Genomic DNA, 63,573 nt, shown 5'->3' with positions numbered 1-63,573 from the left:
AATGCAAAGACAGACCATTGCCCTCTGGTTCTTTGTTTGGGTGAACAGGGATGGGGTTGGGACTGGACGAAAATGTGAGTGTCTAGAGAAGCAAAGGAGAGATCACACCTATTCATTCATTTGACACTCACCAAGGATAGGAAAATAGATTAACCAGACCCCATATTACTCCTAACAAGTTGAGACTGGATGAAAGATACCTTCTAGTGTTCTAAACCTCCTATATCTTAGGACTGACAACTTCATAATACTAAATCAGGCCATTGCACTGCATTTCGTTATCTGAAAATGAATTTTTGAAAGATGAGAGAAATTACCACAGCCAAAAGAAAAATGTACATTTCCGCAATGATGAGACCTCCTGAAGTAAAACAATCATTTTTTCACAAATGGTTTTTGGCATACAAGTAGTCTCTGGTCACTGCCATTCTGAGGGTCAATCACCCTTGCTTCCCAACGTACTTGGGTAGCAAACATGCGTGCCATCTCTATAGCTCCCACTTTATCACAGAGAACAACCCAGCCCTGCAACCGGTCATAATCCATGTCTCAAAACGGTCAATTTCATCACATAACATAAGAAAGTTACAAACTTTTACATGAGAGTATATCACAAAATCAATTTTTTGAGGCCTAGAGGGAGATCACATGCCAAGATGGCAAACAATAATGAGGGAATAATAAAGGGATTTGCAACAGTATCCAACATACATAAATAAATCTCATTAAAAATGGAAAGGGAGATAACTGACTTCTCCGTCTACGAAATAATCTTGCAGTATAACTGTAAAAGGAAGAAGCAAAAAAAATAAAAAAAACTACCTCAGGGCGCAGAATCCGGTCCATCTCCAAGAATAAGTCCATCATGCTGCACCTCTCTGAAGACAGGTGTGAGAGCAGCCCATTTGCATGCAGCAGATCATATGTTCGAGGATATGTAGGGAACGGTTCGCACCTGTACCAATAGATAGATCACTACCTCAAGAAACTTGGAGCAAATAAATACTGGATAGGAAGTGGAACAAAGTAGGATATCTAGAGCAGAAAAAAAAATTATATATATATATATACTTTTACATTCAAGTTTGTCAACCTCAGTTCCAAGTGTTCTTTTTATTTGAATGTGGATTTTCGAACAGTATGGATAAACAAACAAACAACTAGATCAATTTAGCCTGAAAGAAGCTCCTAATTTCAAATTAGCCGGCTCTCCAAAAGACCTGAAACAAATAACTTACCAGTCATGCAAAACACCAGCAAAACCTTGATCTAGTATGAGAGGAAGTGTATAGGGAGCATTAACAGGCACAACATTCATCACCCAGACTGATTTCTTTTCCTCCAGAAAAGCAGCATTTAAACCCCCATAATGAGCACTCATGTCGAGCACATTGCGTATCATGTTGAAGGGAGGTAAAGGGTCTTCATCGCCTGGTCTCTTGGGGTGGTCAGAGAAAATCAAGGGGGTAAGCAAAGACCAATAGTTCTTTAGAGCTGATCTCCAAACCTGTAAGTCTTCAAAGAAATCATCAGGCTGAACTTCTGCAAAAAAAAAAAGGGTATCAATATGCTGGCAGATAACCATGAAGTGGGAACAGAATTGAATGGTCTTAGCAGATCCAACAAACATAATGATACTAAGACATTCGGAAACAACCCCTTCCAGCGAAGAGAGACAGAGAAGTGAAGAAAAACAAATGTACGATGGAACAATACTTTCCATGAACTTCAAGCTTAGATGAGTTCCACTGGGAACTAGACCTATTTCGGATTGGAGTCCAGCGTTTGCTCATGGTCCCACTTATACATGATACTAGGGGCTTATAATATGATTGAACCTCATGCTCTTCTTGACAAAGTGGAATAGCACCCTGCTTGCTAAAATAATGAATAAGGAGAAAAGCATTAGCAAGATTGCATTCCAGTTGAAGAGAAAAATGCGAGGAGCTCTTCAACAACACTAACAATAGCCAACTCAATACCAAAGCTTTAAACAGTACTGAAATTTTAAATGTGAAACTAATGATTATTCCCAAAAGACCATAGATATTGTCACTATCCTTACCGAGATGTATAACAATTAGAATCCACAGTTTTCTGCCAGATAAAAGTTTCATATTTTTGAGCCAAAAGAGTCCAACAGATTTTCTGGGTTAATTCTTCCATTGGTGAAGAGTCTGTAGCTATGCCCTCCTTCATAGTCGATGAACTTCCATATGGCTGGCTTGTGGGTGAGGTTAAAACAAAGTAACCTCCAGGCTTGAGTACCCGGTCAACTTCTAAAAGAAACATCCCATCTGATGCATGAATTAATTTAGGTTACACAAGAGAGTAATGGTATTCAAGAACCTCTAAGCTATTAGCAGGAGATAGAGAATGACAGTCAGACTCAGAGAGGATACTCGATCCAAAAGGAAGCATATAAATGCAAAAAACCATAACTACTCCCTAACATTACCTTTTTTGTCCCAAAGAATACCACATTGAGCACAATGAACCATTTCAAATGACAGAGATGGATATGGAAGTTGTCTTGTGATGAAGTTGCCGATCATTGCTGGAAGACCTCTCTCAAGGGCCAACTGAACTTGACTGCCAGTTGCCTCATATGCCGCAATACAAATAGCCATTAACTTTAGGGATACTAAATGAGCGCCAAAGCTACCAAAACCACAACCAATATCTAGTACTGTGTGAACCTGCAGTTTAACATAAAAATAGTTAAAAAATTTATAAAGCATCTGGTATCATATTATAAGCACCTGTAGTGATAGGCCAGGCTTTATATTAATCACATTTAGGTAAAAGCATAAGCTGCATGCCCTTTCAGTTCCAACATACAACTTAATTTAGAATATAAGAAAACAATATTGGTATTAGTTCAATAAATTGTGGGCTCTTTTGAAATCCAATGGTTACATTAATTTGACTGTAATCTTACACCAGCTTGAGGAAATTCAGAGTCACTGCTCAAACCCAGCATCTCGGCAATTTGACGAGAATAATCCTTGACACCATCAAAAATCAAACCATCCTCAGAGTGGAAGGAAATTTGATTTTCTTCTAGTAACATCAACCTGCATAGTTTAGTGAGAAGTTAAAAAATGACTTTGCAGAGAAGTACAAACCAAAAGGGAGAAATAATGTCACAATTTGCATAGATGTTTTGAATGTCTGTTATACAGCTTTAACTGTGAAGCACCTTTTGGTCATGCTTCCAGATGACAGAAATTGGTCTTTGGTTATCTTCACGTTTCCACTCCATATCACGTCCCTACCAGCTGGCCACCTCAGAGGGATCTTATAGTCCTTAGGGGGGCGAACTAGACACTGTTCTCTGTCTCTTGATACTTCACAATGCCGATCAAACTCCTCCCCATCTTTATACCCGGCTAAAAGATTTGCTGAAACATTGTAACAAGGCACAGAGTGTTCTTTATCTCTGCCACAAAGGCCAAGCTCTTTTTCTCTACTACCCCCCAGTGAGAGAGACCTCAGCTCCAAATAATCAACTGCCGCTTGCTCTTTTAGCCTCCTATAGTTTGTGTAGATGTCTGGTACTGAACTAGGGGTTAAAGAATCAAATGTACTTGAAGATGATGATCCCAACACTGCAATTAGTGCAAGTACACTCAAGAGGCACAAGAGTAACCAGTTGAGTGGCGGTCTAGGGCCAAAAATGAGAGAGAGTTTACTCAACCAGGAGCTTCTCATGTCCAAAATCGTGCAACCCCGTCTTCTCAATTCCAAAATAACCCCACTAGATAACCTTCAGCTTAAATCTCCAAGAAGACCGAAAACCATCATCTATCATCACACACAAGCTTCTATATACATATCACCATGAATCCGGATAATTCCTACAAGCATTGATACTGTGATCTCCACTTCTTCCCCAACAACATATGTGAATCTTCGCTTTGTGATTGTTCATAAGTTCATCCTGAGCCAAACCCAGATAAGATCACAACTAAACACGATCCCAAACTCGATTATATAACCAAATTTCCAAACTTGAGCACCACCGATACTGCTAAATTCCCAAAGAAACAGACTTTTTTACAAGTGATCAACCAAGTCCAACCTGCAACAGAAGCCAAAGGTCCAACCAATGACAATCAATGTCCCAAATAAAAGTCAAGTCCAGATTGGTTGCACAGAAAAACAATTCTACAACTAATTCAAAGCAGATTCCAATCACAAGACTCCAAATTTCCCACTTCATTTTCCCACAGCAACCAAACACAGAATGATAAGTACAACACCAAATGCAGCACTTGACATTTTTACACACACACCAGTGAGAGACCCAAAATCCCAGATCTCAAAATGGGAAGAAAAATTTTGAACTCAGATCCAATCCAAAAGCAAACAAAATCACTATCACCCCCACAAACAAACAAAAAAGCAATAAATCCAAATTGGATTCAATTCCAGCAAACTCATCCTGAAAATAAGGGGATTAGGGTTTTGGGAAATGCTTACCTGGTACTGGGTCGTTGAAGAGTGAGATTGAAAGCCCTCAAAAACAGAGAAAGACTCTAACTTTAATGTGAGTCCAAATTTATAGGAATTCTAGTTATTGTGAGTTTTTTGTGTTTCTGTTCGTGTTCTCAGGTATATATATATATATATATATATATATATATATATATATATATATATATATATATATATGTCCCTGTTGTCGAATGGTTAATCAGATCCAGAGGCTCGCGGATTTAGACAAAAACAATCATTAAAAATTTTAATAATAGAATAACTAAAAACTCAATTAAAGGGAATCATTGTTATTTATTGTGTCTTTAACTTTAATTACTTTTGGTCTAAGCCATGACGTACGCCAACAACTAGCCTCACGATTCGGGTGTAAAAAAAAAAAAAAAAAATTTGACGGCTGTGATTTAGCCGTCATTTATATGTGATTAGCTTAACCCATCTCCAGTAATTAATTCCAAATGTGTACCATTTCAAGGATGTCATTGTCAAAAGGTTGAGACTTTCTTCTATTGCATGCATTCTCTGTTATAATGTGGTTGGACCAACCCAGAATTAACAGAAATTAAAAACAATGAATTGGGTTGGTCTCAGCTGGTAGCTTCTAGCTTACCTTGAACCTCAAGATTGAAACTTTACCATCATATATTTCTTTTTCTTTAATACATGGGGATTAATGATGATCCTGATTAGGAAATTATTAGTTAACAGTTACTTTGCCAACTCTGCAGCTCCAGAGTAGGGCTGATAGAATATGAGCTGTGCCAATCATAGCCATAGCTTAAGGCTTTATGTCTGGGCTTGATTGGTGGTCAAGATTCCTGTGCTGACCATGGGGAAAAGATGCCTCTCTTTTAATAGAAGATGGCATTAAATCCCCGGCTTTTTAAAGGTTTAATCAGCAACCACATGAACTAAACAAAATCTATCTGTTCATGTACAAAGGGTTTATAAATTCAAAATTCAGGACGATGCCATCAAATTGTTAAGTAAGAAAACCCAACAAAGAATTCTAAGAGAGAAAAAAAAAAAAATACATGTAAGAATGGTAGTACAGTGATAAGCACGAGACATTTGTATAATGCTAGGCAAAACGCAGCGGCAATTCCCCATCAATGCAGGAATGGTTCATCCATGTTTTATCAGCACAAGAATCTGGCGCAACCTAGACCGCTATCAAAAACTTTAAGGCACGTGCCAAAGACTATAACATTGACCTTGTTTATCTCGCTCACGCATTTGCCAGTTCCCTGTTCAAGTAATCAACAAACATCCTCTTTGCACTGTCTGCATCAGAAGGTGGCGGTCGCCCACTTAAACTCGTTTGCCCTGTCAATTTTATGAAAGTTCGCCGCAAGCTTCGAAGCTCTGGAAGCCCTATTGGTCTAGAAATATTGATAGGTGGTAACCCCTGACCAACAGAAACTCCATTTAAAGGTCCTCCAAGTGCCTGTGATTGTGCTTCCACAATTGCACTGGACACCTCCTGTGTAGCTCGGTCCAACTCATACAGAGAGTTTGCCTCGGAAAACCGTGCGCTCTGTGTTGCAATAGTTGGCTGCAAAGTTTTAACATCCCGTGTCTTTGAGTCCACCTTCTTTGTCAGATACGAAATCGCATCTAGAATGGCAGCAGAAGATCCTACTATACCTTCTCTATGTGGCCACAACTCAAACAAAGGCGAATCCCACCGATTTCTTCTATCTGGTGTCTCAAATCTCCTTACCAAATCTTCAAAAATCTTATCATCATAAGCATCTTCTCCCTTCTCCCTGCGCTCCTCATTCCATTTTCTACAATGGGTTTCATCAGCATCACAATATACCACACAATACCTTATTCCTGCAGCACGAGCCAAACACCACAGCTCGTACCTATAACCCTTGATGCTATTCAAAGAATCTACTATTATGATACTGTCTCTTGACACCGATCTATCAACTTCAGATCTCAGCACCCCTCTTAAATTCTTCTCCGCAGGCATATTGGCATAGCTCTGATTGCGGTCAAGATGAAAGGAAGTTTCATCAATAACCCTAACTGTATGATTCGACCCGGATTCTTTGAGAGCCTCAGCTAGGCAGACGGCAGCCATTGACTTCCCACTGCAGGGTTGCCCACAAATCACAACTAATGCCATCGCAAGGAAAAAACCGGCTTCTTTAAGAGAATGAGTCCGACAACGTCCAACCCAAAATCAATGCCAACTTCTTCTGATTCAGTAGTGATACTACAGTAGCTGCTAGTATACATAGACATTAGACAGTGTAACCCATCAGCATAAAGACACAGTTTTTAGTGACTATAAGGGTGTATATGAACTTGTTATATTAAATCCCCAATCAAATTCCTAGTCTAAATATCAAAACTACAAATCAAATCTGAATAGGTGTCAATCATAATCAAATCAAAAAGATTAACATTTGTAGTGAAAACCAAATGTAGAGGCTTTCATTCTGCAATCTCACAAAAGATGGATTTTTTCAACTGAGAATCTTCAATATTACTGATTTGAGAACCCTAATTAGTGATTAGAGCAATCATATAGGAACTCCGAGAAACTAGAGAACGATTAAATTAACAGAATCAAACTCAGAATCAGAAATTGGTTAATGAAATTTGAATGCATAAGTAGTGAAATTGAAGATAATGAAGCAGGCGAAGCCTGAGACGAACCTGTTTTGGGTGGTTTTAGCTGAAACTGGGAGAAGCTCCAAGATCCCAAGATTGATACTTTGCTTTGAAATTGGGGAGACTGAGAGGTTTTGCTGAAGGAGAAAGAGGGAAAAGGGTTTCAGGCTACTTGAAACGACGTCGGGCCTTTAAAGAGAAATCCCTTATTGGCAATTCGTGAAAGCTCTTTCTTTCTTTTTCTTTAAGAATAAATGAAAGTTCTTTGTTATAGTTGTAAAAAATGAGAAACAGAAAAAGAAGTAAAATATAAAGAAGAGAGACTTCACCAAGTTTTTCAGGATGTTGGAATTTCAAAACAAGAGATTTTTTTATTGGAAAAGATTAAAATCGAGTTTTTTTTTTTTCAGTCTAATTTGTGCAAATAATTTTGACGTGTTCGATATACTAACTCATTTTATATATAGTGTTTTTAATGTATGACACATTAAATATAAATAAAAACATACGATATATTAACTCATTTTATATTCAGTGTTCTTAGTGTGTGACGCATGAAATATAAACAAGAACATACATAACTTGTTCAGCACAATATTAAAGATGAGGAACTTCATTATGTCATTTGATCGAGCAACCTTGACAACAACAATTCTATTTTATTGCTCATTCAAAATACAAATAAAGTAGAGTAATGAGCTGATATCAAAACCTTACAACAAGAGAGTGACGAGAAAGTACGTCTTTGGGATCAGTCCAAGTAACGAGGGAGTAGTGGAGGGTGGGGGAATATGGCTAGAGCCTAGAGCCCTAGAGAAGGAGGAAAAAACAAACAAACAAACTAGGAGTTATTTTAATATAAAGTGAAATACATTTGAGAAATATCAGTATCAACTTATTATGATAATAATTGTAGCCAAAAACTTATTATTTATGATAATAATTATAAAAATGACTCAACACGAAATAACTCGATAAAAACTCTATCGAGAATCAGAAAACTGAAAACCATACCCGAACCCAAATTTGTTCTCCTCCTCCACCCAAATAGCTCAAATTTTGGAACGTGCCGTTTCAGTTTGCCCCCGCTCCTTTTACTTGAGCATCAAGACGGGACACAATTAATGCAAGATATTGCGGTCGATTCTTGTTTGCTCAAAAGAACAACCTAGACATACACAAGATCAGTTTCAACCGCCATACGTCTCAGCCCCCGGTGAGTTTCTTCATTCCACGATCATCGTGTTTTGTCTTCCTCCTCTCTGTCTCTTAGATTTGAACTTAATTGGATCTGATACATATAGTTTATGGATCTGAGTAACTGGTCGTGTATATACAGGTCGGTGTACAAAGGTAATGTTTGAATCTAATTAGTCTGTAATAGAAGCCTGGATCCGCAAGGCTCTGATATATATAATCCAGAACCATAAGAAGTTGTAGAATATAACTTAATTGTTCCTGCTAATCGTACAAAGCCTTCGTTCTCCCATTAATTTTGGGTTCATTTATATATATATAGATATGTAATTACATACCTAGAAGGTGACTCTAACGAAGGTGCATGAAGAAGCGTTGTATGACTCTCTTTTCTTTGCCTCTTCTATTTCTATATATGCAGGCCTGCAACATCATCAGACTCTCCACAAAGTCGGTCACAAAGGAAGAAATTAACGTACACTTTATCTCATAAACTCATTTAAAAGTCTTTACGTGGCCAAATGTTGAGTTGGGTTTTCATCATTGTGTTCATGGCATTCTCTCCCTCGGCTTCCAAGAAGAAAGGAGACTTCGATCTGTTGAAGTGTTCAAAAGTTGATGTTGGGAAGAAAGAAAACGAGCTGAAGTTACCTACAGGCTATAGGTTTTCTCCGGACGATGATGAGTTAGTTCTGTTTTACTTGGTTAACAAAATTCTAGGTCGAACACTACCCATAACTGATGTTATCAAAGAGATCGATTTATATGAGAATGATCCGGATCAGCTGCCTCTAGGTAAATGATTTTCAAGCAACTGTCTGTATCGTACTGATTTTTGAAGTAACTGATCTTTTCGTTTGAAACAAAACTGTTCAATTTAATACTCGTAGCTATGAACTTTTTAATGTGGCCGGCCAGATTGTTCTTTTTTGGTCACTGCCTAGTAATTTGATACCTATTTGAATCGCAGATGATTACAGACATGGTACCAAGTGCAACGAAGCCTATTATTTCACCAATGTTGAACAAATTTACAGTAGCGAAGGGAAGGTCACCAAGAGAACCACAAAGGGTGGTTACTGGAAGGTAACTAGTGAGGGAAAACAGGTTATATATGGAGACGACAAAGTAGTTGTTGGGTTTAAAACCTCTATGTTATTCAATAAAGGACATGTTCCAGCACCGAAAGGGAGCATAAGTTCCTTTGTCATGCATGAGTACAGAGTTAATCCCAGCATAGTTCCTGTTGATGTGCTTAATGACAGCATAAGGGCAAAGGTTAGCGCAACAAACTGCGTATATTTTCAACTGTGAATGTCTAATTTGTTTGGTTGGTAAGAACCTATTTTCTTTGTTACAGATTGAGAGATTTGTGGTATGCAAAATTGTAAGCAAAGAGGCTAGTCCTGCATATAAACTTCCGCCAGAACTGCTTAGCCATGGAGAAGATGCAAAATCAAATTGATATGGCAGAATTAGTGCATGCTGGCTTTATATTAGGACCAATTTTGGCACAGTTAGTCCTGGTTTTAAGTTTCTGAGTCTTGATGTAAAGCAAGTTGCTTAGTCTTTTTCGATAGACAGAAAAATAAATGAGTCCTCCATATACTATATACTTTCATCACCATACACATACATATGGATTGAGCGGACCAAGTTTCAATTGAAATACTTGATTTTGCACTGCAGTCAAAATTTGGAATCAACACAGCCTCCATTCAACCAAGTCACCATTGATAGTTTATTTGTAACCTCAAGCAGAAAGTATCAATTTGCAATTGTGAATTGAAAATCAACAAACTATGCATGCTCTAAACGACTCAGTAAGAATATTCTCATTTAGATCATGCCCTGCAGGTCAAAAAGCAAAGGAACATATCAATAAACTAAAATGAAGCTGTTTGTGGAAACTTAGCGTGAGCGGAGAGCAGAGCTCTTTTACCTATAAACACTATCTTGTTCATCTGATTTTCTTCCTTTCGCCAATCACGAGTTGGCACAATCTCATATATTTCCCTCACTGCCTGCCAAACATTGATGAAAAAACAGGCACAGGTTTAAGTGAATGATCTTCCAAAAAAAGACTAAACAAATAGAATTAGTGTCTAAGGTGTCGATAATTAGAGACAGCATATAGCCTAGATGTGTCCCTCGTGGCATAACTGTTATCAAAACTCAGGTCAAGAGATTTGGGCACCTTGCTATTGATTGGTCTTATCATGCCATAATGATTCAACCTCTTAACATGCTTCTTCAAAGTCATTCAAAGGCAAGTAATTATGTTTTCTATGGACTATCATCACTCTTGATCAGTCAAAAACTTTGGAGGCACCCAACTAGAGCATTAAGTGCTCTACCCCTAGAATATTGCAGCATAAGTTATAACATTAAACAATACCTGCAAAGTATGTAATTGGTTTGAACTATGAACACTCAAAACCCCTTTGCAGCGATACACATCCATGCCATATTTCTTTTCCCAAAGAATCTCCTCGAGCCATAAGCGGACCTTGAGAAACAAGATCATCAGACATAATAGGCTGACATATAGGATTATCAAAAAGCTACAGCAATGAGACATTATAGACAGCTTTTGTAATGTGCATTTGCGTCTCGTATGTATAAGGTAAGTGACGCATTTCTTAGATATGCCATCCACTTTTACAGTTTTAGCCGCTGAAATCCATATGTGATACTGTTGGTTCTGTCTGCCTAGTGTAGCCTTACTTTATGCACAACTGATCTCAATAACTTATGAAATACACTTTTTCAGGTAAATGCATATTCAACTAGCAATGATGTCTACACTTCTAGATGTGATGAATGGTAACCTTTCTGAAAAGTTGTTAATACAGGACCAACTAGTTAATAGAAATTTATTTCATACAATTCATATTATAACTGTTTACCTTTTCAAGATCAATCTTCTGTTGCTCACTAATGCATAAGGTTCGCACACCACTATCATGGAGATCCAGTGTAGATAAAGTACGACTTTCTTCCAATAATGATTCTAAATGAACAGCATGCTGAAAAGGAAAAAGTTGACTATTGTTATTAAATTAGATCTCAGCATGAACTAAACCAATAATAAACAGAGAGAGAGATATGCCTCACTAACCATAGCATCATAGGCCCGACAGTCCAATATCTTAGACAAGTCGACTTGACAACGAACAGAATGGATGATACAAGCAAGCGAATTAATACTATGTATCTCCTTCTCGAGTTCCTCCAGATAATCTTTAGAACCCTCTGGAGAAACCAAATCAACCTTGTTAAGTATTACAACATCCTACAACAAACAGCCAAACTCATAAGATATGAAGTACAAGAGCTCAACAGTACAGCATGGTTAATAGGCAAAATGGACAGGACATATACACACCAATGCAGATAAAATGATAAAGGTAAAACTACTTTAATTTTCATTATAAGTAAGTCATGAGTAAAATAACGTGACAATACCGCAAATGCAATCTGCAGATATGCTTCAGGAAATGAGGATGAACTTTTATTCTCGCTCAGCTGAAAACGGAGGTTCTTGGCATCCACAACCTGTAAATACATTGGGGTAACTTAGTAACAAATTAAAGAAAAAAATCGAACCACTCTAAAGAAAAGACAGAAATACTAGCTCAGTTCTTATGCAATACATGAAACAGTAGAAACCAACAGTACATAACTAACGTATCATGGGTACTAACACTTGATACTGCCAAGTAAGCATTTAGCAAGACAGGTTCTTAAATTCAAATGGTACTGTGAATATATAGCTCCAAACTAATAACCAATTGTTACAACTTCAATTTCATGATGCATCCCAAAAGGCCATAACAAACTTGAATAGCAACATACTATCAAACACCAAGCATCAATTAGATAAACAAGTAGCACATTGAATTCCAACATCAATTCAAAATCTCAGTACTCACAGTGATAATCGAATCGAGCTTGACAGTCGATTCCAACTGATCATCCAACCACAGAACCGAAGCAAGTGGAGCAGGGTTAGCCAACCCAGTAGTCTCCAACAATATATGATCAAGTCTACAACCAAACAATCCGCATATCATCATCATCACCATAATAAACACTTTCAAACAAAAACCCAAAAATCCATTATAAGCCTCAAACCTTTCTTTTCTCTGCACAAGTTGCTCTAGTGCTTGCACCAAGCTGTGCTTCACAGTGCAACATATACACCCATTTGCCAACTCAACCCACTCTTCCACAAGAGCACCACCATCTCCTTCGTTTATCATTGCCCTCTCAACCCCAATTTCCTCACCAAACTCGTTTAATATCACAGCAATTTTCTTCCCATGTTGGGTGTTTAATATATGATTAACCAGCTGAGTACCAAAACCAATAAAGCAAAGCATAATCAAAGCTCTTATCTTTCTCTAAAAAGAAGATAAATTTGAATAAAAGATTTGAGCTTTACAAAGAAACTGAGCTTACAGTGGATTTGCCTGAACCAAGATAACCAGTGATGACGGTGACGCCGACGGGAGCGTCGACGTCATCGGGTCCACTTGAAAAGGGTTGGTCGATTTCAACGGCGAGAGGTGCTTCTTCTTCGTCCTCCATTTTTGTGAGAGCTGCAAGGAATTTACGACCGGGGGTTTAAAGGTTTTAGTTTTACCTTAATAGATAGAGAGAACGGCACCCTACAAAATAAGAGTAAAATGGGTACCCGAACTATCGCTAAATGCATTTTTTGATACCTACAAATTTTCAGAGAGTGTATCTCTCCGTTAGCTCTTTTACTTCCGTCAATTATTCCGTTAAAGTAGAGATAAAATCGTAAAATCCTATTTTTTTTTTACAAATCTTTTATAAAACTAAATTAAACTTGGTTAAAAAAAAAAAAAAGCTAGAATTGAATTTAATTAGTGAATATCTACATTTACTTACTACTTCCATTGGTTAATCCTATTAATTGTTTGAGAAAAAATTATCTCATTAGTTGACCAAATGAATATGTATTAAATTTTTATAAAAAAATAACTAAACACAAACAAAATACTTAAATTAATTACCCCAAGTAACCCGAGAATAGTGAAGAACGGATTGGGTATTATTTTTATTTTTTTATGTGTCAAATTACTTTTTAATTATAGACCTTCAATACTATAATTCTATATATGAATGAAAAGACCATTTTACCCTTGTTATTTTACTCACATGAGTCTCACATGGCCGCCACGTAGGTTTTTTTAACGGAATAATGGACAGAAGTACTATAAAGGCTAACGGAGGAATAGTGCAGGTACCATTAGACTCTCTAAAAATTTATATGTATCAAAAAGTGCATTTCGTGATAATTCGGGTACCATTTGAGGATTTTACCCAAAAAATAACGGTGAAAAAAGTATAGAGTAAAATTCAGATTTGATATTTGCTTGGAAAATTTTGAAAAATGACTTATTTTCAGCTCAGCCTCTGAGGGGAAACATTATATTTTTGTGAGTCGTTTAAATAGAAAATATGATATGCCATATAACATCTTAATTAATATTTAATACAATGAAACATTATATTTGTTATATATCGTTTCATTTAGATGTTATATCGTATTTTGTATTATATTAAGACAGTGGAGACAAGGAAGTGGGTTATGTGCTGATGCTTTAGCCAAATGGGTAATTTTAAACTTCCTGTTTGGATTAGATAGTTGCTTAATGCTGATGTCGCAAATTTTCATATGGTTATCTTTTTTCAACTTTGACGATTGTAGACAATGCTTGGCCTAGAACCATAGACAATGCTTGGCCTAGAACCAAATCCAGAGTGGATGATGGAGATGATGTGAGATGCTCATCTATATTTTGGAAAAACCGAAAAACACATCAATACATTGTATTGCTTCAAAATTCAAATCTTCTTCCTTAAACTTGCTCACCATCAAAGTTGTTAAAGATTCCAAAACTTGTGCTGACGAAGTGATGAGCAATCCTAATTAAAAGCTTGGAGAATATACTAGTTACATCATTAGAAAACAAGATGCAAAGTGAATTGAACAGAATTGAAGCCCATAACATTCTTGTTTTAAATTAGGATATCCATTCTGTATTTATTATAAAATCACATTTCATTGACTCCATATAAGTACATGCTTTGAACTTAATGGAGCCAATTAATAATTTGAAGGACATGAGTAGGAGCCGTATATATGTGTTGTCCTTCTGTCCTTCCTTAATCAACTTTGCTACGGTTATGGTTGCTTCTTGAACAATTATCCAGCAGTTTCTAGCATTTCTGACGCAGTCGGAATGATCGGATTGATAAACTAGGTTTACCAGCAATAAACCTAAGCAAAGATTCTGGAGTCCACCAGAGATAAAAAGAGAATACTCTCAAATTTTATTGATAAAAGATAATAGATAGGTTATGCAGCCGCTTGCGGCTGTATAAATAAGATAAAAGTAACCCTAGGGCGACTAACAATGAAACCCTAAAGCCCATGGGTAAAAAGAAAACAACCAAAAAATAATTAGGAAAACCAAAAAGCCGAAAATTAGAAAAATGCAGTTTTGAGGCCCTAAACGATCCCAAAAGCCCGAAAAATGCTACAGCTCATGGCAAAGCAATGAGTCTTGCTCGTGGCGCGATTCCCTTTCCGGAAAGGTAAGGTACGTCCCAATCGGACTCCGAGCTGTTTCGCGTCTACTAGTCACTTTTCGTTTTCCTCCTTTAGCACGATCCAATTGTTCTTCAAATTGGGCTGCCACCCATTCTGCATCAGTCTCCTCCACCTCCGAAGAACTCGACCCCGAGTTCTCATCTGGATAAAGGACCTCATCTTCACGAAACTCATGCATGTCAGCCACATTAAATGTGTTAGAGATACTCATGGAATCAGGAAGGGCAACAACATAAGCATTGTCGTTGATCTTCCGCAGCACCTTAAAAGGACCATATTTTCTGGGCTTCAGCTTGTTATAGGTACCAACAGGAAATCTCTCCTTCCTCAGAAACACCATCACGTCATCACCCTCTTGGAACATTTTTACTCTGCGATGTTTATCAGCTGCAGCTTTATACTTAGCATTAGTTGCTTCCAGCTTAGCCCTAACTTCGTCTCGAACCGCCTGCACATCTCTAGCCATGCCCTCAGCAGCAACACTAACACCAGGAGCCTTAGGAAGCTTCACCAAGTCAACCACATGTCGAGGAACAGCAGTATAAACTAAGGAGAATGGTGACTTCCCTGTTGCACTATGCACAGCACTGTTATAAGCAAACTCCACCTGTGGCAAAGCATAATCCCACTGTTTGGGTCGATCTCCACAAACACTTCGGACCATGTTACCCAAAGTTCTGTTAGTAACCTCTGTCTGTCCATCAGTTTGAGGATGAGCTGTGCTGCTACGGTTCAAAGCTGTACCAAACATCCTCCATAAGGTAATCCAGAAGTGGCTAAGGAACTTTGTGTCTCTATAAGAAGTAATGGATTTGGGTACTCCATGCAAACGAACCACCTCCCTGAAGAACAGTTTGGCGATATTAGAAGCATCAGCAGTCTTCTTACATGCAATGAAATGCGCCATCTTGGAGAACCTGTCAACTACCACAAACACTGAATCCACACCCCTTTGGGTACGGGGTAATCCCAACACAAAATCCATAGCAAGATCCTGCCAAATATCTTCAGGAACAGGTAAAGGTAGATAAAGACCTGTGTTTTGGGACTGACCCTTAGAAACCTGGCAGGTGTAGCACTTTCTCACGATAGTTCCTGCATCTTTTTTCAACTGTGGCCAGAAATACCTCTCCTCAAGGCTGGCAATAGTTTTGTCTCGGCCCAAGTGCCCACTCAATCCCCCTCCATGCATATCTCTGATCAGTTTCTCCCTCAATGAAGAACTAGGGATACATAGCCGGTTGCCCTTGAATAGATATCCTTCATTCTCATAAAAATCTGCAACTGCATTATTGTTGCTGCACTTGGCCCAAATCTCCTTGAAATCAACATCTTCCTCATACAACTCCTTCAAGAGATCAAACCCCACAATCTCCTGAGCTAAAGTGACCAGCAAGGAAGCCCTCCTACTCAAAGCATCTGCAACCCGGTTAAGAGTACCAGATTTATGCTGAATCACAAAAGGAAATTTGTGCAGAAAACTTACCCACCTTGCATGCATCTTATTCACAGTTTTCTGGCTATTAAGGTACTTCAAGGCCTGATGATCAGTGAACAGTACAAACTCCCTCTGAATCAGGTAGTGCTCCCATTGCCTCAATGCCCGGAACACTGCATAGAATTCTTGGTCATAAGTACTCCACTTCTGACGAGCTTCATTCAGCTTTTCACTAAAGAATGCTACTGGTTTCTTCTCTTGTGACAACACAGCACCTACCCCCACGCCACTAGCATCACATTCAACCTCAAATACCTTGTCAAAATTAGGAAGAGCAAGAACTGGTGCAGTACAAAGTTTCTCCTTGATTAGGGCAAAACTTTTCTCTTGTTCCTCTCCCCATTGGAATTTGCCTTTCTTCAAACATTCAGTAATAGGGGCAGTAATGGTACTGAAATTTTTCACAAACCTCCTGTAGAAAGTAGCTAAACCATGAAAGCTCCGCACCTCAGAAACTGTTTTTGGAGCTGGCCATTCTCTTATTGCTCGCACTTTCTCTTCATCAACTTGAATGCCTTCTTCTCCGACCACAAATCCTAAAAATAACAGTTTGTTGGCACAGAAAGTACACTTCTTCAGGTTAATGTACAGTTTATTTTCCTGTAAAGCTCCCAAAACCTGTCTCAAATGTACCAGATGTTCTTCTTTGGTCCTGCTATAGATTAATATATCATCAAAATAGACCACGACAAAGGAACCCATAAAAGGACGAAGAACCTGGTTCATAAGCCTCATAAAAGTGGTGGGTGCATTAGACAACCCGAATGGCATAACCAGCCATTCGAACAAACCATCCTTGCTCTTAAAAGCTGTCTTCCACTCATCTCCTGGCTTGATTCGAATCTGGTGGTAACCACTTCGAAGATCTATCTTGGTAAACACTTTGGAGCCCTCCAGTTCATCAAGCATGTCTTCCAAACGAGGGATGGGGAACCTGTACTTCACAGTTATCTTATTTATGGCCCTGCTATCAACACACATCCGCCATTGATTGCCCTTCTTAGGAACAAGTAGGACTGGAACTGCACAAGGACTCATACTTTCACGAATGAACCCCTTTTTCAACAAGTCTTCAATCTGCTCCCTCAAAATCTCATTCTCCTTGGGACTCATTCGGTAATGTGGCAGATTTGGCAAACTAGCTCCAGGAACCAAATCAATCTGATGTTGAATGTCCCTCATAGGCGGTAGTTCGTCGGGCAACTCATCTGAAATCAACTCTTTAAACTCTCCCAACATATTCTGCACTTCCTTAGGGATCACCACATCTTCCTTTTCTGCCGCTAACAACCCTTTTATCACCACTGGGCAGAAAACTTCAGATTCTTTAAAAGCCTCCTCCATCTCAAATTCACTGCTAGACAAGGTCAGGAAACTCTCCCCTTTCTTTCCACCTGATTTCTCAAATTGACATACAGCAGCCATAGCAATTTTATGACTATGCCACATAAACATCATCACATTATCTTTGCCTTTATAAATCACATCCACATCATATTGCCATGGTCGTCCAAATAGAATATGACAAGCATCCATATCAATAATATCACACAGAACTTCATCTTTATAATGCTTACCAATGGATACCGGTACTTTGCAGGAATCAGTAACTCGAACTTGTGGGCCTTTCTTGACCCAACCAAGGGAATAAGGTGCTTCATGAGGCTGCGTAGGTAACTGCAAGTATTCCACCAGCTTCTTGGCTACAAAGTTTTCACAGCTCCCATTATCCACAATCAAATTGCACACTTTATTATTGATGGAACAAAATGATCTGAAAATATTGCGTCGCTGCCCATCTTCTTTAGGACATAATAAGACCCGCTGCAGCACAATATTAATCCTTTCAGGAGACTCCTCCTCAGCAAACTCAGCCCCATCATAATCGTCACCTCTTCCTCCTTCTTCTTCTTCATCTTCGTCACATTCACCTATAAGAGCAGTTTGTCTCCTCTCAGGACACACATTAGATCTATGCCCAGGCTTGTTGCATCGATAACAGACATCTGTTGTAGGTCTAGCATAAGGATTATTAAACCTCTGGTTCGGGGTCCTGTTTTGAGCACCACTAGAACTGTTAGAACTGCCAGCCCCTTTAAAAGGAGGATTGGAAGCCCTAAAAGTGTTTTCTGTTTTCTGCAGTGTGGTTTTACCCTTGTCAGTTGAGGAGTTAACCAAATCTGCGCTCCTTTGGTAGTTATATCTCTGGAAAGAAGAAGCTCGTGAAGGCTTTTCTAACAACTCTGCCTTCAATGCTAGGTTTGAAGCTTCGGCCATAGTATGAACAGTTTGTAACCCAATTTTATCCTGAATAGAAGGCTTCAGCCCACTGATATAGCGAGCCACCTTCTGGCCTTCAGATTCTCCTAGTTCGTTACGCTCTGAGTAGCGTAAGAACTCAGCTGTGTAGTCAGCCACTGTCCTAGTTCCCTGGACACATTCGATATACAACCTGTATAGAATCTGCTCATAATCATCTGGCAAGAATCTCTCCATCATTAACTGCTTCATTCTTCGCCATGTTCTAACACCCTGCTTCCTCTGTTTCTGTCGAGTGCTCTGCAACTTATCCCACCATACTGCAGCAGTACTCTTCAATCTCCAGGCAACATGCTTAACCTGCTTGTGTTCAGGCACTTCCATAATCTCAAAGAATCAGTCCACCTGAAGCTGCCAATCCAGATAATCTTCTACACCCAAGTTGCCCGAAAAGAATGGAATTTCGGCCTTGACTTTGTAATCCTGGTCAGCTTGTCCCTGTTGTTCATATTGCAAAATTTCTTCTTCAGGCTCAGATTCTGAAGTATTAACAACAATTTCACCACGTGGAGCCCTAACTCGCTGGCCTCATTCCCCGCCTCTATTCCGATTATTGTTGTTGTTGTTGTTGTTTGGCTCCAAAACCAGTTGGCTTGCAAACTGTCTCTTTTGAGCGAGTGATTGCGCAGGCGTGCCAGCACCGCGGGGTGCAGTCGTTGGGGTAGTCCCTTGACCTGACTTCTTCTTCAAGCGCTGTGGACGAGGAGAGCACCAACCTCGTCACAGGGTTCTTCTCTAGCCTTTCGGAAAAGGACTTTTGCCTTACGGATAAGGACTTTGGTTGTGGTCTCTTGCGTTCACCGAATCGATACTTAGTGTTGTAGACTAAGCAGAGCAATCACTGGGAAGTTGGGAGAAAGCACGGGTTGCGCTAAAGCGTGACTTTAGCTTCGCTGGGTTGCGAGGGCGTTACCCTTGCTTCGCTGGCAGTAACGGTGGCGGTTGCGCTCGCAGTCGGCTCGCTGGGAGACTGGGACTGGAAGTACGGTCGCCGGGTTGGTCTGGTGATGCTGACAGTCGGCTCTTGGAGAGACTAGGACTGGCGCACGGTCACCGGGTTTCAACAAGGTTGAAGGTTTGCTCCGGGGAGGCTTTGTAATCGCTAGGATTGATTGATATGAGAGAGGTCCTTTTCTGTATCGTCTTTAGCCTCTATATATAGGCTGCTGCAGATTCACTTTCCAAATATGAATGAAATACTATATTTTAGGCCACAGTTATTGGCCTTGACTCAAATCAAAACTCTTAATAGTTTTGATATCTATCGTAGGTGATAATTAATAATTATCTGCCTCTGTTACCGCTAGAATATAGGCAAAGATTAATTGCCTCTTGGAGTACTGGATGCAATCTTCCTCTTGGCCGCGAGCTGTTGGATATGCACGTCTCTTAGTATATCTCCGCAAAGACTCCGTAGCATAGTGGCATGCAGGAATATATACCCCTTAAGCATGATTGTAACTTACTCAAACTGCTCCACCTTCATGAAACCTTAATTGCATGGCAGACTTGCTCGCTTGCATGTGATTAGCTGGTGAATGATGGCCCACCTTAATTGCATATATATTCTTTGTTGAATTGTAATCAAGGATAATTATAGGGGTTGTGCCCGTTTGCCCAAAATCTCTTGGTATTTTGCCCAATCAATCCATCATCTTTGTATTTTGCCCAATTACACAACTTTTAGGGGAAAAGACTCATAAGGGTAGTCTTTTCTAAAGTAGTGCCTAGTGTATCCTAAGCTGACTTTTGGGTCCAATTTCACCTTTTTCTTAGAAAATCCTGTTTCAACTTCTGAGAAAAACAAAACTAGCCTTCAACATGCCCACGTATTTCACCTAACGGCCTCCTGCCTAATGGTTACTTTAACAGGCGGAATCACTGCTGCTTGTTTCTATCTTAAACTGAGGCAAATTTTTCTAACAATCAGAAAATCTTGAACTTAAAAGATAGTATAGGATACTAGCCAAACATGATTATGATAACAGAAATTAACTTGCTAATTTAAAACTTGATGAAGTGGGTGAACACACTGAAATTATTTATATAAACATAATTACAAGCTAAGAATTGAGAGCCTCATTCTCAGGTAAACAGCTAAAAAGCTGTTTAGCTATCCATGAGAATGATTACAGTACTTACTTGTAAATGGAAGCACACTTCACACTAGACAGGAAAGAAAGATCACACTGCTACTTCTTGAGAGAAGACTCTTCTGCTCAAGTTCTTAAGCTATCTTACAGATTGTGGAAGTTTTTGATGTGTGGAGATTTTTCGATGCCCTTACAAATGAAACTCAAGCTCCTTATATAGAGAGCGGACCTCAAACTTAAATTCAAAAACATAAAATATACAGTTCAACTCCGTGATTTCCTGCTTTCCTGAGTGCTCCTGTTGGTGGAGGTCGGACAAGGAAAAGGCAGGTTCCCTTTTGGGTGAAATGTTTTTCACCTTTCCTTTTTTTGAAAAGCAAAAGTAGCTTTTGGGAAGAGTCCAAAAGTACTTTCGGTGTTTTCTACACCTGCTGCTTCACATGTTCTCGTCTGTTTCAGAATTATGGCCTAAGACAAAGGAGTTGTTGTCAGCTTGGGCCATTCTATCCGTTGTGGCATTATCTTCAACGTCTGTATCAACATACATCTTGTAGTGGTTGTCATTTTCAAGTCGTTCTATCCACTGCATGCATGCCATCGTTGAGTCTATCTCTTTTCTGGTGAGAGATAGAAATAGGTCACTGCTGACTACGTCAGGATGATCATAGGCAGTGATAATAGTTTTTTCTCCTGCTGCCAGGAAGGTATTGTTGATATCTTCAGAGATGATCTTCTTCATATATTCCAGGGCCATGGCTTTCATCCATGGGATGCTTGAATTTGGTTGTCCGTTGTACCCAACACAGGCAGGTTGTAGATATTTTCTTTGAATAACTCTCACATAATGATATGGAGAAATGTATTCAACCTCGCCGTTTGCCTTTTTAATCCATTCTGGAGGAGTGGATCTGAACTTCAGTCGAAGTGTACAGTCATTTTTTCTGATATTTTTGACTGTGTTGACAATGATGGGTGGCAATCCTTTTAGATCATCATTTGTTTTGCTCCATAGATTATGGACAAAACCATTTTCAACAAGCCAAAGCTTGTGTTCTTGAGGATGTTCACTCTGAACATTAACCAAGTATCTTCCAACGTATGATCCTGAGACAATGAAGAGGGTTGGAGGAACAAGGTCTTCTGAATTGTGTCTTCCTATCAGATTGTGGAAATCATGCCAATCTGATTCATTAAGTGCCATGATAGGGACCCTAGCACTTTCTGGATGTTCAAGGAAGTTAGTTTTTTCTTTCTTGACAGCACTCTGCTGTAATTCTTCGAACTGTGGTCTTGCATTCTCGTATAGTTCTTCAGCTAATGCAAAGAGAGCTGGAAACATTAGACCACTGCTTCTTTCCTGAAAGGCAAATAAAAGATTATCCAGAATTGCCTTCTGGTGGTAAGCTAATCTCCTGCCAGTTCTGAACACAGGAGTATCGAACGTTCGAAGTTCATAATTGAAAACATTTATTACTCCAGTTGGAGTAGGTTTGCTTTTTGGCAAAGCAACAGCCGTCAACGGTCTTGATGAGCCTTTACCGTCTGCCGTTTGAGACGGGCTAGTCAATCCTTTACCCTGGGATTGATCAGTTGTGGCTAAGCCTTTTGAACTTAGCAGGAATCTCTTGAGGATTTTTTCTTTGGGATCCTCATCGGTTGTTTCATGTTCTTTCCCAGCTCTTCTGCTTCTGGGATTGCGACCTTCGTCGTCGTCACCATTTCTGAACATGGCTAATTCTCTTGTTAAGGCGTCTGGAAGATAGTTCTTATTTCCTGCAATTAATTCAACAACATAATCATATTGGTTAAGGAATAATTGCCAGTTAGCTAGTCTTCCTCTATCAGCAGCTTTATCAAGTTTGAAGTTTTTGAAATTCTTTACTCTGGCACAATCGGTGCGGACAGTAAAGGGTTTTCCAAGGAAAGCTGGAGAATTTAAAATAGTTTTTTTGACAGCCAAAATTTCTTTTTCCCCTGTGGGATAATTCAGTTCTGCAGGGCTGAACTTGCCACTACAAAATTTACAGATCTTTTCAATGTTAGTTCCAGGCGCTTTCGCCAGAACAACACCGGACCAGTAATTATCACTCACATCTGTCTGGAGGATAATCTCATCATTCTCTTCTGGTTGTTGAAGAGGAGGGAGGTTTTTGCAGAGATTTTTTATCTGCTTCACAGTTTTTTCATCATCTTCTGTGAAGTTCCATTTTCTTTTAGAACTTGTTTTAGGAGATAACATTGCTGTTAACCCTGATATTTTTGGGATGAAATCTCTTCCATAATTTATGACACCAAGGAATCTCTCTAGACTTTTGGCATCAGGAATTCTATCTGGGAATTTCCAGATTTCTCAAGGATGTGAGGTTGGAGTTTTATCACTCCATTCTTGATATTTATTCCTAGGAAATCAACTTCATCAAGGATAAAGAAGATTTTCTTTTCACCTAGGATAATTCCATGCTGAACTATCAGCTTTACAACCTCATGGAGGTGTTTCATGTGTTCTTCTCTGTTTTTGGAGAAGACAAGAATGTCATCTATGTAGACGACGCAGAACTCCGCAACATGTTTAAAGATATTATCCATTTTTCTCTGGAAGATGGAGGGAGCTTGCTTTAGACCAAAAGGCATTACTAACCATTCGTAATGTCCTTGAGGTGTTCCAAATGCAGTGAGAGGCACACTCTCAGGATGCATCTTGACCTGCCAGAAACCCGACTTTGCATCGAATTTCGAAAAGACTTTGGCTCCTCTGAGCTGGTTGATCAATACTCTTACTTGAGCAATTTGATAGCCGTCTTTGACAGTCTTCTTATTGACATCTCTGTAGTCAATAACCATTCTAGCTTTTCCTCTAAGGGTTTCTGCATGATTTCTCACGTAGAATGCTGGAGCATGATGAGGGCTAGTGGAAGTTTGAATTAATCTCTTGTTCAGGAGATCTTCAATATCCTTTCTGAATTCTTTTTGATCTTCCTCTTTGTATTGAGGAATGGCTTTGACATGACAGATGGCATTCATGTCATGCAATCTTAATTCACAGACCACTGGGTCTTTTTCCCAAAACTTCTGAGGATCTACATCGATGTTCTGCTCGAGTAGTTTCTTGATTTTCTCAAGAGTGGGAATTTTCTGAGACTCAAGCTTATTTTGAAAGTGCTTGAGGTTATGCTCGTGGATGAAACTAGCTTCTTCTTCTTCACTAGTTTCTGCTTCTTCTTCTTCTGAAGATTCTTCAACAAGTAATTCTTCTTGTTGTTTGATTTGGAGTATGGGTTCAAATTTGGGTTTGTAGGGGGTAAGATCACCACTATTCTGTTGCGATCTCTGATATTGGGTAGTAAAGTGTGGACCTACAATACTTTTGGCCTGAGTAAGCCTATCAGCCCAGAACACCCGTTCTCCTTTTCGGAAACCGATTGCTTCCTCATCCTGAATAAATCTCTGTTGGAGAATGAAATCATTACCCAACAAGAAATCTGCGCCTTGGCCTTCAGATTGCCAGACGTTATGGATGATAAATGTTCCTCCACCAATGGTGATGTGAACATTTTTTGCTACTTTATTCATGGTGAGATGGCTTCCATCAAAAGTAACACCAGTAGCTGTTTTCTTTTCTTCTTTCCAGAGATTCTCTGGAATTGCAAATCTTTTTGCAACTGTAAAGCCTGATCCATTATCTACAAAGGCATGTAGATGATATTTTTTGTGATCAGGGAATTTTAGTCCAATCTCTATGTAGTTGCTGTATCTACTCGTAGAGACGACTTTCGATTGTTGAAGCTCATTTTCTTGAGCTTGTTCCTTTGGAATGAATGGTTTACATTCTACTGGAACATTTTTCTGAGTGGGAGATTTATCAAAACTAGAAGGTTTTGTCTCATCCCAGTTTGTAGGAATTATTTTTTTGCTATCTGGATTACTGAACCATGACGGAGGGTCATATCGGACTTTATAATCATACTTGCCAGAAGGTTGGCCAAGTAGATCCCATGTTTCAGTAACTGTTATAGCTGCTTCTTGCTTTTCTAAGAGATGAACGGTTTCTGGTGGTTTCACCAGTTCTATATTTTCTTGTATTTCAACCAGTTCAAAGTTGTCATCGATTTTTTCTTCGATGATGTCTTCCTTTTTCGAGGAAGATGGTTCCATGATTTCCTGGAACAAAGTTTCTACTTCTTTCTCTTTTTTCTCAGAGAAATATTCTTCATATTCTTGTTCAACCAGTTGGCTGACAAGTCCATTCTTGGTTTTTCTTCTTGCTTCAGCTATGAAGCATTCTTTGTGATAAGTCTTTTTTGACTCTTCACAGAACATAGGGAGACCATTCTTTTCATGACATAAGCAATAGTCACAAACGAATGTACCAGGGTTCACCTGATAAGAAGACATTAAGGATTCTGTCTTGCTTTCTTCCCAGTTTTTGATTCTCAAAACATTCATTTGTCTGGATTCGAAGTACTCTACTTCAGAATCTGTCTCAGACTCAGATGAATCTTCTTCTTCAGACCAGGCAGAGTAAACTGACCTGTCGTCTTCTTCATCATCAGAATAGGCTATTTCGTAGCCTTTCATATTTGCAGATTCTACTATGTGCTCATATTCTTCAAAGAGAGCTTTAGTAGATCTTTTACCCTTTTCCGGGCATTCATTGGCATAGTGCCCTTCAGCTTTACATAACCAACATCTGCAAGTTTTCTTGCTTGGTTGTTTATGTTGATGAGTATTCTTCTTTTTCTTGAAGAATTTCTTTTTTGGATCTTCATCCTGTTGTTTCTTGTAATTGGAACTTTTCTTGAATTTCCAATTCTTTCTTTGATTACTCTTTTTGAATTTTTTAGAGTAATGTTTCTTTTTTCTGTAGAACTTGGATTCATGACATCCCCAGTTGGTTGGCATATCCAGTATTCCGTAACAGAAATTTTCAACTCCTTTGAGTTGTTTCTTGGCCATCTTAGCTCTAAGATTGGCTTTGCATTGTTCTTTCAGTAATTGCCGGATTCTGTCGGCAATTCCTCCAACTGAAAATCTTTCAATTGGTTTTTCTGCTATGCTTTCTCGCACAGCTGTTCTCCATGGTTCAGGGAGCTTCCTGTGCAACAGGTTAACTAGATCAGTGCTTTCTAGTTCTCCAATTGTACAGTAATATTCTTGAAATTCATTCAAGTATTCTTCAAAATATCTCATGTCACAAATTTTGAGAGCATAGATATTTGATTTGGCCGTTTCTCTGGCCTTTTCACTCATATTTGCAGAATCTCCACAGAACTGATCGTACAGGGGTACTGCAAAATCATACGGAGATTTTGAAGCTTTGATATCTTCCAGCCATTCTTTTCCTCTGGCTGTTTCTTTGAAAGAGAAATAATATTTCTTGGCTACTCCTGTAAGAGTAGTTTCAAAGTACATCTGAAGATCAGGAGCTTCGAATTTTCCAAAGGTGAGAGCAGATGCCATCATCAGGCTGTCTACCCATTGGTCAAGAGTTTTTCTCTTGTCTAGAGTTTTATCCAGGTCTAACCAGATACCAAAATTGGTAATTGGTACTCTGGGTATCTTGTCCTCTGGGACAAATCTTTGAGAATTTCTTTCTCCATTTCTGCCCGTAGGGGCCTTCTGTATAGGGAGTTTTACCTTTCCCTTTTCTCTGGTGATGGAAGTTTTGGAGCTTTCTCCTTCTTCCATTTCAACATCCTGGTAGGGAAGGAGTTTTCTTTCCTTTCCTGGATTGAAATTTTTCATTTCTTCGATTAGTTTTTCTAATCTTTCTGGATTTTCACAGAATTCTGCTTCTTCATATAGATCATAGAGCTTTTGTGCTCCAAGCATATTGACTGGTCTGTTTAGATCAGCTTCAATGTCTTCTTCAGTAATTGGATCTTCAATAGTGGATTTTGTGCCACTAGTACTAGCTTCTCTAGTGTTGTAGCTTCTTCTGAGAATATTTTTGTTTATCCTGATATTCTCAGGACAGACATCACTTTTTCTGTGATTGTCAAAATTTAGACTGATTTCTCCAGTCTTTCTGCTTTCATAAATTTTTGCTTTTGCACTTTCTGCTGGTAGCTTCGGACCAGATAATTTTCATTCAATAGGAAACGTTACTTCATTCCAAGTAACCTTGTGGATCTGTTGTGAATGGTTCTTCTGACTGGTGAGGAATCCAGTAGTAAGACCAGGGATATTGGATATCCTTGTCTTTGGCTCTACTGTGGTACTCATCAGTTTATAGTATATTCTGTATACTATTGCCAATTCTTGCATATCATTTTTCATAGATATGCCATCTGTCTTGACTCTCAGTCTGAGACAGTGAGCTGCATCTTTCAAGCTGGTAGAGAAGTTGGGGAAGCAGTTGAAATATGCTACTTGGTTGCACAGAGATGCTTCAAGGGTTCCCAAAAGACTAGCTTGAAAATCTTCCAGTCTATTGTCTTGTAAGACACATAGAACTGAACAGTTTATGCCTTCACGAGCTAGAAGCTTTATGCCTACTTGGACTGCTCCAATATGCATAAATTGATAATTTTTTGATCTGGCTCTGGCGACTTCAGCATGAGTGATCAGTTTCTCCTGTTGTAGAAGGGGTTGTGAATTCCAGCAATTTGAAATGATGGCTATCCATCAGGTCAAACTTTCCCCTTTTGTATATTTGTTTGAAATCTAGCTTTGGAATTGAGGCGTTTTTTACCTCATGCTCGATTTCATTGTATTCAAATTCTTCAAAATTTAGGAGTTGTACTCCTTTCTTTTTCCCGAAGATGCTCATCATATTGACATTTCGTGTTTCTTTCGGGTTTTCATACCGAATACTAGTAGAACTAGTTGAGGGATCCAGAAAAATCAAGTTTGGAACAGGATTCTCTGGTCTTTCTAATGGTTTGAATCCATTAGCTTTCTTTTTTACTGTAGGCACTTTCTTGTCCTTCAGTATAGTTTTCATAGAATCCAGCGTTTTTTGCTGTTCAGTGATTTTTCTACTAACACTTGTTAGCTTTTCTTCTTCCGTTTTTGGAAGATCTTTGATATAATCCAGTTTGTTTTCCAGTTTTTCTAACTGGTGGATTATAACAGGAATTTTTTCTAGATGTTCTTGATATCTAGATATTTCTTGCTGCAGGATCTGATATTTTTCATCAGAAGATTTTAATAGAGAATTCAGTCTCTCTATTATTAAATCAGACATTGTCCCCATAGGGGATTCCCCTGCTGAGCTATTTTACAAGCTCTGATACCAGTGATTTGCGGATCTAACCAATGCTCAGGTAGTCAAGAGGTTTTTGTTCCTCTTCAAGTACATATAAAAGATTATCAATATCTTCTTCTAGTTTATAGATCCTGGTTTGGAGTCTATAAATAATATCCCAGTAGTTGGGAGTTTCTCTGTTAAGACGTTCTCTATAGTCTTTCAACTTTTCCAACTTTTCTCTTTCTTTTTTCAATTCTTTGCTAGTGCTTTTACAAATAGCATTTAATTCAAGTCTGTCAACGATCGAAATTATGAATAGTAAAACTAACTGTTTACCTTCGAGATCGAGGATGAAATTTAGCTGCAATTATAATTTAGACAAATAAATTCAAGATGGGCCCACCACGTTTCATCAAAAAACAAAGGAAACAAAGTAATAGTAAAAGCAAGAATTAGAGATAGAATGGGGTATTAATGGTATAAATAATTGGTGAAAGGAATAGTTGGGAGAAAAAGAGAAAACTTTTGTGTGAATGGGGTTGAAAATAAGTTGGTGGAGTGTATGAGGTTGTATTTGGTATTCTATGGGTAAGTGGTCAATATCCCATAATTATACCCTTCCTATCCTGCTCCACGTCTAGCAATCTTTTGAGTGCAATAAATGTAGGGCCCCTTGACATTTCCCTCTCATGCATGACACCTTTTCCTTTCCTTAATTGTCTCACCATGCCTTAATTGCTTAATTGCATGGGCAGTATATATATATGGCCAACTTGACCTTCGCGAGCCAACCAACTCATCCACTCTCGCGTCCTTGATTATATCTTCGCGAGCAATCTTTAATTTCAATATATATCTTCAGCTGCAAGTCCACGCCATTTATTCCTTAATCAATAAGAGCCCCTGCTTTTACGTCCACAACCTTCCCTCCTGCTCAATCTTGGTAAGCAAACCAACTATCCTTAATTATCAAATATTTGATAATTAATAGTAGATAAAGGAATATTCGGATTTGCTTCAAGATTGCTTGGCCTCCAAGTAGGCTTTATTTAACCTCTAAACAATATATTCCGAACTTATCGACAATATATAACTTGGGCCACGGATATTGGCCCGGTTTTCTTCGAGTCCCTCTTGTAGGAAAAAATGTTATTTTGGGTTCAAACAGTTGTTGTTGTTGTTGTTCCTCTCAACTTTGCTACGGTTATGGTTGCTTCTTGAACAATTCTCCAGCAGTTTCTAGCATTTCATATAGACAACAGGCTTATAATTACACATAATCATTAACAAGAATACAAGATACATAGCACAAGCAACACATGGATCCAGTCATTTCAAGCGTATCAAAATTTTAATTCAAAGTGTCAATGTCATATTGATGATCAGCAATTGAGTAGGTGCCATAAAGGTATTGTCCTAAAATACACCACCAGAATAAAACCAGATGGCATCATAAGGGCAACTCCAACCTTTAGGGTTCAAAATCAGTTTTGGGATTTTTATAGAACTCATCATCTCCAACCCATAATTTTTGGTGGATCTAGTCCTATAATTATGAGACTTGGAGCCATTTCCAGTCTCAAATATGTGACAAAACCAAGACCAGGACTTGGAACAGTGTCCCGGGACCACTCCAAATTCCAGCCCAGCCCAGAAGCTCGACTGACGCGCCGGAAGGAGAGCTGGGCAGCACGCGCGTCAGGGTGAAACGAGGAAGCGAAGAAACGTGCCAACTCGCGCTGGGGAGAGGTAATACGCCTGCTGTGGTCTGCTCCACTGGGCCCCACCAGCTTCGGCCTGTCGGAAACCGACCGTTGGGACACACAACGGTCTGATAATGTACGGCTCAGATCACTCCATTTTGAAAATGGACGGTCTGATGTTTTCCTTTTTTTTTTTTTTTTTACTGAAATCATATATCTCAAATCTGATGGCTCAGATTTGATGTTAAAAAGAGATCAATGGCTCTGGTTAATTCAAGGCTTATTAATTCCATTTTGTTCCAAAAAAAATTAAAAAAATATCAGAAATTTGAGGGAAAATAATATACCCGTTAGAACAGTAAATTATATGAAATTCTATAAATACCAACCCATTTTTTTCTATTTCCTCACACCGTATATGCCGACACTAATAAAAAAAATTAAACATTTTTTATTCATTAAATAATAAGAATAATTATTAAATATTATGATAAATTGTTAAATGATTTTTTCTTACCTTATTTAATTAAATTAACATATTTTTAATATAATATTCATTCAAATTATACTCATATTATATTTTAGTCAGGAATAGTTAAAATAGCACCTCCAAATAGAACTCATGGTTGGAGATGAGAATTGATGGATACATGAATAGTGCACTAAGGGGGTGCTAAAATGAAAATAGCACCCCCAGATAGAGCTCATGGTTGGAGTTGCCCTAAAGGTCGCTCTTTAACAAACCGATCTCAAATCACAAAAGCAATATTCCATTTTCACTGTTGGTACATGCACTTGGCCCTTCTTTTTATCTCAAAACGGATGTCATACTAAGTACTAGGCATGTGATTCATGAATCATACAAGTGTGCGACTAGATTAAATAGAATGAGGTAAATGATAGATTTTAATCTGAAAGGAAAAACAAAACAAAAAATGTAACACTTTGTATTAGTGAATCACAAAACAAATCATAATCAATCTTAAAAAATTACGGTTATGGAGAACTACGTACGTTTATAGTTTCTGTAATGTGCACAGTTGTATAACTTGATCTTATCCTATTCTATGCTTTTGAATACTAATATAAATCCTAGAACTAATAAGGTGTGGAATGGCAACGAGACTCTAATGAGCCAATAACACAAACGGAATCAAGGGCATAGATTAGAACACACGATTATATAAATGAATTGCATTCCGAGACAAGGAAACTAGGGAAAGGCTGGAAAGCAATCCCATACTACTCTTCCAAGATAATTGATGAAAGCAAAGACAATGACCAAGCTCACAGGAAAAAAAAAGGAATTATAATAACATATAAAACCAAATCTCAAAGCCTCATGAATGCATTGTAGCAGCTATATATAAACGTCTCTTCTGGTATGGGAACGTGTGAACTCAGGACTCCCCAATACCTCATTCCATGTTTGCCACTTTCCCCATAAATTGAAAAAGCTACCATCTTTCTCTCTTTGGCCGTTTTGGGATTCCCCACCCACCATTTTATGCCTCTTTCCTTAACTACCCAGTTCACATTAATTTGTGGGTGGTTTGATTTGTCAGTCTCACTATAAATCTAGCATCTTCATATAAAGCTCCAATCTTTTTTCAGTCTACCTTCTTATAAATCCCCAATTCTTCATTCTAAAACCCCATAGAGAAGCTATGGGGTGGCAGAGAGGCATTGCTTTGTTTATTGCTTTCCAGGTGATTATTGGGTGTTCATCGGAGTCTGAGTCGGAGATTAACAGAGGCAGCTTTCCAAAGGGCTTTGTTTTTGGGACTGCTTCTTCTGCCTTCCAGGTTTGTCACTCTCTTATCTTTTCCGGTACTAAACGACTAGAACTTTTCTAACACAGTGATTAATCCCGTGAAGATAGAATAGGATGCTGAAAGCGAAAGAAAGTTTGAATTATAATATCACTGTGTTTCGTTTCATCTCAACTCTAAACAACACTTAACAAGTAAGAAATGACGGTTAAGGTTTGGAGAAAGGAGGGAGTAAACTTTTCCGCCTTTTCTATGTTTTTGTTTGGATCTTCAAAGAGCCAAAAGGACAAAATGAGCCACTCTGTTTCATGATATTTGCAACTCACCCTTTGTTTTGTCTATGGTTTTTTATATGTTGTTCCTAGGCTAGTGACAATGAGCATTTTGACTTTATATACATTGTTCTTGTCACTAATGAGTTATATGAATTCTGGCTTACCACCTTGTTTGATTTCTATTATTATTATTATTATTATTTTGATTATTTATTTCGATAGGAATGTAAGATATACTGATATACAAATGGTTTATATTTCTTCTGGTTTTGTTAGTATGAAGGCGCAGTAAAAGAGGATGGGAGGGGGCCTTCTGTATGGGACATTTTTTCACACACTTTTGGTATTGATTTACTATCTTCTTGTTGTTTCAAACCTCTACTATGATTTATGTGGATGTTAAAGCTATTTAGTATCAATCCAAGCTTCTGCCAATAGGGTCTTAATAAGGGTTCAAATCCATAATTCCTCCGACTATATAAGCAAAATATTGGGTGTTTTAATTGCTTACATTGTGCTGCAGGTAAAATAACTGATTTCAGTAACGCAGATGTTGCTGTGGATCAGTATCACCTTTATGATGCAAGTCTTCTCCAACCAGTCTCGGATTTCTTTTTGGGTTAAGAGAAGTAATGACATTATTGATTAAGGCTAATTTTTACTCTATTTGTGAGCAGGGAGATGTGCAACTTATGAAGGATATGGGAATGGATGCTTATAGGTTTTCGATATCCTGGTCTCGGATTTTCCCCAGTAAGCTCTAGCAGTTCTATAAGCTTTTCTTATGTTACATTCAAGATTTCTATAGCTATTGGAAGAAGCTTGGAATGGAAGAAAATACAAGATTGAAATTTCTAACGCTGAGCTTTATGTATATCAGATGGAACGGGGCAAATCAATCAGGCAGGGGTTGATCACTACAATAAACTCATCAATTCATTGCTAGCGAAAGGTAACTTCTACATATTCATCAATCATTACCCTCCAAAATTTCATGTAAAGCTCCTGATAGTTGCATTTTTTTTTTTTTTGGTTTCATATTCATCTGTGAATAAGCTGTGACATCTAATCATTTCAAGATCTGTCATATGAGGTTTATTTTAAACTAACTAATGACGATATGACCTCATCTGCAGGAATTGAACCGTACGTAACCCTCTACCACTGGGATCTTCCTCAAGCCTTGGAAGACAGATACACTGGGTGGCTTGACGCTCAAATCATGTAAGCAATGCTGACAATTTCATACCTTTACTTTCTGTAAGTTTGATCATTATTCAAGTGATACATATGACCTCAGTCAATTACAGAAAGGACTTTGCAGTATATGCGGAGACATGCTTTCAGAAATTCGGTGACAGGGTGAAGCACTGGATCACATTCAACGAGCCACACACATTTGCTGTGCAAGGATATGATGTAGGTCTCCAGGCACCAGGAAGATGCTCTATCCTACTGCACCTTTTCTGTAGGGCCGGAAACTCTGCGACTGAGCCTTACATAGTTGCTCACAATGTCATCCTTTCTCATGCAACTGTTGCCGACATTTACAGGAAAAAATATAAGGTAAGAAGACGGAATTGATAATTAAATTTGGACATGATCTTCTTCAACCCAAAGAAAGTCTTTAAGCCATTCTTTCATTCAAGGGCTTGTTATACATGCAGGCATTTACACACTTACATCTGTGTCAACAACAAAATTTTGTTACTGATGCTACTTTCTTCCTCTGTAGTCAAAACAAAAAGGATCAATTGGGGCATCATTTGATGTTATTTGGTATCGATCAGCAACAAACTCCACAGCAGACATTGAAGCAACTCAGAGAGCCCAAGATTTTCAGCTTGGCTGGTATGCTCATGACCTTATAAGAATATGTTACTCCAATGTTGAAATTTAGGCCTACAAGTTCTCTTTGCTTTCATTACTTATATTTTAACAAGAAATGGGCATTGATCTAGTGTAATCACTTTGTTGTAATACAACAGGTTTCTTGACCCATTTATGTTTGGGGATTATCCATTCTCTATGAGAAGTAGAGTTGGAAGCCGGCTGCCAAAGTTTTCCAAATCTGAGTCTACTTTAATCAAGGGGTCATTGGATTTTGTGGGCATTAATCACTACACTACCTTCTATGCCAGTAACGATTCTATAGTCAGACTACTGAATGACTCCCTATCAGACTCTGGTGCCATTACCCTTCGTAAGTCACAATAAACACTACAACATATTTCTGTTATATTTAACAGATGGTACATTCAACTTCCATATCATTAGAACTCTGTAATTTGAATCCTTTCAACTGTTGGTTTCTGACTGAATATATTACTCTCGTCCTGTTTTCAGCTTTCAAAGATGGGAAACCTATTGGAGATAAGGTATGTAGTGTATATTTTTGTGCACCCATGTGTGTTATATATAGTTATATACACAACATATCTATTTTGAAATATGTCCTCTACATTTAGGCTCTGTATATGATACATACAGGAGATGACACACACACACACACACACACACACACACACACTCATCTGTACCTAAAGCAATGAGAGTAAATGTGATACCAAAAAAGTGGAGGCCGGATATCACATCCTGTTTTCCTTGTTCTCTTCTGAGTATCTAATCATTCTTTGCAGTCTTTAACTTGTTTCAAGATGATTGGGATCTGATAAAATATATCATTGTAATGCTCAATGCTTCTACTGTTTGATTTTTAAACCTGATTAGGCATTATTGTTCATGTAAAAATGCAGGCAAATTCGATATGGTTATACATAGTGCCTGAGGGGATGAGAAGCTTAATGAACTACATCAAGCAAAAGTATGGCAATCCTCCGGTGATGATCACTGAGAATGGTAAGTTCTGAGAGCCAAATAGAAGGGATTAACATAAAAGTAGTTCTACTTCATGATCATTTCATTACCTACCAGACTAAGTTTCCTTTTTGAAAGATACTAAAACTCTTAAGAAAACGAGCTGATATATTCTTCTTTTCACTATTTTCACAGGCATGGATGACCCAAATAGCCCATTCATTTCCCTCAAGGATGCTCTAAAGGACAAGAAAAGGATCAATTACCACCGTGACTATTTGTCAAACTTGCTAGCTTCAATCAAGTATGTATACATAAAAATCTTTGACTTTATCTATGAATGTGGTTATTGATCGATCTAGCACACCATGTTCATATATATGTTATGAGGTCTGGCAGCTGATGTTAACCTCTGTTCTGGTTGACTTTATGTAGAGAAGATGGGTGCAATGTGAACGGTTATTTTGCATGGTCTCTACTGGATAATTGGGAGTGGGCTGCGGGATACGGTTCAAGATTTGGTCTCTATTTCATTGACTATAAGGACAAGCTCAAGAGATACCCTAAGGACTCTGTCCAATGGTTCAAGAACTTCTTAACTTCTACTTGAATAAGATGGTATGATTTTGACGAAGCTACGATTACACCCCAACTCATCAAGTACAAAAGAAAGAGTTCATGTTCTTGGTGGGTGCGCGCAAGGGAGCTGTCGTAAACCATGGTAGTTGTGTGACTTGTGTCTTTTCTAATGTGTCGATTTGTACAGAAAAATTGAAGAAAAACAGCACACAATAATGTGAATTCGTGAAATTTCGAATGACAAGAAAAAAGTGTTGATTTCAAATGAATACCTCGTCTTGCATATATACTGTTATTAATTTCAAATGCCATCAAGGAAAGAAAAGGTTTTTTCAAGTGCATTTATATGTATGTATATATCGAGTATGGTTTTTTTTTTTGAAAGGATCGAGTGTGGTTACTAATTCGAAGTTGTGTTTCTCCTAATGGCAAGAATTTGTGAATGGATCTAAGTTCACTCTTGTTTTATCATTTTATTTAGATCCATTGATATGCAATCACAACTTTGTTGGTCAGAAAGTGACGATCGAGAAGTACACCATTTTACTTTTGTCAAAATTGATTAGGGAAGATCGGTTCAAGCTTCTCATATTTGCACACATCGCGATGTGCATACTTTTCCTGCACTCTCCATATGCAGTTCCCGTCTTTCGTAGCACAATCGTAGTCCGTCTGGAATGCCGGGAACCAGTTAGACGTCCAGCCACCTTGTCTTTCTGAACTGCAATATTGTCTTTTAGGGTTTATTAGGGTCCTCAGTGCACACCTTACACGAGTATTTTCGATCTGTAAACCAATTGCCGCGGAAGGAGAGATTTACGGCGGGGTTGTTCCCAACTGTCGTAAACTCTGTAAGTCTGTAGGCATTTGCATTGGCAAATTAATGATATGGTGCCATCTGTTTTGGGGTCACACGCGAACCTCAGTTCGTTGGAGTATGGTATCTTTGCTTAAAGTCGTCTTCGTGAAACTCTTTTCGATGGTGATCGTGTACAGTGTACTCCGGCAAACCGAAGCAGGGCCACGTCGGCCGTGCTACGGTGGCGACGGGGAGTGATAATAGAAACAGTACGTGAGAAGATCTTTAATAGACGAATCACATTAGTCATGTCGGCAGTGGCAGCGCGCAGCTTGGTTTCGTCTTCTGATTCGGATAATATGGTGAGATGGGATTCGAGTTGTTTATGATCGACGAGAAAGTATGGATGCATGGTTTGATCGAGCGAGTTAGATATAATGAATATATCGATAACATGATCATGTGAGCAATTAATGTGAGATCATCTAACTGAGATTATTTGGAATGAAACATCATCAGTGTGCTTAATTAATTAATAATGTACGTGCTTGTTAAAACATTGGAAAACTATTAGAGTCGACATCTACATGATGTTCTTGTTTGAAAAATGTTGAAACATATTAAATTGAGTTCGTTTACAGTACATTAACTCATCGATACATTAAATAAATCAATTAAACTCAATTCGATCATACATTAATTCGAGCTAATTTACAATTATATATATGTAGTCAATAAAAGGCTATTACTATATAAAATTGTCTATATTTGATATATCCATAATTCGATATTGTAAATCTTTCGGGGACCATGACCACTCAACGCAACTACCCAAGTGAGCTTAACTCAACCCAACCGTCATTAGTGGCGCAGATATATGGATACAATGACAAAGTTTATTACTTGGTGTCGAGTTGTCGACCAATAAGAACCATTTGTCAGATCGATGCCAGGAGTTCCAAACCAACCTCCAATATATACGCCAATTGGCAAACCATGAATAAAGCAAGGCATGGAGCAGAAGACTATAGTCTAGAGATAACGAAATGCAAACAATACTAATGACTTGTCACCCCCCATTGAATACTATTGACATCAGTAATTAATCTTAGCTTAAGGCCATTGACCATCAACGTTGCCATCCACCATTACTAGCTACAACATCACATTATACCACTCAAATCTCTTTTTTTTTCTCTATCATGAAAAATATTAAGCTTACCAAAGGTGTGGACGCTTGCTCTGGACTAGCTAGCTAGTTAAAATTTTGTTCAGAAAAAGTTAAATTTTGGGATCATTTGCTGACCATAAACATGAGTCATGGGTGTGAACATTCAATCCGGCCTGTATTTATCAACACCAAGAACAATCGAGTTTGTGTGAAGACCAAGTAAAAGAAAACACAAACTAATCTATCAAAAACATCTTCACATCTTTTAATAATAATAAAATACTAGTGTATTCCTACTCTAATTTCGAATGCTAGTGAACATTTTAATAGAAATGATTCATGTTCATTCTCGTATTGCATCTTTCTCCCACTTCTCTTTCCGGCTTTTTTTCAATTTCACCGATTCAAGTTTAACAAACGCACCCTTAGTTCGTGATTGAGTGACTAACATGCTTAATTTATTCTTTCTGGGCAATCATAACATGATTAGTTTACGAGATTAGTACTACATAATTAATTCAACAAGCTAGCTAACCAAAATAAAAAAACACAGACAGAATGTGACAGACTGTTGGCCTCCATCATCATATGGAGGAGTGGACCTTCTTTTGTCCTCCTCGTCTAGGGCACTCTCCCTTAATTAACAGCTAATTAACTACAAGTGTCTTACACGTTTTCCATTAAACAATGCATGCCCTCCTCCAACAAACCCATTATAGTTATTTTCGATACTGCTTCTATTCAGATCTCTACCTGCCAATTTTACTGTATGATCGATCTTCCATATGCTTCCATTATATACCTTCCACCTTACTCGATCTTTTTGTTCTTCTTTTGGGGCCACTAAAAGTTCCAAATGATTTGAAGCTTCACTTTCTCCCTTGTTTTCTTCACATTTTCTCCATGTTTTTTCTAATGATGTAAAGGTTCACTTTCTGCTTTCATCATAAGTTGTATACATTAATTTAGGGCCTGTGCCTTTTTTTTTTATAAGGTATTAAGGTTAGTAGTCCTTTTCGAGCTCGGCACCCCCAAATTTATATTATGCATTGGTAACTTGCATGATACTCCAAACTTTATTAATAGGTGGTTGGAGCTTCATTCGATTTACTGCTGAATTGCACTCAATTGAGTGTTTGAACATGAAAAATGTATGTTTGATGCTGAGTTTGGTTATTTAACTTCATACGGAAAATTTTACGTTAATGAAAGATAAACTCTCTATACATGTAGACTAGTTTCATATAGTCGTATATTATGATCATATTAATTTAGACTATCAATACATGGAGTTAATCTATCTTATACAGAAGTGCACATACCTACCCTCACCATGTAATCAAATCCTTAGATAAATTTAACTACATTTGATAACTTTTCAACGTGACTTCACTTGCATTCCGGCATACTTTATATTAACAAACTAAGATTTTTTATGCTTTTAGAATCATTTTTCTTATTCTCATGGCCTCATGCTAGTCCAAGTTAATAAACGTGACCCTGGAGCGGAAGATTCTATATTAATTCTAATTTTCTTACTTCTATATCATTAAAAACAATTACTCCAAGGTAAAAGAATTGATAAGCCATCATAATATTTATCATCATATAATACTAGCCTTCCTGCACGCGCGTATGCGCGTGCGGAAGGGCCGCGCTCACGCGTGCGCATTTTTGTTTCCTGTTTTTAAGTCAAACTTGCTAAATTTATCTATCTGACCTTCGTATTTTATTCTAAATTTGTCTCTCCGCATTCTAAACCATTTTATAGTCCACTTTTCATATGTGTAATCATCAATGAGATTTACAAAATTATGGTTTGTCTATTGTTTTATTTTTGGTCTTAATGTTTTCGTTTATTTGAGCATTTTTTTTCTTGAAATGTGATGAGCTCAAGTTAGACTCTATCTCTGCCTTAGTTTGTCATTTCCTACTTCATGTAGACTTTACTTTTCATAATTTATTCCTTCTTATAATAATTTCTTCTTTATGTAGCTTTTACTTTTCATAATCAAATTCACACTCTTTTGTTTGTCATTAGTCTTTTTATTTTATTTTTTCCTGTAAATGTTGGTCTTCTTTTCTATTTTGATAGACAAACTGTTTTCATGTGAAAATCAAACTGGAAAAGCACAAATTTGAGCAGAGTTTGTAAACAAAAAAATCAACCTCTCAACTATTGTATTCAAGCATCTTACATGGTAACTCTATAAGAAGAAAAAAGAATACATCCACATATATAACTTGAATTAGGAGGACTATAAATAGTGCTTTAGAAGAGACTTCATGCCTAACATATTCAGCAACAAATAAAAATTACTATTGGCTTCTCAGTCTAGGTTTCTCAAAGTGTCAACACACCATTTGACTATCGGAGAAAGCTTGGTTGGATTCTTCAGCCTCCAATTTATTCCGTTTAATTGGTCATCCAACGCCTGGTTGACTGCAGCAAACAGTTAAAGGCAAAGAAGGGAAAGAGATAAGTGAACTAATCAATTCTCATCCATCAACTTTGAACCGGAACAAACAAAAAAGAAATCATCTAGTTGAAAGCCCAACATCTAAAATAAATTGTGTATGCACAGATCTTATCTCTCCCAATTCCATTTTTACTCTTCACTACCCCAAAAATTGAATTTATAACTTTTTTTTGAAGGAGACGACGACAATCTTTATTAACTAACAGAATTAGAGCATACAATGTGAGGTTACAGAACCCCTAATCACAGCAGGAATGCAACCAAAACCCAGAGACATTAACTTGACTAAAAAGAGCTAATCTAGCTAGCTTATTAGCAGCAGAGTTGGACTTCAAACATATGATGGAGAAAATATCCCTGCAAGTTAACCCATCAACCTATCAGCTGCCTACTACACTTGGTTAAAAAAATAAAAAATAAACCCAAAATAGATATGCCTGTAAAAAATGAAAAGTTTATATATTTGTGCACCCACCATGCAACCATAGCAGTTGCAACTGAATGAATCCCTGAAAAGAGCCATGTCAAATTAATCCAATCTAACAATAAAATGCAAAAAGGAAAAGAGGAAAAAGTTCCTACCTGAGTCTGGCGTGGAAGGATATTCAAAACAGAAGAATCCATTAGAATAGATATAGAGAACTCGCTTGATTCATATTGCTCCTCTTTAAAATATTTTCATATGCCATTTATCCTTAACATCATCAAAAGAGGTCCTACATCTGGAATGACAAAAACAAAAAGAACACAAAAATTGCTCATCAAGTCATTAATCTATAATTTCTAAAAAATCTAAATGCAAAGATGATCGAGAATGCAGCAATGAGGGAAAATGATGCTTCTGTGCATATGACCAAAAGAAGCTCATAATTCAGAAATAAAGAAGCAAAAACTACTATTTATTTTCCCAAATTGAAAATTTTCTGCAATTGCGAAAAGATGCATCATAAAGAAACAAATTGTGAAGGAGTATGAAGACAGTGATTATCGAGTACTATCTAATGAACTCATTCTGGTGTAAAACTTTCTAATGAACTGAACTAACCCTTCAAGTATTAATAGTAATCCAATATCAGGCTTCATCCATGCCAATATACATACTTTGATATTAAAACTCTCCTAAAGAAACAATTGCAACAATATACACATACAAACTCTATGATTGCTCTGCCACAACTCTCACCTATCCTTTTCTCTGTGTTATAGGTCCAAATTGTATCTAAGCCAAACAAAATTGAATGAAGTGTGAGACAATTTTACATTGAGAGCCAATTTATAGACAATCCTAATAGCAAACTGGGCAACTCAGTTTGTTCATTCTCCATGACCCAGTAATAAGACAAATGGTGGGTGGAATTCAACCCATCGACATGAATCAAGAAAATTAAATAGACACACTCTGACACACAAACACAGACAAATGCATATACATACTCACATTCTCTGGTTACTGTTGATGAATATGAATGAGCACGAAATAAAGGAGAAGACAGCAAACATTGAATAGAAGAAAAAACACACACTGTCCAACGAATTCAAGTATCCAATTGTGAAATCTTTCAGTTGGGTGTGCAACTATCTCTGGCCAAAAGACCCTGTAATCGCAATAATCCAAGACAACAATAATCTGGAATTCTGGAACCCAAAAAAAAAAAAATATATCCATTCTAATAATAATTCAAACTGAAGCATGGCATCGATGCAGATTTCAAATTGTTTCCAGTGAGATAGAGATAAACAATTACCCAATTGATTCATAGAATGTAGATGAAATCGCCGAAGAAGTGTAATCAAAAGTCACAATTCACAATCCACAGATCATATGCCCTCACGTATTTCAAAAGACACATACAATCAGAAAGGCTCAATAAACATTAAATCAAAATGAATAAGAGTTGCAATAAGGACAATAATACACTGCTTACCAACAGTTCTGCGTGAACAAAACGAAGGAGGCCTTTTGAATGAACAAATTGAACAGTTTAAGGTCCCTTCGTTGATTTCTCTTCCTCCCTCCACATTCTTCTTTGAACCAATACCTGAAACAAACACATAAAACTAACCACAGAGGAGGTAAGATTAAAAACCACTTGTTAAGGAAAAGTAACCGTAGGGGATGACCTTGAATATCTTCCATGGCACCACAACATACTTTTAGAAACTTCTTGTCGATTAAAGTGTATGAGATTATGAGAGGGTGCTGCTACCAATAAGCAGTTTTTTTTTCACGTAAAGAGGAGGTGGGCAGTTTTTGCACGTAGAGAGGAGGTGGCAGGATATAACTGCAATCTGTTTGAGATTTTTCTACTGCTCAACGTTAATTTGAACTTTATCCTCTTATCTTTTCTTCTAATTTGTTACTCTTTTACCCTTTTTTAATTAAATTCGGTTGCGGTACGTTATTATCAAGAGAGGGGCAATTGCAGGGATTTCTGAAAATTTAACCTTAAGGGTTGTTTGCTTAATTAATACTGATATGTGTATATATCATAATATATTTACCGCGTGATATTTGGAAAAGTGACGGTGATGACGGTGACGAGGATCTGGGTGGGTGGATCTTAAAATGCTCATTGCAACGAGGCGTATATATAGGGGGCCTTGCCTTAGATCTCCTTCATTCTCAGTTCTCAACAACACAAGAAGAAGAAGAAGAAGAATAAAGCTCTTCTCTTTTCTTCTTCTTCTTCATCTTCATCAGATCTCTCACTTTCTCCCACCACAACCTTCGCATTTCTTCATTGACGAGGTAAGGTCTTCTCTTCCTCATTGAGATTCAATGTCTTCAATCTTCATTTGGGCTGCTCTGCTCAGCTCTGTAGTTTCCTATTGTTTCTGGGTTTTGGGTGTTTGATGATGGGTTTTCATCATTGGTGGGAGTTGGGTTTGTGTGTGATTCTGGTTTGCTTTCGCAAAATGCCTGCTTGATTATCGTCGGTGAATTGTGATGGGGTTGGAAAGTTCAGATCTTTGTAGTCTCTCAGTGTCTGTTGTAGATCTGATTGACCTTAACTCGTTACTGGGATTCTGAATTCTCATAATGAGATTTGTTTTTTTTTTATTTTTTATGTTGCCGAAAACGGGTAGATTAGCTCAATTTTGGAAAATTTTTGTGCTGTTTGAGAATTTTTGTTCTGCTTCAACTTGGATCTGCAAATTTCATTGCGCTTTTTCTCTAGTCAACTCGTAGATCTTAGATTTTCTTTCCCACAATTTGATGCAGTGCTCTGTTTAAGTTGCAACTTACAAGTCGAAATGAGAATCAGCTAAATGAAGATAGTTTTAAGCTTATGACACCTTGATTCATTTGTTGATCAAGCTTGTTCTTTTAGTTTTGCACCGCCTGAACTAGTTATGTTTTTAAGATGTAATGCTACTTCTCATTGGAATATTTGATGCTTTGATCAGCAAAAAGCTCGTTCGAGATCATATTATTCGTTTGCTTGTCAAATCATTTTGTCTTTGCTTAATTTCGTTTGATTGCTGTCTTGCACATTCTGTGGATGCATGATAACAATTAATAAAAAAATACTGTGGCTTGTTGTAAGTATCATACTTTGGTCTGAACCATTTTATCTTTTAAATCTTTCATAATGCAACGATTACTATTTCACTGCTTGAAAATAATGAAGTTATCCCACTTTTTTACCTACTATTCTTTCAGATTTTGAACAAGAAAGCAAGATGGTGAAGATCTGTTGCATAGGAGCTGGATATGTTGGTGGGCCTACTATGGCTGTGATTGCCCTTAAGTGCCCAGATATTGAAGTAGCCGTTGTTGACATTTCTGTGCCACGGATCAGTGCCTGGAACAGTGATACTCTCCCCATATATGAGCCTGGCCTTGATGATGTGGTGAAACAACGCAGAGGAAAGAACCTATTCTTCAGCACTGATGTCGAGAAACATGTTATGGAGGCAGACATTGTCTTTGTTTCAGTCAACACACCTACCAAGACCCAGGGTCTTGGTGCTGGAAAAGCAGCTGATCTTACCTACTGGGAGAGCGCTGCTCGTATGATTGCAGATGTATCAAAGTCTGACAAAATTGTTGTTGAGAAATCAACTGTGCCTGTGAAAACAGCTGAGGCTATTGAAAAGATTCTGACTCACAACAGCAAAGGCATCAACTTCCAAATTCTTTCCAACCCTGAATTCCTTGCCGAGGGAACTGCAATCCAAGACCTTTTCAATCCTGACAGAGTCCTCATTGGAGGTAGGGAAACCCCAGCAGGTGAGAAGGCAATCCAAGAACTCAAGAAGGTTTATGCCCGCTGGGTTCCTGAAGAACAAATTATTTGCTCTAATCTGTGGTCTGCTGAGCTTTCAAAGCTTGCTGCCAATGCCTTCTTGGCACAGAGGATATCTTCTGTCAATGCCATGTCAGCTCTCTGTGAAGCAACTGGTGCAGATGTCACTCAAGTGTCACATGCTGTTGGCAAGGACACAAGAATAGGGCCTAAGTTCTTAAATGCCAGCGTTGGTTTTGGCGGATCTTGCTTCCAGAAGGATATCTTGAACTTGGTATATATCTGTGAGTGCAATGGCCTTCCTGAGGTCGCAAACTACTGGAAACAGGTCATTAAGATTAATGACTACCAGAAGTCCCGGTTTGTCAACCGAGTGGTTTCCTCAATGTTCAACACGGTCTCCGGTAAGAAGATTGCAATTCTGGGATTTGCCTTCAAGAAGGACACTGGTGACACCAGGGAGACCCCAGCCATTGATGTGTGTAAAGGGCTGTTGGGTGACAAGGCCAGGTTGAGCATATACGATCCTCAGGTTAACGAGGAGCAGATCCAGAGGGATCTTGCAATGAAGAAGTTTGATTGGGACCATCCTATTCATCTTCAACCTTTGAGCCCCACTGCTGTGAAGCAAGTTAGCGTAGTCTGGGATGCTTATGCGGCAACAAAGGATGCTCATGGCATTTGCATCCTGACCGAGTGGGATGAATTCAAAAGCCTTGACTACAAGAAGATCTATGATCAGATGCAGAAGCCTGCTTTTGTCTTCGATGGAAGAAATGTTGTTGATGCAGAGAAGCTGAGGCAAATTGGATTTATTGTTTATTCCATTGGAAAGCCCCTCGACGACTGGCTCAAGGACTTGCCTGCTATTGCCTAAATACTTGAGAAGCACATAATCTGAAGATCCATGGAGGGTTGAGTCATAATTGAAGTCTCTGGTACTGGGAGTGTATGCATTTGTTGTTTACTGTATTGTGTTTTATTTGTTATTCCCATACTCCTACACTTAAGGGCTATGTTGCGTCTTATTCTACATGTAGTAGCATCCATAAGACAATAGCGGGTCAAGTTTGTCTTTAGCTCAGTGGAATATCTGAAATTTGTTATTCTCATAGTTTAATGTAATAAACCAAGAAATTACAATTTTATTAAATCTATCATTTCTCCTGAGTATGTTTATGATGTCCTATGTCCTTCTGGGATTGGCATGAAGAAGTAATAATAATGTTGGCCTACTGCAGAAATATATGTTTGAGAACAACTTCAATGGCTATGAAGCATTTGATCAAATTTGGGAAAAAAATGGAAGCTACTATGGGTTAAAACAGAAAATTAGCTCTTCCTTTTGGTTTTCAAATATATGTAAGTTTTCATTTTTTATATATATAGAATCACAATTATGGCTTCTTTATAAATTTACAGTTTTTGTATGTTAAGTAGTTGGTATCGGTATGTATATGTGCTTGAAAAATATCGCAAAGTGTTTTTCATAGACAGACTTAAAAGCGAGCTTATTATTCTTTTTAAGAAAAGAGAGAGCCTATTATCGCATGACTAAGGAGCTTTATTTGTCAAAATGTATGTACTTGAACTCAAAATATTTTTCTTAGACATACATTTTTTGTTTTGAGTATGTCGTATAAATTTCCACTTCGTACCTTGAAAACAATGTCGAGAGTTATGAACGCTAGAGAAAAAAGTAGACAAAACTCATGTGACTGAAATCGATCGATGCTTCAAAGTACTGGTTTTACCAAATAAATCTGATTCGGATCCAGCTGGTTTGGGAATAAAACTTTCTTTTCCATTCACATTCACATTCACATTGAGGAGTCGGGGTATTTTAGTAAATTCTCCCCACCAGAGTCGGACACACGGACCATTAGGCTCTATATAATATAGATATAGGGTCCAGCAAATTTAACCCGGTTTTTCCACGTCCGGCCCACCTCGTTTTTCAACAAAAGCACGAACCCTACCCTCTTTATCTTTCATCTTCTACCTACCGCCTTCGATACACGCTCAGATCTACATCAAATTTCTTCAGATTTCTTCTAATTTCTTATCGTAATCTCTAGATCGGATACCGATCTGCTTAAGCCCCAAAATTTTCTATCGATTAATCCCAAATTCAACCCAACCCGTTGAGCTCGTAATTTCTAGGGTTTTTATTCCGAATCGGCCCCTTTCGCCCTCTAATCTTCCAATCTCTCTTACGTTTCTCGAATCGGATTTTCGAGATCTTTCTTTCCCCTCTCCAATTTGGTCCTTATTTTGTAGATTTTTGACCCCCTTCGAATTCTAGGGTTTCGTAAATTTCTTATCTTTAGGCTTTGGTCTTTTGTGTAAATTCGTATAGGGGTTTTGTTCCTTTCGCTGCTGTGTATCTTTTCCATATACTCTCTGTGAATAATTCCGAGGTTTTGTTCGCGAATTGCGAACCTAGGGTTAGGGTTTCTGAAAAAAATTTCAGCTTTTTAATTTGGTCAAATTAGATTGGGGATAAGATTCCTGAGATCGATTAATCTATTTTCATATATTATTCGGTGGTCAATCATATCAATTAAGCTCTCTGCCGTTTCAGTTTGATCTTCCCGCCTTATTTTTGGAGGTAAAATCTTGTTTTAGTTTTTATTATGTTTATTTCGCCTAGCACATTATTATTGTTTTTTTTTTTTTTTTTTTTTTTGAAATAATGGGGTATACTGGTTGAGCTTGAATGTTGATAATGTTAGTGTATTTTGATAATTCATTGCAAGTACTGAGATACAGTGTAGCCGTTGTTTAAATGAAACTATGGTTGCTGTTTGGTCAATGTGTTCCAACTGTTGTAGACTAGCAGGACGCATGAGTAGTTACACTTGAGAATATCTGTTATTCCATAAGTATTACATTTGGCTAATGGTATGAGTTGTAATGCTGTAGGTGTGGACATGCATTTTTGGAATTGTCAAATTTATAATTGTTCCTTTTCTCTTTCAGGTTGATATGGGATTTAAAAGGCCCTTTGATGATGTGGACTTCCAGGAGCTTCCTTATAAGCATTCAAGGCAGCTTGATTCCAGTGATAAGCGCTCTCCATTTTCTGATGTTGTTTCTTGTTATAGTGCACCCGAAAAACCATATGTTTCAGGTACAGGACATTGTGGTGTTAAATCATTTCATGTCTTGCTTCCTACAGCTAATGTAGTCTGTATTTTTAACGAGTGAACATGGATGTTTTGAGCAATTCATATTGAGGTCTGATCTTATTTTGCAAATAGGTGAGGATGGGGATGCCCTTTGTAAAACTCAGTGGTTTGAGGTACTAGAAAAGTATAATGTTGGTAAAGATTCAACAGCTGTCAATAAAGGTTGTGTGATTAATGCTACCTCTGCATTGGTCACCAGCAGTTGTGGTGAAGAAGACATTGGTTCTGGTGGACAAGATGCTTCTTCACCTCCTGCAGAGTATTTTGAATATGACTGCCCAAGGAGAGCGTTTGTTCCTTTTAAGGATGATTACTCTTCTTTGTTGGATCGCTCTCCAAGAAAACAAGTTCCTGTTGGGCCAAATCATCAAGCCAGTATTCCATCATGGAGTGGACACTCTAAAAAGTTGGATGAGGAAGATGGGGGTAATCTCAGCCGCTTTTCCTTGCATTTGATAACTGATTATGACTCTGAGGAAAGGCTTTTGGGAACTGCTGTTATTCCAATGCCTGATGTGAACCTATCACCTCCGGAGTGCGATAAGGTTGGGCAGGGCCGAACAAATTGTAAATGCCTAGATGCCGGGACCTTCAGGTGTGTGCAGCAGCATGTCATGGAAGCACGGGAAGACCTTAAAAGAAATCTTGGAAATGAAAAGTTTGTGAAGTTGGGTTTATGTGACATGGGAGAGGTAGTAGCACGAAGATGGAGTGATGAAGAAGAGCAGGCTTTTCACGATGTTGTTTACTCCAATCCTGCATCATTGGGTAGAAGATTTTGGAAGCATTTGTCTGCGGTGTTCCCTTCTCGAAGTAAAAGGGAACTGGTCAGCTATTATTTTAATGTGTTCATGCTTCGTAGGCGGGCTGCTCAGAACAGATCTAATACTTTAGAAATAGACAGTGATGATGATGAGTGGCATGGAAGCTATGGAAGTGCCAATGGTGGTATAGTTGCAGAAGATGATGAAGACTCTGTTATTGACTCTGTTGAGGATGGTCAAGCAGTGGGCCATAGAGAGTACTCTGAAGAAGATGATAGCGATGATGATGACAGTGATGGTGATGGTGATGGTGATGATTATGTGGGATATGGAGAAGATGGTGGGATGGATCATATAGGAGAATCATACAGGCTGAAATTGGTTGATGAGGGAAAATATGATACTATAGCTCAGAATGGGGAGAAGATTCCAGGGTGTTCTGAGGAGGAATTTGGTTATCAAGATGACTCATGCGTATCTTTCGAGTTTCAGCCCTATATGCATGACTCTTGTGGTCGAATTGATGCTGAACCTGCTGGTGGTGCTTTACAAGGCACTGGATTCAAGGACGAGCATAGCCAAAGCTTGCGTAGCCAAGACGATGCATCAAGTGATGTAGTTGGTCATGGATATCTATTGGAGCCTTGTGACGCTAAAGTTTGGGATGCTAGGTTCCCAATGGATCCCATGAAAGGTATTGATCTTCTACCTACATGGAGTATGATTGAAGACATATTTGATCAAGGCATGGGGGATTACAAGATGAGGGATGACCAAAAGGCACCAGCTAGTGGGTAGTGATGGGACAGTTGGCCACTGGGTCTAGGAAAGAATTCTTTTAACTGCTATAGTATGTTAAAGTCAGTGTAGCCTTCTGAATTTGTGAGGGCTACGGCTAAGTTTTGAGGTTGGCAGTAATGTTCTTTGCCTGGCAATTTTTTTTTTTTTTTTTTTTTGTTCTCCTGAAAGCACAGGTGATTTTGAAATCCGGTGCTCCTTCTGTACAGAAATTCCATGGATGTAATGTTCATTTGTATGTCAAGTTCTCTCAATGGAATGAAGATTCCCCTGTCATTTGTATATTTATGCATTTCATTTTCATGTCTCTTTGTAGGGCAGCCTGGTAGTTGGTCACCCTTGTTTTCTATTCGATTTAGTCTTCAACCCTTTTTATTCTACAACTACCTTATAACAAACCATTATACTTGACTCTTCTTTTTCGGGTAAAAATGCAGGCACATAAACAGCATTTCAAGATGCGTTATACATATCTTTTTCAGTAGTTTCCTTCGTCTATTTCAAAATGCCAGAGAGAGTGGTGAAGATTTATCATAAGCGGTCGATGCTTGACCGGGCACCACCTCAGCAATCCGATGTGTTGCCTGGGCGTGCTCCTTTTTTCCCCTCCACCGGGCCTGTTTTGCCCTGGCAAACTTTAGCTTTGTTTGACCAAGGGCAAGAAAAATTTCCAAGCCCATGCCTTTTGTCTTGCCCAGGCTTGGCCTGCTGCCAGCTCGGCCCGCAGTCGATCGTGGCTGACGTCACAGGGGCCAGCGCAGAGAGAGACGCGCCAGAGAGAGGGCGTGAAGAGCACGGACGAATCACAGCAGGAGGATGCGGTTTCAAACCTTCACAGATGAACAGTGACTTTAAACAGTAAACCCATTGGTGAACAGTGAAAGTAGTGAACAGTAGATATGCACAGTAAAAAGTAAACAGTTTGACCGGGCAAGAAAAAAACGGGTGCAAACCTATGTCCAGTGACAGTGAATAGTAACTTGACTGGTCGAATTCTTGACTTCTCGACTTTGCCTTTTCTTGACTACGGGTGAACTTGCTCTAAGAAATTAAAAGTGATATGACATCGAAAGGTCACCATTCCTAGTTGAGCCTCTTCAACCTTCCGGTTGGTTGAAGCAGTTAAACTGTGATGCTTTTGCTCTTTGTTTTGTTATGTTAAAAAACAGTTTGAAAAGGTTCTTTCTAATCAAATGAATGCATTTGGTTTTATCTACTAGCTAGTTATGATTTGATGTTTATATCAGCTGTGCATTGGCTTTATGGTTGGGAGTTGGGACAAACTAATACGATTGACAACAGTATATCCCATGAAAACGCGTTTAATACAATCTCTATAGAGGACGAATAGAAAAGGAAGACTGTAGAAGGGATATGACCTTTGATACATTGTCAAATGGTAGAAGGGTCAAGCAGAGAAGATTTGCGATTGGAATAGTCTACAGCTTCCGTAAATGTATTAGCTAGAGAAAGGTAGCTTTATTCGGTTTTGCTTACAAACCAAGGCCATCAAGCAAATGTGTTTTGCTCTGTCTTATAATGACGAAAAACACGCTTGATAATATTCACATGACAAAGTCTTCCTTTTCTATGTTTACAAATAGGAACACTCTTGTCATGTAGTACTTTTGGGTGTTGACTTAACCATAGAAACACTTCCGCAAAGAATCCATTCGCAAAACATCATGCTTTGATTCATCCATGATAAAACTTTTGCCGACAAAAACTTGTAAGTTGTAAACTTTTAATGCTGTGATTTCCATTCGGTATATTTCTTTTTCAAATCAAATAGCACCTCGGCCCCTACGTTGAGCAACTGTAAGCCTTAACTGCAAAAGCTAGAGAAAACCGGTAGCTTTATCCGGTTTCTCCATAGAAAGGCAAAGCTTTGTTAACTAAGTACGGTGTATATATATGAATCAACGGAGAGTAATGAGAAGACAATGGAGAGATGTGTTTTAGTTATGGGTACGACCTCTGCAACCAAAAGAACAAAATAGAATAATTAGGCAACTTATAGTTGTGGCGGCAGAGTACAAGTTCTGTGGTCAACATGGAAACAAGTACTATCATGCTATTCTATTGTGAGTTTATGACTTCTTTTTCTTCAAAGTCAATGCTTTTAGAACTGGGTGGATGTCTTAATTAATTGGTCAGCAACAAGATCATTTATCAAACAAAGTCATTAATATAGGTTTGAAGATTCATGGTATAGAATAGGTAAGCTTAATTGAGGTCATGTACTTCTGTATAATACTGATGTTATATATACATTTATAATCAGAGAGTGGATTTTGCAGCTTAGTTCACCAAAAAAAAAAAAAATCAGAGAGTGGATAAATTTCCAGCTTCTTATTTTATAAGACTCACGAAATGACAAAAAGATGATGCATTTTGCAAGATGCCAAGCAGGAAATTCTCCAGAAACGACTTGAATAAGTATCTGGATTAATGCATACTTTACAAACACACGAGTACAATAAGGAGAGTTGACTTGATCAAACTGCAACTGTATGCTGGTGAAAACTAAGCAAATTTGTCTTTCTATGAGATTTATATTGTTGGCATCTATATGCTTCCGGTGTTTGATGAAAGGCCAACAATGCATACCTATATCTGCTTCTTTCTGCAACCAAATACCTCTCATTACCCTAATAAAGTTTTCCTTTTTATGGGTTAGAAAAGAAAATGACTCGCTCCTGCTTTGAAGAAGTTTTGAATCGGATACAACTTGAATAGTGACTTGTCCGACCCTCCAATTATACTTCAAAATACCTATCTTTACACTATCCAACTATTAGGGCAACCACATCTATATCTTCTCATTGCTTTGATAATGCCTAGGTGCTCTTGGAATTGGGAATGCCAAATTCCTTCATCGAACATGGTGACCACTTAATGAGGATTAGCTTAAAGAGTTTGTTAAAGATTTTCACCATCTCATTTGGTTTGCGAGATAAATATTGTTAAAAAACAAAACTAAATGCAAAGAAACGGTTTTAATTTTTTTTAGTTTAGAAAATTCATTTCTTACGTGAAAGAATATTAGACCCACCTAATATGTAAATGAAAACGCAACCTTATCCACTTATCTCCAAGCCTTTGATTCGCAAACCAAAAAGCAGCTAAACAAATAGAAATCAAACAAACTCATTCCTAAATCCCTAACCACAACACAAACACATCAAAATTGTGGATACACTATGAACTATTGTATAATACAGCCATAACAGTCATGTATAGAGTTGATAGAGGATAAATGGGAATGAATAAAAGAAGCACACAAAAGGGTTGACACCCATGGCCATTGTCCCTATGCCCATAAATCTCCTTATCAATCACGGTTCGCAAGCAAAAGACAAAGTTTTGAAGGCCTACTTTGGCTCGGCTGGTTTTCATTTTCATTTTTTCACAGTGCCAAATCTAGTAGTAGAAGACTAGTAGTATTACAGTCCTTAAACCTTGGGATCCTCGAAACACACCCGCAAATCTGAACCGTCCACTCCACCAGCGAAGGCCTCTCGCTTCACTACACGTGCTGCCAATCTTTTCTTCCCTTTTTAATCTTTTGCTTCCATGCATGGAATTCTCCTCCAACTCCAACACACACAAAAATACCAAGAGAGAGAGAGCGAAACAGAAAGGAGAAGAATCAGTCATGGTTGAGCTGTTTTTTACAGGCCTCTTCATCGCCATCATTACCGACCCATTTCTCAGATTTTTGATCTTTTCAATTAATGCCCCCATAAATTTTTTCAGCTCCAATTGAGAAAAGGGTTTCCATTTGATGTGCGGGGAAGAATTTAGGGGGTCCCTACTCTTTGTGGGTCGGATCTCGTACCTCACAAAACTGTCACATCTCTGAACTCTTCGATTCTCATCTGCTCTCCAAAGAAAAGCACCAAGCTTTGTGATCCGTGCTCGATCTGAGTCCTTCCTCTGCCATTTGGGTTCTCCTTTCTGCAACAAACAAGATCATGGGATGGAATGTAGCATAGAACTGTAGCACATTCGAGGTAAGGCTAGCCGGCCGGTTTTGATTTGGTTTACTTGTGTTGTGTTGTGTTGTGGTAGTTTCGAGTATTGAAAAACATGGAAGAGGATCAGAACCAGCACAAGAAATTCGTGTGCAAGTTTTGCAACAGGAGATTCCAATGTGGGAAGTCACTTGGTGGTCACATCAGGACCCATTTGAACAAGAAACCAACTCGGGAAAAAGAACAGGAGATGGAAGAAGACGAGTTTGCTAGAGTCACTAGGACTGCAAAGCTTTCGTCTTTGGATTCCGGGCCGGAAGGGCAATCCGGTTATCGTCTCAGGGAGAATCCCAAGAAGACTTGGAGGTTTGCCGATCACAAAGTCCCGAGTTTTCAATTCCAGCAGGAGAAAGTGTGCAAGGAATGTGGGAAAGGTTTTCCATCGCTGAAAGCTTTGTGTGGTCACATGGCTTGTCACTCGGACAAGGAGAGAAAGCTTGAAGAGATTGAAGAGTTTTCGGAGACTAGTGAGAAGCAGAAGCTGGTGATGGATAGTCAGTCTGATACTGAGACCTCATCACCTCCAACAAAGCAGAGAAGGGTGCTGAAGAGAATGAGGGAGAACAATTTTGAAGTTCATGGTGGTTGTTCATCTGGTTCTGGAGTTGAGCAAGAACAGCAGGAAGTGGCTATTAGTTTGATGATGTTGTCTCGTGATTCGGGTTATAAAGGGGGTTTGAATTCGTTTGGTGAGTCTTCGGATAACAACTCGGTGATTCTAGAGGGCAAGTCATCTTCTATTGATATGAGAATTAGTACTAAGAGAGGTCTGAGTTATGCTGCTAAAGTGAATGATGTTATGGACTTGAAGAGAGCAAGAGAGAAAAAGTTGAAGTATGAGGAGGTTACTGTTTCTGACAATTCTGATTCTGGGTACTATATACATGAATCCAAGAAGGTCGAATCAGATGTTTCTGTAGATGGGTTTGTGAGGAATGGTGAGTTTAAGAAGTATAGAGCTGAATTCGGATCCGGGTTTGGGCGCTATGAGTCCTATGATGTTAAATCAAGAAGGGCGTTTAGCAGCAAGTCTGAAATGGTGAAGGAATTGCCACGAGAAGAAGCTTATGAACAAGTAGATAGGGGTTCTTTAAAGTATGCCTTGAGAAAATCCACCAAGAATGGCTTTCATAGACCATTTACTAGCGGCTCTTCCGGTGTAGAAGTTTACAAGAATGTTAGAAAGAGCAGCAAATATGAGTGCTTGACTTGTAACAAGACCTTCCATTCTCATAGAGCTCTTGGGGGTCACAGAGCAAGTCATACAAAGAGCAATGGCTACTCCGAGTCTATGTATGAAAGTGGAGAAAACAGCGTAGACAGTGATGAGTCTCCTATTCCAACACCTGAGAGTAAGGTTGTTGAGGACAATAAGCCTTACAAAGGCAAAACCCCAATTAACCAGGACTTGGGTGCAAAGAGAAATTCAGGGTCTAAGAGAAGCAAGGGGCATGAGTGCCCATTCTGCTTCAAGGTTTTCAAGTCAGGCCAAGCTTTAGGTGGTCACAAAAGGTCCCATTTTGTTGGGGGCTGCGAAGTCAAAACTGTGGTACTTGGACAAGAGCACCAGCATCCGGAAGAAGAAGAAGAAGAACATGAACTTGAAGTCCCTGAAAATGAGGCTGAAATCCCTACTCTATTTGATCTTAACCTTCCAGCTCCTATGGAGGAAGAAGCAAATGGGAATTTTGAGTACATGTCATGGTAGAGTTGAGCTTGGAAGAAGTTAGAAGCCACAACAAGATCGAATTTTTGGTGGGTTTTATCATCTGTTACTTAACAGCAGTACTTTCTGTCACTCTTCTGTAATGATGCAAATGCAGAACAGTATAGACATTGAAATTTTTTGTTTCCCTTAGGCCACAGATTCAAGGGGTGGAGGTAATGGTTCAATTTCTTGTTCATGGACTTGAACAATTAGTTATGCTTTTCTGTTTGTTCTAATAATTTATTTCATTCTCTCAGTTTTAGTGCACTGATCTGTTTCTTCCCAGACATAAATATATATATATATATATATATAGGTACAGGAACTTAATCTCTCTCTCTCTCTCTCCCTCTCCTTATTTTTAATATTATATTCTCCTTACAGTTTTGGAATGTCTCAAAATATTATTCTACTATCAAATTCTATTATAAAACTTTAATTAAAGATGAACACTAATGTTCCTTAGTTCTCAAAGATTTAAAGGGACAAGAAATATATAATGGAGAGTGCCTGCTCTTGAAACTAACATCTTTATGAGAACCACTTGCTGATAAAAGTTTTGCTTTCCAATTTCCATCACCCTATGACAGTATGACCAATTGCTTTGAGTCTTTTGACCTGAAGAAAATTCAAAGACAAAAATGATCAATTCCACATCCATGATCAAATCCACTTGTACTTATAGCTGTAGAGAGTAGAAACTGTTTACACTGAGGACCAAGCTCACTGTGTAGATTGTTTTTCCCTAAAGTGTCAAGGACCACATGCTTTATGGCCTTATTCGGAAATGTACTTCTTATGTCAAGACTTAAGAGAGAGAAGCTCCTTTAGAACTCACAACTCACTTGCTTAGCTAAGCCACAGTGCATTCTGTATTCACAGTCAGATCTAGATCTTCAAGCCATTCTTCCTTCTATTGCTTAAGCTTGAAGGTTGGAGAAGGATGTGCACAATAAAATTGGGGAATCATGAGGAATCAAAGACCATATATGCACCTTTACACGATTCACCTACCACTAAGCCCTAAAATTCATATCAGTAAATATCTGTGAGATCCATATCAGGTTCACAGTACTTGATTATTTATCTTTATTAATTCTATGTCCTTTTAACTATATATGTTGCTTATATAGTTTGTATTCTTCGCAAGACCTTATCAACCTCAGGACCACCTTTTTTTTTTTTGGGTGCCCATAAAAAGCCCCAGTTAGCTTGCATCAAATCAAATCAGAATCAAAAACCACTTTGAGGAGTATCAATTACTTTTTATGTAAATAGACTTATGAACTCATATGTTATGCATCAGATGTATTCAAACACCCACTTATGGAAAAACACCAAGCCTTTGAAAGACATACTGCATTATTGCTTTCTCTTAAGGCAGCTTGTCATTTATCATCACAAAGTTCACTTGCTTTATGAACCAGAAGTAACCACATCTCACATTTTCTTTGTTTAGTATTTTGGGATGTGGAACTGTGGAACACTCTAAGCCCATTGTTTTGCATAAACATAGCCCATTACTGTGGGTGCTTAACTTCCTTTCTTACATAGCATCTTTGATCAATCTGTGAAGGGTTCCATGTTCTTTGTTGGGTAAATGAGCAGCTAATCCGATAAGAAGATGTGAATGGATTACCTAACAATTAAGGTAGGGTATCTTTTTTTTTTTTTGAAACGTTAAGGTAGGGTATCTTTGTGTTTCTGATATTTTTTGTGTGAACATCTCTGTCATGCCTTTTTCTGATCCTATAAAGCTGATAGATCACAGAGTGGATTTTATTTTCAAACTTTGATAAAATTGTTTGCATTTTTCTAAAATTAGATTACCTATGATTATAATCATCCCATCTTGGGCCTGTAAATGCGATTGTAAAGCTCAAACTCACTCACAAAAAACTTGGGTCTTGCACAAGTCGAAAGAATCACATGTCTCCTAAAAAAATATATAGAAGAATGAAATTTGTTGTGTAAGACACAATCAGGTGCTATTTGCTGAATTTTTTTTTTTTTTTTGGGAAACTTGATAATTGATGGAGAAGGAGTAAGGAATTTTGCATAAATTGATTGCTACCTGACATGTGAAGCCACAAAGTAAATTGCAGTATGGGAATGGGCCTTTTGGCGGACCTGCTGCATCTTTTCCATTCTCAGAGTCCATCACAAATGTGAAATGTGCTGAATTACCTCTGATGAATTTTGGATTAAATTAATTTTTGATTCCTGTGTTTTGGTACAATTTGATTGTTGTTGTGAAAGGTAACCAGTAAACACTGGGTTTTCTTAGCCAAACTATTGGATCTAGAACCTAGCCTTTTTAATTTTTTTTTTTTTTTTAATGAACATTGGATAGACGTAAGAGTGAAATCCTTTTAAAAAAAAAAGATCTAAGAGTGAAATAAAAACTTAAGCTATTTTCTTCCACTTTTGGAAATAGATTTGAGGAGTGAAATTCACGCTCCTCATTTTACAATCATTCTTGTTTTAATATCTTAAATTTTGTCTATTTGTAAAGACAAAAATTAAGAGTGTGAATTTTATTCTAAAAGAGAGAAAAAAATGAGTGCATATTGCATATTTGGGAGGGTAATTTTCATTTTCTTAGATTTTATAAAGTAACACTCTTCTCGTATATGCATTCTTTCAACATTTCTTTATAAAACCAACAACTTATCTAGTCGATCAGTTATTAACTAGGGTTACAATACCCTTGCATATGCATACTCTTTCAAGTTTCAACATTAACTAGGGTTACAGTACCCTTGTAAAATTTCGACCAAGAGGATTATAGGGCGCTCTCGACTGTTGGGAGCGGGAAAACCTTATTTGTAGCGGCAGCCGATTTCTGAAACTTCGTACTCGTCCGATGGCAATCTGGCGTCGCCTCAACGTCGTGATGTTGCCGGACGGGTGATGAATGCAATATAGTCCATAGCCCTGTGGGATTGTTGGCTAGTGGTGTTGAGCAAGATTAATTGGTTGACTTAGTTCTTCTCCGGATCGAAGCTCTGTGGAGTGGTAACCATGGTCACCGGTTTCCGGGCAAGCTGACGGTGGTGATGCCGACATCGAGATTCGCTGGTGGTTTGGGGGGCTGGGCTCTGAATTCTTTTGGAGTCGGAGTGGGCTCTTCTAAGCAGTCGCGATGTGGTTTCGTGGCGGCGAACTGGATGTTTACGGCGGGCAGTGGTGTTTGGCGCGTCATGGCGGCCGGTGGAAGGTTGCGGTGCAAGGAGCAGTGAAGAGGAGGGGTGGAGAACTGAGCTTGACCAATTTCTTTAGGCCTTGGGTTGACTTTTCTTGGGCCTTTTGGGCTCCTATTAGTTTAGATTTTTCTATTATTTCTCTTTGTTTAGGGAACTCTATGTTTTTTAGTTTGTCTAATTACAATAAAGTCCTTGTATTTAATTAGGACGCTAAGCACCGGTGTGCATTCTATGTATCTCGAGCGTCTCTGGAGTAGTACCAAAGGAGGGTCTCCGCTACCTCTACGTATTTGAGTGTATAATGAGTAGGACTATATGTACGTACTACTTGTGGGTACTACCACTAGCTTCTTGTCTGTCTATGGCCTTAAATGACAACGGAAGAGTATGTAACGGCCTATTTTGGCTTGTGATGAATATGCAATTTTCTTGATTTTTTTTTGTTTAAAAAAAAAAACATTATTTTTTCTCAAAAAAAAAAATTTCAACATTATTTCTAAGCCAACAGCTTATCTGATTTAACACTTTAATTGCAAACAAAATAAGAGCACATGAGGAAAAAAATAAGTAAAAACCCTAGGTTTCGTGTAAGCGGCAGCGGTGAACTCTAGCTGTGCTCCTATCAAGCAAGCAGCGTCCCTTGGAGTCGTGTCTCAGAGAGAGGGAGGCGCGGCTCTCGGGCTTTTTTTTTTCCTTCCTGGGTTTGAGAGTTAAGTGATGGTGCCATGCAGTCTCGTATGGGTCGGGTGTAGGAGAGAGTGGCCACAGCAGGCGGATTCGACTTCTGATGTGGAGTTCGGTGATACGGTGATTAACGAACGCTGTGGTGATTGTTTGTTGCAGTGGATAGCAGGTCGGAGTGATTCAAGCCGCGACCATAGTGGTGTGCAGTGTCATCGTGGTTGTGCTGGTGCTTGGTGGTGGTCTAACTCTGCTCCGTCTCGGCGAAGGCTCTCTGGTACGGCTTTCGTGATCAAATAGGAGTTTTGCTGGCGAAGCGGTTTAACTTGAAGCAAAGTCGTTGTACGATTTTGGAGGGTTTCAAATGATACTCATTATGGAAACGCATTCACTGGCCCTCTGAATCTCTGATATATACAAGCTGTTGGGAAATGCCGATAAATTTGGTCGCAGCAGATCGTCTACTAATTTGAGGAGTTTATTTGATTAAAAAAAAAAAAAACTAGAACGGCCCAACCCAATATATAAGAGAAATATATACGACGCAAGCGATGGAAAACCCAAAAACCAGACTACGCCCGAGCCGGCCCTGGGCACAGGCCTTTTATATATATGTAAAGAAAAAAAAAAAAAAAAAAAATTGACTGTTTGATCGCCTCTTAACGACTTGTGTTCTTCTCACCTTAACAACGACGCGCGCCGAACAAGTGAGATTCAGACGAAAGAAACTTGTCCAGGTATTTAATTCTCTCTTGCTCAAATTTCATGCTTCTTCGACTCTTCCTCTTGTCGAGGAGGAAGAAGAAGGAAACGAGTTCTTCTTCAATTGGGTAGAAACAAAAGGTCGAAGGGCCTGTGGTTCTTCATCCATTATTGCAGTCTTATTTTATCTTCTGTATCTGGGATTCTGGGTGATGATAATTTTATGTTAAGACTTAATCTTGTTCTTCAGTTCTTCTTTAATTTTCGCATCTGGGTCTGTGGGAGAGGGAGATGAGTTCTTTAATTTGTGTTTGGGTAGGACTATAGGAGAGGAAGAACACAAGTCTCTGGTTCTCCTTTATTCTTTAATCTCAAATTGATTGTTTGTGCTACCGTGCGTGCTACTGAGACTACAAAACAATGAACTAATGAACAATCAACTTGACTACTAGTTCACTATCAATTTTAGTCAAGTTCACTATCAATTGAAAATTGTTTTGCTTTGCTGACTATCAATTGAAAGTTGGTTTAATATTAGGATAATGGTCTTGTATGGTTGTATCAATTGAAAATTGTTCTACTTTGTTGACTATCGATCATTTGGGTTTAATATTAGGATAATAGTATTGTATCATCTGTATGGCAGTAAGTTTGAATTGAAAATGGTTTTGTCGGTTTAATACATTGGTAATTGCCATATAATACAGTATGTTTCAATTAAAAATTCTATATGTTTATCTTTTGCATTAGGAAGTATCCTTCTGGGGCTAAAAAAAGAAAAGAGAAGCAAAAAAAAAGATGCATTAGTCAAGCTTCAAGCTGGGTCTCTACGTAAGTACTTTAATGCACATAGTGAACAAGTACATGAGAATGTGAATGAGAATGAGACTGAGAATGTGAAAAGCTTGACTATTCAAGCTTAATTGAAAATTTTGCGGCCAAGAATGCAAGAAGGGTAATTTTTGAGTAACAAGAGTACTGATTATTGTAATTTCAATACTTTTATTTTAATTAATATAGTATTTTTTTCAAATGATATTGAGATCGCTATATTGTTATATTACTTTTGTTTAAAATTGTCACGCCCCGAATTTTAAATACAATTAAAATCCGAAACATGAATTATACAACTTAATAGAATAAACGTCCTGAATTTTTTTTCTCACAAACAACCACACTTCACACCTCTCAATATTACAATAAATCAAATCCTCAAGTTAATTATTACAACACACTCTCACCAAATCAAATTGTAAGGCTCAATGAGCTTAACTCACCTCACTATTACAAATGCTGTAAAACTATAACAAATACTCTAACCCGCTCGATCACCGCCCTGATTCTCCTGACCTGCAGGATTACCCGCTACACCGTTTGAATAGTGTACCGGGATTGCAACAATACAAACCCGGTAAGCTTTTTGCAAAGCTCGTATGAGTAAATGAAAGGATTGCACGATTTAAAGTAACACAATCAACTCAAGCACATTTTAATTTTGTTTTGCATAAGAATTGAAGTGTACAACATCACTTCAAGCATCAATCAACTCACATCTCGTCATGACTACTCAATAATAAACAACTTCTTACTCAATATATACTCACAGGCTTATGATTTATTTATATAAATCATCCCATGCAGTATATTATACTTACAGGCTTATGATTAATTATATTAATCACCCCATTCAGTATATCATACTTACAGGCTTATGATTAATTATATTAATCACCCCATTCAGTATGTCATGTCATACCCAAGGGCATATGATAACTCGTTTATCCCCCAAGCAGTATGACGGCAGACAGACTAGAGCTCTAACTGTATCGTAAAGTGTCACCTGGGCCAAGGTTCACCTTACGAATGACTGCTTTTCTCAATTCACTCGACTCCTCATTTAATTCATCTCAACGACTCAACTATCGCACTTTACTCAATTACCCATTATCATAGACAACACAACATCTAAGATAATTCACATATTCCAAAGGGTAATGCTCAAAATATAACTCAGTAAATTACACCATCCAATATATATTCCACGTAAATATATATATACGTAGTCACCCACACAAGAGTGACCACTAATACCAACTATAGTTCACATGCAATAAAATCTAGAAATTCATTTTTATAGTTTAAATACATTTTACTTACCTATGGACCGTAGTCGATCAAGTCCATATAATTTAAAACAAATATTTATTTTCATAAAACAATTTCCACAATTTCCCAATTAAATAAAATCACCGAATTTCGGTTCGTGAATGAACCATGTGCGATTTACTCACCTCGATATTCCCGCTGCGTCTTCAATTCAACACAATACACACCGAAACCGCTCACCCAAGGAAGACCGTCAATCACCTAGTCAAACATGACCTTAACTTAGCCAACAACTCAAAAACATACTCAAACGACAATCCAACGGTCGGATCGAAATTAAATGATGATCCAACGGTCGGATCCTCACGGATCGCCTTTAGGATCAACCTCCAAAAATCATCACGAAGATCCAACGGTCGGATCTTCCTGAATCGTCCTTACTAACATCTTCACAAATTTATACAAAAATCCGACGGACGGATTCTCACGAATCGCCTCCCTAATCACTGTTTCTCAATTATATGAAGATCCAACGGTCGGATCTTCGCCCGTGACCACACAAAGTCATCGGGACAGTCATACGATCAACATATCGAATCTACCATTCCATCAGACGGTCTGATCTTCACAGATCACAAATCGAACGATCGAAATCGATCGAAACTTAAAAATTCATAACTTAATCATACGATATCCAAAAATTATGAATTATATATGCAAACGATCGTATCGACACGTAGAACACAAAAATGGACAGAAACTGTCCTTGGGGTGGCCGGAGGTCGCCGGAAACCACCATCACAGTGGCGGCACCGCCACCCATCCAAAGTCAAAATTAGACAAAACTCCCAACACGAAAGTTCTTCATCTTAACTCGAATTGAAACTTTCATAACTACACCAAAGTCAGATTATAAGCCAAAAAGTAGAATTTTACCTTATAAGGTTTGAAACCCGAAGAACCCTAGTTTTGAATTCGTTCCAATTCGATCTCCACAGATGAAATCGATGCAATCCACCTTAGGGGAAATGATCTACATCCTCAGAAGTGCAGAATCCTCTCAAGAATCACGGCAAAAGGTGGCCGGAGGAGGGAGAACGACGGTGGGGAAAGGAGGTGATTTCCAGCTCGACTGCACCGTGTTCTTCGACTTGTAGCGGCTACCACGTTGGTTATTTCCCCTCGATGTCTTCTACAAAGTTGTAATATAGCTCAGGCCCAGCAAAATCCCTTTTGGAATCAACTCGATTCGAGGTTGGATGAGAGAGATATCGGCCGGTGAAGGAAGAGCAGCATCGGGCGAATTCCAGCTCGAGCTGTGCAGCTTCTCGGCCTCCTAGCACCTTCCATGGTTCTTTTCTCACTTTGATGTCTTCTAGGAAGTTTTAACTGACTTCAAGGCGAATGAAAATACTTTTGGAATCAAGTCGATCGGAGGTCTGTGGAGGGAGATATGGCCGGTGGAAGAGAGAGGAACAAATCTGGGCTCGGGAGAGAATTGGGGAGAAAATATAGGTTTCTGAAATTTCTGTCCTCCAATGCAATTTCCGGAATTTTTTTTTGTATTTATAGAATTTTCCCGATTTTCAATCGCTTATAACTTTCTCATACGAACTCCGATTTTCGCATTCCATATGTCCACGAACTCGTATCGACGCGCTCTACAACTTTCATGAATGAAGTTTTCCCAAATTCCCAATGTATAAAAAGTCACTTTTTGAGACCTCCTAAATAACGTTCGTTTTCGAAAATTAATCGTTCGAACTAATTCCATAACTTCTCCAAGCCTCGTACTCGCTCCCACTATCGTGAAATCATTTCTAAAAATCCACGGAAATTAATTTGGATTTTTCGGGGTATTACAAAAATTACACAAATTTTTTTATAAATATATTTGAAGGTAGGGAACTCTAATTTTTTTTTTTTTTTTTTTTTTTTTTTCCGCCTAGAGCCCCCGAAATCCCAAGGCCAGCTCTGCGCTCTCGTTCCCTTTGAATGGATAGAAGTCAGAAACACAAGATTCACCAAAAGATGTCGGTCGTGGACGAGTCTCCCGTGAAACGTGGTAAAGTCACCGTCTATGTTTTCCGATCTTAATTTGTAACTGTGATATTCAACCCCTTGTTTGCAGATCTAGTATTGTATCACAATCCGATCTTGATCATTAACTCTGATATTCAATCCCTTGTTTCCAGATCTAGTATTGTATCACAATCCGATCTTGATTATTAACTCTGATATTCAATCCCTTGTTTTGCAGATCTGGTGGTATGGTATCACAATCCCTATACCGGCGTCGAAATTTACTCCATGCTTGAGGTCCACCCGGATAACAAGAATAAGCGACGTTTGGAGTTTGAGCTCCCTCCCCATAGGTATCACAATCCCTATATATATATACAGATCCTATCCAGAGCGATGCCTCGCTTTGAAATTTCAGAGCGAGGTTAGGGTTTAGGGT

The 63,573-nt window shown here is 38.3% G+C and overlaps 8 protein-coding genes and 1 long non-coding RNA gene across 17 annotated transcripts; 5 read left to right on the top strand and 4 right to left on the bottom strand.

Annotated features, from left to right (window-relative positions):
* Positions 1 to 42: 42 nt before the first annotated feature.
* Positions 43 to 4,638, bottom strand: LOC133710160 (probable methyltransferase PMT5). Of its 2 annotated transcripts, XM_062136167.1 has the most exons (9): positions 4,486 to 4,638; positions 3,203 to 4,084; positions 2,942 to 3,077; positions 2,459 to 2,699; positions 2,066 to 2,297; positions 1,720 to 1,878; positions 1,239 to 1,541; positions 823 to 955; positions 43 to 525 (listed from the first exon to the last, which is right to left on the bottom strand). In XM_062136167.1, the coding sequence occupies exons 2-9, from the start codon at positions 3,712 to 3,714 to the stop codon at positions 376 to 378; spliced, it is 1,866 nt and encodes a 621-aa protein (XP_061992151.1). In that variant the 5' UTR covers positions 3,715 to 4,084; positions 4,486 to 4,638; the 3' UTR covers positions 43 to 375. The 2 variants fall into 2 exon arrangements, with proteins under 2 accessions (XP_061992151.1, XP_061992152.1); XM_062136168.1 differs by lacking the exon at positions 4,486 to 4,638 and having other exon boundaries at positions 1,239 to 1,543; positions 1,722 to 1,878; positions 3,203 to 3,764.
* A 791-nt stretch (positions 4,639 to 5,429) lies between these two features.
* On the bottom strand, positions 5,430 to 7,334 carry LOC133709457 (protein KTI12 homolog). Of its 2 annotated transcripts, none has more exons than XM_062135205.1 (2): positions 7,174 to 7,334; positions 5,430 to 6,736 (listed from the first exon to the last, which is right to left on the bottom strand). In XM_062135205.1, the coding sequence occupies exon 2, from the start codon at positions 6,635 to 6,637 to the stop codon at positions 5,729 to 5,731; it is 909 nt and encodes a 302-aa protein (XP_061991189.1). In that variant the 5' UTR covers positions 6,638 to 6,736; positions 7,174 to 7,334; the 3' UTR covers positions 5,430 to 5,728. The 2 variants fall into 2 exon arrangements, with proteins under 2 accessions (XP_061991189.1, XP_061991190.1); XM_062135206.1 differs by having other exon boundaries at positions 5,430 to 6,739; positions 7,174 to 7,331.
* Positions 7,335 to 8,094: 760 nt separating this feature from the next.
* LOC133712107 (NAC domain-containing protein 41-like) lies at positions 8,095 to 9,938 on the top strand. The gene is made up of 4 exons (XM_062138189.1): positions 8,095 to 8,344; positions 8,747 to 9,120; positions 9,296 to 9,603; positions 9,686 to 9,938. Exons 2-4 carry the CDS (start codon positions 8,847 to 8,849, stop codon positions 9,788 to 9,790), a joined length of 687 nt encoding a protein of 228 aa, XP_061994173.1. The 5' UTR covers positions 8,095 to 8,344; positions 8,747 to 8,846; the 3' UTR covers positions 9,791 to 9,938.
* On the bottom strand, positions 9,905 to 12,993 carry LOC133712106 (uncharacterized). Its single transcript, XM_062138188.1, has 9 exons — positions 12,790 to 12,993; positions 12,463 to 12,680; positions 12,261 to 12,375; positions 11,794 to 11,883; positions 11,447 to 11,620; positions 11,235 to 11,354; positions 10,724 to 10,834; positions 10,268 to 10,349; positions 9,905 to 10,176 (listed from the first exon to the last, which is right to left on the bottom strand). Exons 1-9 carry the CDS (start codon positions 12,916 to 12,918, stop codon positions 10,118 to 10,120), a joined length of 1,098 nt encoding a protein of 365 aa, XP_061994172.1. The 5' UTR covers positions 12,919 to 12,993; the 3' UTR covers positions 9,905 to 10,117.
* Positions 12,994 to 31,157: 18,164 nt separating this feature from the next.
* Positions 31,158 to 35,488, top strand: LOC133710868 (beta-glucosidase 40). Its single transcript, XM_062137002.1, has 13 exons — positions 31,158 to 31,581; positions 32,100 to 32,166; positions 32,347 to 32,405; positions 32,501 to 32,576; positions 32,704 to 32,775; positions 32,960 to 33,047; positions 33,134 to 33,389; positions 33,559 to 33,674; positions 33,812 to 34,026; positions 34,170 to 34,201; positions 34,580 to 34,682; positions 34,836 to 34,944; positions 35,076 to 35,488. Exons 1-13 carry the CDS (start codon positions 31,444 to 31,446, stop codon positions 35,248 to 35,250), a joined length of 1,506 nt encoding a protein of 501 aa, XP_061992986.1. The 5' UTR covers positions 31,158 to 31,443; the 3' UTR covers positions 35,251 to 35,488.
* A 3,849-nt stretch (positions 35,489 to 39,337) lies between these two features.
* Positions 39,338 to 42,089, bottom strand: LOC133710869 (uncharacterized). Of its 7 annotated transcripts, XR_009846940.1 has the most exons (4): positions 41,415 to 42,089; positions 40,252 to 40,391; positions 40,145 to 40,178; positions 39,338 to 40,026 (listed from the first exon to the last, which is right to left on the bottom strand). It is a non-coding gene; the product is annotated as an uncharacterized LOC133710869 (long non-coding RNA). The 7 variants fall into 7 exon arrangements; XR_009846939.1 differs by having other exon boundaries at positions 39,338 to 40,178; XR_009846942.1 differs by lacking the exon at positions 40,145 to 40,178.
* Positions 42,090 to 42,256: 167 nt separating this feature from the next.
* On the top strand, positions 42,257 to 45,092 carry LOC133708747 (UDP-glucose 6-dehydrogenase 2). Its single transcript, XM_062134262.1, has 2 exons — positions 42,257 to 42,418; positions 43,334 to 45,092. Exon 2 carries the CDS (start codon positions 43,354 to 43,356, stop codon positions 44,794 to 44,796), a length of 1,443 nt encoding a protein of 480 aa, XP_061990246.1. The 5' UTR covers positions 42,257 to 42,418; positions 43,334 to 43,353; the 3' UTR covers positions 44,797 to 45,092.
* Positions 45,093 to 45,834: 742 nt separating this feature from the next.
* Positions 45,835 to 48,975, top strand: LOC133709376 (uncharacterized). The gene is made up of 3 exons (XM_062135098.1): positions 45,835 to 46,530; positions 46,902 to 47,052; positions 47,183 to 48,975. Exons 2-3 carry the CDS (start codon positions 46,908 to 46,910, stop codon positions 48,670 to 48,672), a joined length of 1,635 nt encoding a protein of 544 aa, XP_061991082.1. The 5' UTR covers positions 45,835 to 46,530; positions 46,902 to 46,907; the 3' UTR covers positions 48,673 to 48,975.
* Positions 48,976 to 52,255: 3,280 nt separating this feature from the next.
* On the top strand, positions 52,256 to 54,804 carry LOC133709837 (uncharacterized). The gene has a single exon (XM_062135753.1). The coding sequence runs from the start codon at positions 52,765 to 52,767 to the stop codon at positions 54,415 to 54,417; it is 1,653 nt and encodes a 550-aa protein (XP_061991737.1). The 5' UTR covers positions 52,256 to 52,764; the 3' UTR covers positions 54,418 to 54,804.
* Positions 54,805 to 63,573: the final 8,769 nt, after the last annotated feature.

The sequence above is a fragment of the Rosa rugosa genome, chromosome 5, assembly GCF_958449725.1.
Source record: "Rosa rugosa chromosome 5, drRosRugo1.1, whole genome shotgun sequence".
In the NCBI taxonomy this organism is placed as follows: Eukaryota; Viridiplantae; Streptophyta; class Magnoliopsida; order Rosales; family Rosaceae; genus Rosa; species Rosa rugosa.
Note: the sequence above shows the minus strand (reverse complement) of the source record. Positions and strands in the feature narration are given on the sequence as shown.

Excerpts from the sequence above, each read along its gene's own strand:
- LOC133710160 (XM_062136167.1), bottom strand. The coding sequence starts at position 3,714 with ATGAGAAGCTCCTGGTTGAGTAAACTCTCTCTCATTTTTGGCCCTAGA. Across the intron at positions 3,078-3,202 it reads TCTGGAAGCATGACCAAAAG|GTTGATGTTACTAGAAGAAA; the intron begins GTGCTTCACAGT and ends TAAACTATGCAG. Across the intron at positions 1,542-1,719 it reads TCTAAGCTTGAAGTTCATGG|AGTTCAGCCTGATGATTTCT; the intron begins AAAGTATTGTTC and ends TTTTTTTGCAGA.
- LOC133709457 (XM_062135205.1), bottom strand. The coding sequence starts at position 6,637 with ATGGCATTAGTTGTGATTTGTGGGCAACCCTGCAGTGGGAAGTCAATG.
- LOC133712107 (XM_062138189.1), top strand. The coding sequence starts at position 8,847 with ATGTTGAGTTGGGTTTTCATCATTGTGTTCATGGCATTCTCTCCCTCG. Across the intron at positions 9,121-9,295 it reads TCCGGATCAGCTGCCTCTAG|ATGATTACAGACATGGTACC; the intron begins GTAAATGATTTT and ends TTTGAATCGCAG. Across the intron at positions 9,604-9,685 it reads ATGACAGCATAAGGGCAAAG|ATTGAGAGATTTGTGGTATG; the intron begins GTTAGCGCAACA and ends TCTTTGTTACAG.
- LOC133712106 (XM_062138188.1), bottom strand. The coding sequence starts at position 12,918 with ATGGAGGACGAAGAAGAAGCACCTCTCGCCGTTGAAATCGACCAACCC. Across the intron at positions 11,621-11,793 it reads ATCTGCAGATTGCATTTGCG|GATGTTGTAATACTTAACAA; the intron begins GTATTGTCACGT and ends TGTTTGTTGTAG. Across the intron at positions 11,355-11,446 it reads GTCGGGCCTATGATGCTATG|CATGCTGTTCATTTAGAATC; the intron begins GTTAGTGAGGCA and ends TTTCCTTTTCAG.
- LOC133710868 (XM_062137002.1), top strand. The coding sequence starts at position 31,444 with ATGGGGTGGCAGAGAGGCATTGCTTTGTTTATTGCTTTCCAGGTGATT. Across the intron at positions 31,582-32,099 it reads CTGCTTCTTCTGCCTTCCAG|TATGAAGGCGCAGTAAAAGA; the intron begins GTTTGTCACTCT and ends TGGTTTTGTTAG. Across the intron at positions 32,577-32,703 it reads CTGGTCTCGGATTTTCCCCA|ATGGAACGGGGCAAATCAAT; the intron begins GTAAGCTCTAGC and ends TATGTATATCAG.
- LOC133708747 (XM_062134262.1), top strand. The coding sequence starts at position 43,354 with ATGGTGAAGATCTGTTGCATAGGAGCTGGATATGTTGGTGGGCCTACT.
- LOC133709376 (XM_062135098.1), top strand. The coding sequence starts at position 46,908 with ATGGGATTTAAAAGGCCCTTTGATGATGTGGACTTCCAGGAGCTTCCT. Across the intron at positions 47,053-47,182 it reads CGAAAAACCATATGTTTCAG|GTGAGGATGGGGATGCCCTT; the intron begins GTACAGGACATT and ends TTTTGCAAATAG.
- LOC133709837 (XM_062135753.1), top strand. The coding sequence starts at position 52,765 with ATGGAAGAGGATCAGAACCAGCACAAGAAATTCGTGTGCAAGTTTTGC.